At 35.4% G+C, this 65088-nt stretch overlaps 3 protein-coding genes, 2 long non-coding RNA genes and 2 other non-coding genes across 9 annotated transcripts in view; 3 read left to right on the top strand and 4 right to left on the bottom strand.

Moving 5' to 3' along the window:
- Nucleotides 1-7869: 7869 nt before the first annotated feature.
- Nucleotides 7870-9828, top strand: LOC145086967 (uncharacterized). Its single transcript, XM_079024845.1, has 8 exons — nucleotides 7870-8188; nucleotides 8417-8482; nucleotides 8582-8677; nucleotides 8787-8834; nucleotides 8966-9037; nucleotides 9186-9244; nucleotides 9316-9406; nucleotides 9494-9828. Exons 1-8 carry the CDS (start codon nucleotides 7871-7873, stop codon nucleotides 9638-9640), a joined length of 897 nt encoding a protein of 298 aa, XP_078880971.1. The 5' UTR covers nucleotide 7870; the 3' UTR covers nucleotides 9641-9828.
- Nucleotides 9829-15806: 5978 nt separating this feature from the next.
- LOC145086966 (protection of telomeres protein 1b-like) lies at nucleotides 15807-19125 on the top strand. Of its 3 annotated transcripts, none has more exons than XM_079024842.1 (10): nucleotides 15807-16042; nucleotides 16469-16605; nucleotides 16690-16879; nucleotides 16960-17024; nucleotides 17129-17217; nucleotides 17306-17587; nucleotides 17678-17754; nucleotides 17872-17930; nucleotides 18551-18703; nucleotides 18820-19124. In XM_079024842.1, exons 1-10 carry the CDS (start codon nucleotides 15913-15915, stop codon nucleotides 19018-19020), a joined length of 1383 nt encoding a protein of 460 aa, XP_078880968.1. In that variant the 5' UTR covers nucleotides 15807-15912; the 3' UTR covers nucleotides 19021-19124. The 3 variants fall into 3 exon arrangements, with proteins under 3 accessions (XP_078880968.1, XP_078880969.1, XP_078880970.1); XM_079024843.1 differs by lacking the exon at nucleotides 15807-16042 and adding an exon at nucleotides 16080-16343 and having other exon boundaries at nucleotides 18820-19125; XM_079024844.1 differs by lacking the exon at nucleotides 15807-16042 and adding an exon at nucleotides 16080-16343 and having other exon boundaries at nucleotides 16469-16879; nucleotides 18820-19125.
- Nucleotides 16266-16359, top strand: LOC145090992 (small nucleolar RNA snoR113). Its single transcript, XR_013701909.1, has one exon. It is a non-coding gene; the product is annotated as a small nucleolar RNA snoR113 (small nucleolar RNA).
- Nucleotides 19126-19218: 93 nt separating the features above from the next.
- LOC145086964 (Pentatricopeptide repeat (PPR-like) superfamily protein) lies at nucleotides 19219-21542 on the bottom strand. The gene has a single exon (XM_079024840.1). It carries the CDS (start codon nucleotides 21443-21445, stop codon nucleotides 19331-19333), a length of 2115 nt encoding a protein of 704 aa, XP_078880966.1. The 5' UTR covers nucleotides 21446-21542; the 3' UTR covers nucleotides 19219-19330.
- A 2649-nt stretch (nucleotides 21543-24191) lies between these two features.
- On the bottom strand, nucleotides 24192-25335 carry LOC145086963 (uncharacterized). The gene is made up of 2 exons (XR_013700705.1): nucleotides 25075-25335; nucleotides 24192-24604 (listed from the first exon to the last, which is right to left on the bottom strand). It is a non-coding gene; the product is annotated as an uncharacterized LOC145086963 (long non-coding RNA).
- On the bottom strand, nucleotides 24720-24816 carry LOC145090991 (small nucleolar RNA snoR113). The gene has a single exon (XR_013701908.1). It is a non-coding gene; the product is annotated as a small nucleolar RNA snoR113 (small nucleolar RNA).
- Nucleotides 25336-58845: 33510 nt separating the features above from the next.
- LOC145086962 (uncharacterized) overlaps nucleotides 58846-65088 on the bottom strand; it is a 7671-nt gene continuing 1428 nt past the window's right edge. Inside the window, exons 2-3 of the long non-coding RNA XR_013700704.1 lie at nucleotides 59239-59884; nucleotides 58846-59139 (exon numbers count right to left, since the gene is read on the bottom strand). This is a non-coding gene — a long non-coding RNA (uncharacterized LOC145086962). The remainder of the gene's footprint in view (nucleotides 59140-59238; nucleotides 59885-65088) is intronic.

The following is a 65088-nucleotide window of genomic DNA, read 5'->3' as shown; positions in this document are numbered from 1 at the left end:
CCTCTCCACGTCCGACTGCACAAAGCCCTCCACCGTTCTTCATCTCCAGTCACAACGGAAAAAGGGCGATGGTGGCACTTGGCTCGGCGGCTAGCGACCTCGACACGGTGGTGGCGACGCTGGAAAATGGAAGGGAAGGCGACGATTGGTGGGAGGCATAAGGGGTGACGACTAGAGGGTTTTCTATTAGGGTTAGGGTTTGTATGGGCTTTATACCCATGCCCTAGGAAACTTAATGCCATAATGGCAGAAATGGCCCCTACCATATCATTTTCTTACAACATTACTCCGATATTTACCAAATAAACCCTCAGCATTAGAATCCATCACAATTTAGGTCCAATATTTACCAATTTCACCCTGCTTCCATAATTACTCCCAAAATCGATCCCTAATTTACCAAACAGCCCCCTTAGCCCCAAAATCTCTTCCAATGAAGTCCCAAAAGTTACCATTTAGCCTTGCCTTCATAAATACTTACAAAACCAATTCATAACTTACACTTTAAACCCCTAACTTCTAAATTATGCCAGATAACTCTTCCAAATCAACACCTTGCTATATAATTATGGTTTTTAGGGCTATTATACATTCATTAATTAATTTATTTATTAAATAAACAGGGTGTTAACGAACGTTTAGGTTCGATTTGTTTTTTTATATATAAAAACCAAAAAAAACTAACCAAACCGGAATAATCATAACGATGTCTATCATTTACAAATAAGTTCAGTTGATTAAGTATGCTAAATGTTAAAATAATTAACATGTGTTTACGGTTACCATTGAAAATATAACTAAAAACCATGAATTTATATCATTTTAATTTTATTTTTCATTTTTTTTAAATTCACTTGTTTTTTGTTAAATTCTAAAAGGGATAATCTTATATGAATTTGATGTAAGTAATCACTAAGATGACATAACAAATAACAAGAAAAGAAGATTGAGAAACAGATAAAAATGGAAAGTTTGACTTCATTATGGATATTGAATAAAGTATTAAACTTTGTAAGGAATATCGAACAAATAAAGTTTTATTTTTTTATTTTTACTTATACAATTTGAATTTTGTTATGAATATTGCAAAAAAATTTGACTTTGTAATGTATATTGAATAAATTTTGAAATCTAAATACATTTAGATGTATTCCATCCATGATAGAAATGTAGTATAACAATGTAATATAGCCCTAATTTGTTAAATATTGCCACAAAACTTCATGTTTTGATCCTTCAAGCCTTCCAAAATATCCACCAAGAAAGTAGATGGATGCCTGAATGAGATTCTTAAAGTTTAATATTATTTTCGACTATAAGACCGGTGTGTACCTCACCACACACCACACCACAACGATATGGTTGTACATAACTTTATGGTAACATTGCTTCAACCCCTATATCATTTGCACGACATTATACCGTGATGGAGAAATCGAAGATGATTTTTTTGTACAATGGCCACATTTTGCTTCTCCTATATACGAACGAGTCCATTTTGCTTTGTCCTTCTCCTCTAAGTACATATATGTAAATCCATTTTGCTTTGTGGTCCATATGTGAACACCATCTTGATATAATCTTTAGAAAATAATTAAAATGGTTATAGAATTAATATAATTTATAGAAAATAATTGAAATAATTATTTCTCACCAATTAAATTAATTATTAGTTTTGAATTTATTTTAATAATTAATATTTTTATATATTTATTTACAAATATAAAAATAAGGGTTAGTCGGGGGTGAACATATCTAAGGTGAAGGGAAAGTGAGAAGGAAGCGATGTTACATTAAGTTGGAATGAGAGGCATTGTAAAACCATGCCTAGAGTGCAAAAAAAACATCCTCCAAATCAAAAGAAACAACATAATAATTTTATTAATGTTTATTAATAGAACATTTGGAATGAGAGGCATTGTAAAACCATGCCTAGAGTGCAAAAAAACATCCTCCAAATCAAAAGAAACAACATAATAATTTTATTAATGTTTATTAATAGAACATTGTACTTCCATTTTCCTATTGCAACATTGTGTTGTCATTTTTTTTTTGAAGTCATTATATCTTGAAAAATATACCAAAATTTAAAGCATTGTAATTTCATTTTTTTAAGACATTGTGTTTTGAAAACTCTACTCGTTTATAGCAATGAAAATCATTTAGTGTAGAATAACATTGATACAGCTTTGACATTTTAGTATAGTGAAATACCTAGCCAAAGGCCGAATATTACACTAGTTAAAAGGTTGTGAAAATGATCTCAAAGTTCCCCACCAACCCTCTCAATAACAAAAAAATAAATAAATAAACACAAAAATATACGTAAAAAACTCCACAACACGAAGAAAAAACTACAATTCTTCTCAAAAAAAATTCACTATATGTTAAATTATTGAAATAACATATACACATATCTAAAGCCAACAAAAATTCAACTCACACTTATCTACACTCTGAAACAAAAGAATAAAAAAAAAGAAAATCAAATAGTTAAAATATATTTGATTGAGACACTTTCACACTAATGTCTTGAACCTTTTTATAATGCATATAACTCGCTCATTTTTTGCCTTCCTATCAATGTGAGAAAACCATTTCTTTTAATTTAGCTAAACAATCATAACTTAACATCCTAAATATAAGAAATTACACCCTCATCAAAGAGAAAATCGTCTTAAACAATATAATTTTAAAGTCGTAGGATTAACATAATCCGTATAAAAGAGTACCACCACTTATAATAAACCATCTTGAAATGTTCACCTAGTCACATGTCGAAACCTTGTTGAAAATTTTATGACACAACTTTCGTGTTTGACATACTCAGTTCATGTTTTCATGTTTGACATATTCAGTTCATGAACCATCGACACCAATTTCACTTATATGTCTTGCATTTATAAACCAATACCTACACATTTATAAACATATACTACGGGTAAATCCATGAAACCGCCAACATAAATACATCCTTTTTACGATAGTAAGACTCTAAGAGCGTAATTTAGGTTTATTGTATCTCATAAACAATCATTACCATCAATAAATGACAGAGACATTATTCGTTGAATTTGAGCATTTTTCCAAATCTACTCCATATAAATATCTTTTTTTCTTATCGTGCCTAAACCATCCATACTTCCAACATGTTATATTATCTTAAGGGTTTTTTTTTTCTTTACTTCAAGTTCTCTTTCCCATACATCAAAATAAGCTTTATATGCTCGTACAAAGATAAATGAAATAATACGGGCCTTAGTGCTTTATCTCATCTTTAACGTTAGACTTTGATAGACTCTAGTTTCAAAATTATCAATTAAGAATACATAAATAATCTAATGATTTACTATATTTCATGCATTGCATATGAAACTATTCCTTGAGATATAAGTGATTTGAGAATCTTGTTTTCAAGATGTGATTGTTAAAGCTTCTCCAATCTCCTTCTTCATTTATATCATTCCACATTTACAAGACCTAACTCAAAACACGATTGTCGTTATCAAATCCAAAATTTCTCGTTCTATGACATCGATTTGACTGGTCTCGTTTAAACAACCGTTGGAAAAAGGGGTTGCATTCCATATTAATGCCTTTTTTTAAATCGGACTGAATCAACATATCCTAAACTTTAACCAATTACAAGCAAAAGTTAACCATTTCAATAATTTTCTCTACATAGAACCTCACAGGATTGAACCTTGACATCATATTTGTATCTCAGATTAGTTTTTGCATACTAGAAAAATATGTGTAGCCTATAAGTAGTACACCAAAAAAAGAATCCATATAAAAAGAAATAGGTCACAAAATGAATATATGTAATTCATAAAATCATTTTCAATTACATCTACACTCTCTATGTTTTTAACCTCCAATATTCTATACTTTAAAACAAGATAAGAGAAGGCAAGAATGTTGGTGCCTATGGAAAAAATCATCTAATTCTCCGATATATGTGTTGAAGACACAATTTTTGGGGTATGCATGCCAAGTATTTAGACTATTAGCCAATGACTACCTCCTCCCTAACGACTTATTTCATTTAGTTTAAGAAATATATTTTAAAAAACTCTAAATATAAAACCTATATTCTTATTTTTCTTCACACCATTTAACCAAATTTCTATCATTCTTCATATTCATTCACATTCTTAAATTCTTTACCCTATTTGTTTCTAAAACATTAATTATTAAAGTTTAGTATCCAAGTTGAAAAACAAATAAATGGTTAGGTGACTAATATCGCCATATATAGTCATACATTTTACGTGATATTTTAATTTTTTTAGCTATATTTCAATCTTAATTAAAAATAATTAATACTTATTATGTTTTGTAGTTGCGAAGATATGTTCGGGATAAAAGGAGCTGAATTGTTGTGTTGGAAGTTGGATTACTGTAAAGAATCAACAAAGAGAATATTAACAAAAGTTGAAGACCGCAACACGGTTATATGCCTTTGGTGCCCCGGTAGGGTGTGTTGATCAATTTAACAGATGAAGTACAACTCACGTTACTTGGAGGATACGCTTAGGATTCCTGGTATCGCGATGTAGTCATACCATTACCATGGAGCCTTCAAAAACCCTTTCGAGACTAGAGATCGTTATTGGAGCGATATCCAAAGATATCGAGAGAGATACACAATTAATCATTTGGTTTGCTTTGTATTAATCATATCTAGCATAGTTTACTCGTTTTAGTTGTGTTTCTACTTTAATCATGTGTTGAAAACCCTATACTTTCGTTTAGAATAGATTAACCTCAAAACTATGTGTTGCTTTCAATAATTTTGGATTTAATGTAGTTGTTTATTCATTATGCTTGCTTGATAAAAATCTGCATGTGTTAATCATCTCTTCTATTTATTGTTGAGTATCGTTACGGTTAGATGATCATTCTATCTTAGTGTACTTGAATCATACAATTTTATAAACATTAAGATTGTTTGACTAGAGTTAGACAAAAACCTAAGGTTAAATAGAAAAGTTGGTAAGTTTTATGTGTGAGAACATATGTGATGACCATTCATATATAAATAATTGATATTCATGATCATTGATGTCAATTTAATATTCAAGCCTTTCATAATATGAACTGAACACTGATTTTTAGGAATATTAGTTCAGTTGATCACGAAAATTGATAATATGATAAAATCAAAGGATCGGTAGTTATGATCATGAATGCTAGTCAATATAGGAATCGGTAAACAAAAAAGTTAGATCCATTGCACTTTTAGAGAAGTCAACCATAGTATAGAAGTAAATTGAGTCTAAATGGAAGTACTTTAAATATCTTGATTTTAGTTGTTAACTACTTTGTTCTGCTTAGTTTAAATATTTGCTTGCTATTAAGTTGTTCTACAATTGATGTTAGAAGTTTCTAAACTTTAAAATCTAAAATCTCCCCCTTTAATATTATTTTCTAGTTCAACTGGCAGTAGATATTTTATATTGGAATAATACATGTTCCCCAAGTGTTCAACATCGTGGTCTTACCATCTCTATATTGTTGAACAAATATGTACACTTGCCTAGTTGTTGTAGCAGTCCTTAGCTGTGAATAAGTAATATATATATATATATATATATATATATATATATATATATATATATATATATATATAGTACTAAAAATACACATCAAGTTTTTTGTGTCATTGCTGAAGTTTATGTCATTAGTTATTCGATCCTTTTTGTGGAATTTATTCCCCAAGAAGTTATTTTCATTGTTAATTTTTAGTTTATTTTTCTGAGAAATAGTTGCCCACGTCACGGTCTACATATAACCGCTCTACATTTTTAGTTTATTTTTCTGAGAAACAGTCGCCCACGCCATGGTCTACATATCCATCATGTTTCTAAAACATTAGTTATTAAAATCTAAGATCTAAGTTGTAAAACAAATAAATTGTTAGGTAAACTTTATACAATTTATTTAATTCAACAAGGTAGATATCGATTATCAATTATATTCTAATATGTAATTCCTAGTGGTACAAGATCGCTAACAAATTTTGTTAATTGACATGTTTGATCTCATCTATGCAACATACCTATTTTGTTTACATAACATTTATTACAAAAAATTTCCAATTAGGTCATCCAATCAGAGAAACTTGTGTAATCGACCCTTGACTAGTTATAGGAATCGTGAATACATTTCGCTCATCAAAAGGTAATACAAGTTATTAGGTTACCTTTATCCCACATGCATCATTGCAAATAATATGTAAATTTTCTATGGTCAGATGACAAAGACTTTTGTTTTGAAAGAGATCTTTACATGTTTTATAATTTAAGTTTCTAAAAGATATGATATCGTGGTTATTGATTATATATGATATGTGGTACTAACAAGCAAGCGTGGAATAACATAACATTATGCTTAGGAATGAATTGTTTCTTTGTATTTTTAATCAAAATTTTAAATTATTATTTAGACATCTAATTTTGTATTAGTGAAATGTTGTTTTTATTATTAGTTTCATTTTTTAATTAGTTAATTTTTTTAATCAGTTTCTATTATTTAAATATTTAAAGAAAATAGTTGTTGGATGAGAGAGATTAGAAATTTGACTATTTCCATTAATGAGATATGATTTAATGGATTAAAAGAGAGAAAAATATTAATGCAACATTGATGTGGAAAAGAGATAGTGTGAGATGCAATTGATGGAAGGAATGGTACTGTGGAAGTTTTCGGTAAAAAATAAATCAACTATACATATGCAAATATGGTAAGTGCGATCGAATCGAAGAGGAGTTCATGGTCAGAATTTGTGTTAAAATAGTCAATGGAAAAGGTAATATTTGTAATGAAAAATATTTAAACAAAGATTAAACTAAAACGATGGAAATTTAATTGCAAACAAATACTATGAATGAGAAAAAAAGAAGGTGCTTCGTGTTTAGCTATTCAGATGGTTGGACAAACACATCTTTCTTCCCTTAAATTCCAATTTAATTACCTAGACATAAATGATTCAGGTTCAATATATAATTTTGAGCACATGATAAATATTAACATCAACTAATTATCTTCCTTCCTATTACTTCCTATGTTTAATTGAATTATGAACAACTAATGGTTCGGCATATATGTCTTACAATTACCTATTGCAATGTTAAGCATATAATACTACAATTTCGAAATAGTGCATGTAGATTCAACTAATTATCTTAGTTCTTAAACCACTTGAACTCAGTGTGATTAATAATGAATTGACAATACACTACCTTAACTATTTCCACTTACTTTAATGTGTTTGGCAAAAAGATGAATAAACTATAGATGATAGAATATATCATATTTGGTGACACGAATGAGTCTCAGGTCGACTCCAAGAAGAAAGCGTGAAGGTTTCCATTATAAATAAAAGTTTCATATTTCATAACTTTACACCATAAGTTTGCAAAGTTTAGTTCAAACCAACTTACTCCAAATATAAGATGGTTTTAGTCAAAATTAAATTTAAGGAATGACTGATTTGGCTTTGGTCCTTAGTCCTTTCACCGTTGAATCGGTTTATTATTATTATTATTATTATTATTATTATTATTATTATTATTATTATTATTCTAGTTGAACTTAATTATAAATCCACGTAGTTATATTCTAGTCTACACCCTCATGAAATCTAACAAACATGATACTCGATACTCCTAAAGGAATTTTTAGTCGTTGCAAACTCAAAATTCGGGAACATACAAAACTCAGTAATTTCTCATAGAAGGACTTGGAATGTTAGAGGAATATATATGCAAAGTAACATATAGTTGAGGGTCTATATCTATAATTCAATTCTCAATCTATAAATATCGAAGTGGAACGACTCTTTTGTAAACCCTCACCCTTCACAATGAAGCTCACCGGAGCCTTGCTGCTTCTATCCTTCGCTCTATTGGTTTCATCATCTTCAGCTTTTCAATCGGACGAGCTTATTGTAGACGATGAACAATTTGATTCAAATGAGCGCCCTTCCCATGAATTCGTATCATCATCGTCACCTTCCATTTCTTCTGGTTCGCATTCTCCTTTAAAACCCATTCGAAAGACGTCTGCGGAGCCTGATTCAGACTCTAGAGTTCAGTTCGCTCTGGAACACGCATTTGGAGATTCAGAAGATTTCTCCGTCGCCGGCACTTTCACTGCTCGCCTCAAATCTCATGGAGGAAAGGTACTCTGATTCTATGATCATTTCATCGATTTCGTTGTTTAATTTTATGATCATCATCACGAAAATTCTCACATTTTACAAAACACAAGTCTATAAAAAAACCGAGTGACCTAATTGAACAATCGTTAAACTTTGTATGCTCTTGTACACTTCTTTTATGTTATCTTACGAGTTACAAAACTATTAACACGATCGACTTCTTTCTGGTTTGGCTTCTTTTGCTTAAAGAGAACTCTTACAAAGATCAGATTCTCAAGAAACGATCTTAGCACAATAGAGAAGGAGAAGTTCAAAGTAATTCTTCATCAAACCTACTTCTTAAATGACGTTTTTGTTTATGTTTCACTAGTTGTATGACTTTAAATTCTTCTTGTTGATGTTCATCTACTGTAGAAACTACTTGAAGATGATGATTTCTACAGGATAAGGGTACCATCTAACGTATTAAATTCTCCTGGGAAGGCTTATGTTATCTCCTCAGTAAAAGCAGTAAGCTTGAAACTTGACATTAGGTTATATATTTTCACTCTTAGCATCCTTAGCAGAAATTAAGGTTTATACTTTATACACTATTTACTGATCCTGTATTTACTTTCAGAGGTGCCTCCCAAATGATGGCTTGGATGAACACTTCATCATACACATGGTAATTCTCCTTTCCATTAATGTGTCAAAAAAAATGTCTAAAAGTTACACATTTTAATATTTTATCATGCTAATTTACATTTCATTACTCTATAATTATTCATCATCTGGTATAAAATATAAATCATGCAGGAAGGTGTCCACATTTTGGCTGTTAACTATGGTTCTCTTAGGGCTTGCCAATATAATCGGCAATTGAGAATTGTAAGTTTTCACAAATATATAATTTACTTGTGTTCTCTTTTAGACCAATGTATTTAAACATTTATATCATTTGAGCTTTTAAATATTCAGTGACTTCCACTAACTTGAATGTCATATATGACATGTCATGCTTTCTATTCATTTTCAGCCTTCAAAGTGGATCTTCAACTCTCACACAGTTTTAAAGTACAGTGAATATGCACCAAGGTCAAGTTCTTATCTTCCTCTTTCATAACTCCATTTTCAGCCTTTAAAATTCCTTGAGTCAACTCAAACAGGACGCCAATATTTTCTGAACATATCATTGGTGGTGATATGGGAGAGGATGAAGGGGTAAAGCCAATAGAGAGATCCTTTTTGGCTAAATATGTGAGTCATGAATATTTTAATTTCAACTTAATTATTTTGAAAACTACTTGTGTTTAAGATAACATGATGTACTTGATAATTTTTCAGTGGATGTATTTGATGCCACTTGTTGTTATTGTCATGAATGCTATCAACCAATCCGCGAACATGGTGGAGGAACAGGTGGATATGCCACCACAGCAGGCGGTTAGGGCTATCCATCATGGGCAGAGTGCAGCTGTCCGGAGGCGGTGATGGTGGTTTTGTGGTAGTCTTTGATGGAATTTGAACCCTAGAAGTTGTGATAATTGCATAATCATACGCATTTTTCTTTCTCATTCATTCTAACTCGTGTCATTTTGATTTGGATTGCATTTTTGCTAAGTTTGTAAATGTAATCATTCTTTATTGGATTTGGCTAGCCATATTTCCCTAAATTAGGTTGGCCACATTTTTTGTTTTTGGAAATAATAGTTTTTTCAAGTTCCTATGTTGCCCCATGATCTTTGAGCAATTCTGTCTCTCCCCCATATTCGTTTGATAGATAATTTGTTGTTTTGGGTTTGTTTGGTTTGTGAATTCTGATGGAATTGGAATTTGAGATTACATTCGATGCGTTTTTGGTTGCCAAATGAACAAAATTTAATAATATCATGAACTCACCATTCATAGGAGGTACCATTCATAAGAGAAGGTAGAATAAACTTGATTTCATTATTAATTTCTTTTACTAAAGACCAAAATACTCTTAACCCCCCGTTTGAGTTTTTTTAGGGAAAGAAAAGAAATGATTCGACCATCCGAGAATGTCCAATAATCCCAACCATGTCAGTTCCTTGCCCTTCGAACTTGAAGGACCTGCAACTAAAAACATAAGGTAACAATTGTAAGCCAAAGGCTTAGTGAGTAATCATAACACTCACCCATTATACATATCATATGCATTTTCACTTTATACACATAAACTTCAAATAGTAAATAACATATTTCTTACATACTATCACATAACATATGTATATTTCCTAACACATATTGTTGGTACCAACCTTACTCCAGCAGGTTGATTCCCCGAAGGGCTGTCTCGGACACTGCCAACTAGGACTGATCACTTCCTCAAAGGGTTGTCATGATCATCCAAACTTTGACCACTTTCCTGAAGGCCTGTCATGGTCATGAAACCAACTAGATTCTCCGAGGGGTTGTCCTCTAGTCAACATACAAATAATACATAGTCCATATAACAAGTAAGTTCATGAGAACTCACATGAAGCAGCAAAACACAAGGTAAAACCATTGAAGTGGCCAAGATGAACTCCCTCTCTGAACAACTACATCCCATACCAAAACTCTACTTAGATCGTTTCCATATTATTACATTATAATACTTGTATTATACTTTATTTCATTCTTTTTGCACAATTATTACTTATTTTTGTAGAATACTTTCTGATAAGATAATTGTATAACACAAATATGATACTATTATAATTAAATGGCCCTACAATTTAGTTCGCTAAACAATTGTTAGATGCATTTTTATGCATCTTTTTGGTTACATTTAATCTCATTCTATATCGTATTTTCGGCTATTATGACCTAGCACAAGCAGTGCTTACTCCCCGATGACTATTTTCCTGAATCTTCAAGATTTAAAGATTGGTTCTTTGTGTCCGAAAGGCACGACCTGCTCACACAAAACAGGTCGTGCGTCTAAAAATATTCTCGTTTTGGAAATGTACTTCATTTAAATGCTTATGGACTCCACTGGCCTCCAAACACAGTTTGTGATTTATGCTAGAGCCTTTATTTACTACCAAGCCTACTATATAAATACCAAAATAGTTGAACCCTAGATTGATGTAAATGAATTTTTGGCGATTTTCTGAAGTCTTCCAACGAATTTCGAGATCTGAAGATTGCAGTTTGACTCGTTCACCTAGTTTAGTAAGATTTATCGTTTAGACTTTATTTTTACTGTTTGTAATTCATTTTTAGCCATGTACGACTAAATACCCCAGATTCCAGTTTCGCATTGGCTCGACTTTTCGTGCAAGTAATCATTAGGCTTGATTTTTGGCTGTGGATTCTATTTAGTTTGATTGGTCTCGTGCTTAAATGAATGTTTGGTTTTGATTGAGTTTTTGTTGGCCACTTGAATTGGTATTAAATCAATCCAGTTAACAAGTTGTTATAATCCGTAATCATTTTAATTAACTTGTAATAAGTAACGAATATTAGATTGGTTCCGTGCTAGGATTTAACTCTAATATAAAATGAATGAATAAGTTTTTACGTTTCTGAGCCTATGAGAAGTATTGTAATTTAATGGGAATTTTACATTGTGGTTAATGACACTTTTCTAAATTAATTAAGAGTCTGTTTAATTAACTTAGTAAAAAACAAAGTTTAACTCAAAGAAAATATTTTGATTAAACAATTTGGAAAAAAGAAGATTATTAGTGCTTGTTAATGATTTTCAGTACTAGTTTAGACAGAGCACAATTCAAACAATCAAATTGATGGTTATTTGCATGATTAAGAGAATCACCGTGGAAGTTGCTTATAATGATATGAATTTCCATAAGTTATAAGTTGTATTTTTATAAATTTACTTTTAATATTAGTATTAATCATCAAAAGAGCGGAGACCTTTAGGACGTCTCCCTGTGGATTCGACCCTGCTTTCATGTACTACCCATTAGTGCAACCAAGAAGTAACTCTTATACCCCTTATTCATTTTTTTAGGCACTTACGATTTGCTTAACAACTTGGCGCCGTTGTCGGAGATACGACAAACACTAGTTGTTTATGCCAAGATCTTCACGTACAAGTACACCACTAAGGCTTGATCCTGAAATAGAGAAGACAATAAGAAAACTAAGGAAAAAAGTGATACAACAAAAATACTCAATGGGGTTCTATGCTCCATCATCTTCTCTAACCTTGGAGAAAATTGATCCACAAGGCAATCCCTTATGGAATAAAACTAAATTCATGTTCACATCTTTCCCAAAAGCACCTTCATCTTCACCTTTTCAAAGCCCACACAAAACATATCCGTTATCATTCGTCAAATTCGAAACCATCGACCCTTCTGAATCAGATTTCGACAATTGAACCATGGGAGACGCAAACAACGAAGAGAGGACTCTTTGACAGTGGGCTACTCAAGAGGTCACTTAATAACCTCTTTGTATCACTTTTCCTAATGCCCAAAATTTCGAACTGAACTGTAGGCTGATGCATCTTCTATCTATATTCTGAGGCCTCAAAAACAAAGACCCACATAAATTTCATGTGGTCTGTTCTGGAATGAAGCCACACGCCATCACTAGGGAGCAGATAAAGATGAGTGCATTTTCCTTTTCACTTCAAGATACAACGAAAGAATGATTATATGATTTCCCATCCGGCTCCATAACAACATGGAATGAGCTCACGTAATAGTTTCTAGAGTTTTTGGTCCCTAATAGTTTAGTCTTGCAATTTTAGTCCCAAACTTTGTAAAAAAAATTGCCCATCTTTCAATTGTAATGATTTTGGTACCTAAATTTGTTCAAAAATTGTATTTTTAATAGTTTTCTCTTGCAATTTTTGTGTCTTTAGGTACCAAAATCATTGCAACAATTATACACGTGTTTATGAACCTCTCACAACTTTCATTGCTACAAGAGACAGAAAGCAGTTGCTTATTTGGTTGATGGTTGTATTAATTAAGGCCATTTGCTAATTGATATGCATGAATTTGTTTAGGTTACCCGAACTAATAATTTTTTTTATATAAATTTATAGCAACTAACTTTCAACCTTATAAACTTTGTGTGTTCTAGATAGATCTAAGGAAACTCAAAAAAGAAGTATGACAAGTCAAAACAGGAAGGTGATAACTATTGTAGCCACAAGACATAAATTGACATCATAGTTGTGTTCAAATTACCAAAATACCCATCATAGATTGTCTACATTATGCATATGAACCAAAAAAACCAAATTCATAGCATAAAACCAAAACATTTTATATTAAGATTTTTTCAAAATAGGTTGTTATTTTGAAAGAGTCTCGAAGTTGGAAAGTATCTTAAAGTAGCAACCTACTTTGGATAGGATGATAACATCGGGTGTAAAGTTAACAAAAAAAAATTGTTTTGCAACATTCTATTTAACACAAAGGTTTATAACATGAGTTTTGTGTATTTGCATGTTTTCTCATCAGGATGGAATCCAGAAGGCTTGCTACCATCACCTTAATATTATTAAATCTGCTTACAGAGGTCTTGCAGCCTGAAAGCAGATATGATTTTAAGTAGGTGGTTTTATTTTTCTTGCATATTAGGAATTTATGTTTCTTTTTCTTTTATTTCGAAATTAGGATAAAATTGATCAAAAAACACTTTTTTATTTCGAATAAATTACAATAAACAGATGTAATAGAAAATAAAAAAGTAGAAACAGTAAGAAAGAAATAGAAAGAAAAAAAATGAAATACATGATGTATTGAACTTGTTTTTTGGCAGATTTCATAGAAACACGAAGAAGAAAGAGTTGTAAAACGAATGACAAAAGTGTGAAGAGTTTAAGTATCACAGTATATGCAGGTATATATCCGTATAATTATGTCTTGCAAATCGTTAATAAGGTTACGAATATTGAAAGTTAATCAAATTATCCTGAGAGATATTATTTTATCACGTTAGTTAAGGAAGTGATACCATATGTTTAGCTGGAATGCTTGTTTGTTTGTTTGTTTTTTTTTTTTTTTTTTTTTTTTTTTGAACTCCCTTATTTACAGGGTGGTATGTTACGTATCACCTTATTTACATATGATATTATGCAAGATGTAACTATGGATTCCATTCTATGGGAAATAGGTGTTATCTTCATTTAAAATGTGCATAATTTTAGGCGTAGAATGTATTAAATGTATTCAGCTTTTTAAAGTAAATAGAAATCAAAATTGTTGGTAGTTTGGTAAGCATATCCGGTACTTTGGTATGTTATTATGAATTTAAAATTGAACCAAATGCATTTTAGAAGGACACGTAGCAAAAGCTGGCATAGATGAATTATGTTGATTGTATGAACTATTCTTTTATTAATAATACTAGTTTATATCCCGTTTGAACCACGATTATAAAACTCATTAAACTTTCATATTAAAAATCAAAATTATTAATCAGTTATAAATAAATTACTACTTAAGAGATATTTTTTAGTTATATAAAATTATAATCGTTGATTTAAATAAACCGTGAAGTTATATCATCTTATAATATGTATTAGTTTTATTTTATTTTTTAATCTAATATTATTAATTTCTTCTCTAATAAATGAAAGTTTTTTTTGCCACTTGTCATATTCTCATTCAATTTGCCAAATATCATTTTGTGGTTATCTTGAATTAATATTTTTCCACATGTCATTTTATAAGTTTTTCTATTTTATTAAATTCCACATAATATTTTAACGTAATAATTAGAATAAATGTAGTAATAAATAGATATCAATTTCATTAAGGAAATCAAATTTTAATTTCAAAATTACAAAAATTAAAACTCAATAGTTTTTTTTCTTTATTAAATTATTTGTTTAAATTTAAAAGATAAAAAAATATTTCGATTATAATAATTCATTATTTTTCTTATTTTCTTATAAATTCAAAGTTCTTAAATATTTTAACTTTTATATTTAACTTTTTCTTTTTTTAAATTAACCCATGTAATACATGAGTTTCACAATTAGTAATATAATTAAATTGAAAAAATTTAAATGGAGAATCATTTATTAATTTAATGTAATTAAAATAAGAAATTTAAAATGGATAATTAATAGATTGACAAGTGTCATAATAGAAAATCTACATCTCCTAACAAGTGAAACCTAAAAATGACGCGTGTCATTTTTTTAGAATGTCTCTTTGACACGTAGCATTTTTCTATAATTTTTATTATTTCCTTTTTTATAGTAACAAATCAAATTCAATTAAAATTTAAATTTTGAAAATACAAAATCGTATCCTAATAACATTATTATGTTTATTTTGCTTAACAAATTAATTTATAATTACTTACAATCGACAATATCTTTGTTTTTTTTTTACATTTATTATTATTTTTTATCTATATAAAAATTTTAAATATACCGACTGCAGTTTCCACGAGTTATAATCTATTATATAATATTGATGAGAAGTTTTAATATTACGATACTTGTCAATAATAAACTTATTCATATTTTAGAATAGGAAGATGAGATGGTTAATAAAAATCAATGTTCTGTCTGTTTCATTACCGGAAAAACCTGATTATTTTTTTTAAAAAAAGACACGATTAAATTAAAAATAATAATAATAATAAATAAAAATAAAAAATAATAATAAAATCACTGTGGAAACCGAATAAAATCCATTAGCGTGTTCCTTGATAAACGCTGGCGACGTTTCCCCCCATTTCACCAATTCCGCAATTCTCCCATTCCCGCCTACAGGTACACAGAATACACAACTAGGGTTACGACAGAACAGCTGCAAATGCCGAATCCAGAGAGTGACGACTATAAGTTTCTTCGTATTGTAGATGCCACGACTTCGATTAATCAAAAAGTTAACCTCATTGGTGTTGTCACCGAAGCCGGTATACCCAAGCAGAGCAAAGGCACTGGTGCGTGTTCATATACTCATCAAACGTGTCTTTCTTGTTGATTTCTTTCGTTTCAGACGATGATAATACATAATCAAATGATAACAAAACTCTCTCTGTGTCTCCGAAATAGTATAAGCTCTATAACGAGAGAACTTCCTTTTGATCATTTCAATGGAGAGAGCATTATACTGTCTTATTGTTCTCAGTATATACGTTTTCACTCTATGAATTAACTTTTACCTGGCAATGATGAAAAAAAGGCCGGACATACAGCTGCCACCTTAGTGGTTGGTAGTAGATTGATGAGAAGTTCGATAAGGTTATTTCTGAGCTAGGGCTTTTGATTTTCAAGTTTCTCTCGATGTGTACATTCCGAATGGATAACAGCTTATTGTGATCTAAATTAAAAATTTCCTTCTTTCTCTTTTGATTGATTCTCTGTAGATTGTTGTTGCACAATAAGGATTGTAGATGAATCAAATCCAAGCTCTGGTATCTCCGTTAATGTTTTTGCTGAAACTTTTGATAAGCTCCCAAATGTTGAGTCCACCGGTGACATTATTCAGTTTTCTCATGTTGTGGTACTTCTATCTGGCTGCTTTTTCATTCTTATGTTTATGCTTATATAGTGATACCTTGATTCTTTTTATTTGTTGTTATCTCAGATGAAACTTCATGGATCTGAGGTCAATGCTGTTTTTAACAAAAGATTTTCAGCATTTGCATTATATGAAGGAAGTAATTTTTCAAACTTTGTACCTTATCAAGTTTCCTCCAAGTTTCATGCTAGAGAACAAGACAACAAGTTCATAGCAGACTTGAGAAAGTGGACAATTACTCACCTACCTGAAACAGGTACTCAATTAAACTCACTTTGATACTTGTAAAGCTGTACATTAAGCACTACTGAAACTACATTTCTACTATATTTACAGAATCAAATGGCTTCATCCAACTGAATTCAATCAAACAAGGAATTCAATCCAACTTGATTTGTAAGGTGCTTTAAAAGATTGCTACTTTTATAATGGGATTTTGCACAAATGTTGGATCATAATATCATATTATATCCATTTGAATTTTGAGCATTCTTGTGATTTGTAGGTTCTTCATATCTGTGAAGTTACACAAGGTGAGTGGATGCTTTTTGTATGGAATGGAACTGATGCTCCACCATTAGATATTCATTCAAAGTGAGTGTTGTTTCATCTTTGGAGGTCAAACTCATGTGTTGACTTTTCACTATTGACTCTGTTTTTGTGTGTATTTTTTCAACTTCAGGCTTGAAGAAGAGCTTAAGAACCCTCTTTGTCTACAATTAGAAGAACCTCCATTATTAAGAGAAGTTTTGTGTAGTTTCCCAACTGTTGGGAGTGTTTTAAGGATAACTGCTGACAGGTGTAATGCCAGGCTGGCACTTCAGTTACTGAAAGCTGGCAGATGGGTTCAGTTTAGGAATATTCAATTTGAAGCTCGTGAGGGTTTATGGTGTGGAATTTTGATGCATTCTTCTAAGTTTAGTTATTTGCCTGATGACAATAAAGTTGTGTTAGAGTTCCAAAGGTTCAGTATACATATGTCATATAAATTATTAAGAAAGCATTTTGACTGAATATCAAGAAATTCTCACAAAATTTTGATGATGTGATTCAGGGAATACAAGAAACGTTTTAAAGGCAAATGGACTCGAATGCCATTGTCTAGCTTCCCTTGGCCTCCTAATCTCACAAGTATACCTTTCTTTACATATATGTATATATGTATATATATGTATGTATGTATGTATGTATGTATGTATGTATGTATGTATGTATGTGTATACTGATCATACACCTATGTGTATGCAGAAACAGAGCATGAGCACGTGCCTCTTGTTACACTGATGGACATGATCACCTATCCAAAGGTGTATAGTATAACAATCTTTGCTTAGTAGATTGAATTTTTATGAGTAAATTACACGAATGGTCCCTATGGTTTAGGGTAATTTGCATGTCTGGTCCCTAACTTATTTTTTTAACTCGGAAGGTCCTAACTTTCTTATTTTAGACTTTAGTCACGAAACTCTCTTATTTTGACATATTTGATTCCTAGACTTTTGTCTGTTTGCACTTTCCACCACTTTTGTCAAATGCCACTTTTCATCCCACACTTTGTAAAATGTCACTTTTAGCCCCTCAATTTTGAACACCAATATTTTTCATCTCTTTACCTTTCGTACCTTTGCATGTTTGCAGGTTTCATATGTTTAGTCCCTACGCTGAAAATAAATTACAAGAACGGTCCTTGGAATTTACATAATAGGTCCTTTTGCAGATTTATATTTACAAAAATGGTGCATATGTTTAAACAATTACATAAATGCCCATTCATAATAACAAATTTTTAAAAAATGAGCTTTTTGTCCCTATGTAGAAAATGAATTACAAAAATGGTCCCCATGAAGTTTTTTTTTTTTCTCAAAAATAGTCCCTGTAGTTTTGTAAGCACTTTGTAGTTTATCTATAATTTTGAAATATGTTTTAGGTATTATACAAATACAGATGTGTAGTTCGTGTAGTGGCAACATTACCTGGTGAGGCTACCAACTTTCGTGGTCCCACTGGTATTTATAGGATTCGCTTCACACTCGAAGATCCTACAGCTAGAATCCATGCATGTTTATATGACAAAGATGCGGTATTTAACACTATATATATAATATATATAATATACTTTTTTCTTAATTACTATTATTGAATTTTCATTAATTCTTTTGTGAATTAAATTATGTTTGTGTTATCCTCTTTTATTAGGAAAAGTTTTTTGGAGGCTATCCGGATGATGATGAAATGATAAAATTGCATAAGGTGTTACTTGGAATTGATGAAAATAATGGAAAGGCAAGAAATCCGCCATGGATTGATTGTTGTTTGAAATCTTATTATGTTGACAAGAACGACATGTGGGGTAGTAGAAGATATGGGATCTTTGATACAAAACTTATAAACTGGTGACCTTTTTTGTCAATATGAACTTTTTCAATGGATCTCTACTTTTGTGGTTTTGAAGCTATGTGATAGTAAATCAGATTTTATACTTGTACCCTCTAATTTAATAATTGACAAACTAACCCCTTATGTTTCTTTCAAGTTACAAATACAAGTCTACAACAACATTCAATATTGGAATGAGCTCGATTTAAAAAAAAAAGATAAAAAAAATAGTAACAATCAAATTACCTTCAAAGTTCATTTCATGTTCGAGAACAAGCAACCACCATTGATGTCAATATTACAATCTCTAAGGAATCAATTCCCTTTTCTACTAACCAATTCCTTTTGATATTCTTTCTGATATATCAGAAACAAGAGCATAATGATTGCTATCATAACACGCCGTAACAAAACCCATAAGCATTATTCGATCCAAATTCTTCTCTTTATCAATCAATTTATGAACAAAAGGAACTGCAATCTCCACTTTCTTCTCACTACATAACTTTCTCACCAAAGTATTCAATGTTCTAACCCATAACTTCTTCTCTAATCTATCAACAACCTCCATGGCTTTACTCAATTCATTCACTTTACAATACTCATAAGCAATTGTCAAACGAGTAACTTCACATGGAACAAGTCCTTTTTCAATCATAGCATCATAGTATGATTTAGCCTCATTTAACTTTGACCCTTTACAAAGTCCACTTATAAGAGCACCATAAGTAATACTATCAGGCAAACAACCATTTTCACTCATTTTTTCAAACATTTTTCTACCATTTTCAACTTTCCCTTCTCTACAATACCCACAAATCATAGAAGTGTAAGTCTCCTTACTTGGGATTAATCCATTTTTCACTAAATCATCAAAAAGCCTCTCGCTTTCATCCATTCTTTTCATCCAAGAAAATCTTGATATCAAAGTGGTGTACAAATGTATATCACGTTTTACACCAATCTTGATCATCTTACTTAATATCACTAACACATGTTTAATATCCGATTCTTTACTCTTTTCCATTATTAGAATGTTATATGTCACTTCATCGGGTTGTAATCCTTGTTTTAAACATATCTCCAATTGTTCATATGCTTCTTGAATTCTTCCTTTTTTAAACAACCCATGAATAATTGCATTATACGTATACATATTTGGAGGTGACCCTTCTTTTTGCATCTCATGTAACAATTCAAATGCTCGATTTAAATTCCCATTTTTGCAATGTCCATTTATGAGAGTAGTGTAAGTGTTTTCATTTGGAACCAAACCTTGTTCTTGCATTCTGGTCAACAACATTTCTGCACGGTTGACTTTTCCTTCTTTGCAGTATCCATTGATCATAGCAGTGTAAGTGAGGACATTGGGTTTATAGGATTCACTTCTCACAAGCTTTAGAAAAAGCCTAAATGCTTTATCAGTCCACCCTTTTTTACACATGCCATCGATTAACACTGTGTGAGTATACACATTTGGTTTCCATCCTTTTCTAACCATTTCCTCTAACAATTCAAAAGCTTGCTTGATGCTTCCTCTTTTACATAATCCGTTTATCAAAGTGGTGTAGTTGATAACATTCGGTGTTAATCCATTCCCAATCATCTTGTGGAAAAACCATAGTGCTCGATTGATATGACCCTTTTCACAAAAAGTAGAGAGAACTAGTGTACATGTTGCATTGTCTAAGAGAAATCCTTTGTCTAACATTGCGATTAACCATTGATCAACTTGGGAAATTTCGTTAGTTTTACAGTATGAGATGATTAGAATCTTGAAAGTGGAAGAATCAGGAAATGCACCTCTTTCAGACATTTCGACAAACACCTTCCTTGCAAGTTCAATGGAACCCATCTCTGTAGCGACTCCGAGAAGACAATTTAGGGTTTGTGTACATGGCTCTAATCCTTGGTTTCTCATCTCGATAACCATAGTAACAGCCTCCTTCAACCTGCCGATCTCCGCCAGGTTCTTCACCATACACCGCATCACTTCGTGGGCCCTCTCTGAATTTCCATTTTCGATCAACGATGTTGCTGCAACGACGTAAAACCTCATAAAGTGTCTGAAGCTCGGAAACCCAATTGCCCAATAGAAGAAACTCAGAGCCACCATTGATCCGGCTTCGTCGGCGAGGGATGCGACGACGGTGATTGCTTCTTCGGTAGTTAAAGAATCAGAAGCAATTGGAAGAGTAAGCTGAGTAGGTGTGGATTTGAAATGGGTTTGTTGCTGATAGTATGATTGACAGACCAAAGAACATACATTTCTGACAACAGACCTGGAGGACGACTGAGGATGGGAAGGAGGACGCGGAGGAGGAAACCAGTCTGTATGCGGTTCTTCACTGGGTTTGTAGGAAAAATTCCTTTGTTTAAGGAGAGAGTTAAGGTGGGTGTTGCAAACGCCATTGAAGAGCCTTCTTTCACTGTTGACTCGAAGCATCTATAGATGATGTGATGCTCCTTTGCGAATTGCGATTGATGTTTCAATTGTTTTGCTCATGAATGGGACTAACTAACGGGCACTTTGGTGGCATCAACCTTACTTCTATGTTTGATTTTTTATTTTAAAATTTTGAAAATCAGCATGTTTCACAAATTTTTATTATTGAAAAATAATAAATAAAAATGATATCCTATCCTATATAGTTAATAAAATGCAAAATAGATATAGGCTTTTAACAAAATGACTTTTAATGATTGTTACCACAAAATAAAAATTTCTTAATTATTTTACAAAATAATTTTCTAAGAAAACTAATATATTGGGAAATACAGGATATTTTATGGACTTTTTTCGTTTGTAAGTTTTTTTTGTTTTTTGTGGTGAGGGTATTCTTATTTTAAAACAATTATATTATAATCTTGGTTCCTTTTCGATTTCAACAATAATTCTTTTAAAAACCATATTAATAAATCTTGAGGTTATAGTATTACTATGCATAGCTGTTGAACATTATTGAGAGAGTGCAACAATCTCTCGTAGAAGGAAATCAAAAGTATCACACACAAATGCAATAAACATATGTTGATTATTCATGCATGTTTTATCGGGTTTTGCCACTTTGCATGGGATAACCGAATAGTTTGTCATACGGTGTAACGTCTACTTTCTAAGTCCACAAGAGAGAAATCTCATTTAGATCCACACACCGTATCCATTAAAAAACCAAAACATTAGCCCATCTGAGTATAGAAATTCACAGGTGGATCTAACAAGGCTATTCTTTTGATTTCGCAATGCGCTCATCGCAAAGCATGTTGTTATTTTGTGTAAAAAGCAAGGTTGTAAAAAATATTTGATGTTACCTAGTCGGTGGCTAGGTTAAGGGATTAAGCTAGACGAAAATTAATCCAGGACCATTAATTGCTAATTTATTGAATTTTAAAAATTAAATATGACCAATGTCATATCAAAGTTTGTAAATATTACTAATATCATAATAAAATAGGTTAATATGACTAATAGAACATTAACAATACCTAAAATAGTTTCTATTGAGATAGAACTTCTTCAAAATATTAAAATTTTATCGTTTTCTACTGCTTCACTCATTGTGTATGAATGGTTAAGTAGCACTTAGAAATTAATCGAAGATTAATTAGGACCTAGTTGAGATTTTTACAACATCGATATTAAAGATGACCATTTTGTTAGAAGCCTCCACATATTTGATTATTTGTGATTCTATATTCTATTTTCCATAAGATTGGCCAGTGTGGGCAACACCCACCGGCGTTATTGTGACCTAGACACTGAGGTAACGCCGTCACAAGTTTCGAACACCGCCCCGCACTGACATTATTAGGGGTTATGTTAAGATGCGTTGCTGTGGTGACGAAAGGAAACAACATTATCATTTGAACGTTGGCTTCTTACAATCCTTTGGGCTTTGTATGTACCGGTTTACCAGCAAAGAAGAGAATAAGTTATCTGTTGGGCATTTTTGGCCCCTCAAGTTCAACATTCTTATGAGTTAAACCCCTAGTCAAATTTATCATACAAATCTGATTTCAAAAAAGAAATACCATTTAGACCCTAGAATTCTATAATATATATATATATATATATATATATATATATATATATATATATATATATATATATATATATATATATATATATATATATATATATATATATAGGGAAAAGTGAGTATACCCTTAAGGGTATACAAACTTAGGTACCCAAACTCATAATAATACGTCGTTTTATTTGATATATTGATTATGATATTGTTAAACTTCAATCCTTAACTTGATTTATATTCAATATTGTTAAATTTTCACTATTATCTTCCTCTTATATTACATCTTTTTGTCGAATACTTACTAGGCTATATATATATATTATTGTTGAAAATGACAATTATGTAAGAGGAAGATAAATATGAAATTTATAAAAATCTTTGAAGTAATTCAAGTTAGAAGTTAAATTATAATAACATTGGACAATTACAATGTCTATATATGATACAAAACGATATAATATGATGAGTTTGGGTACCTAAGCTTATATACCCTTAAGGGTATATTCACTTTTCTCATATATATATATATATATATATATATATATATATATATATATATATATATATATATATATATTTTATCATCGTCGTTATTATTATTATTATCATGTTTTGATAATTTATATTTGTTTTTTTAATTATTTAACAAAACAAAATAAAAAGGATCGACATGGAAATTAAAAGAGGTTATATAACATGTTATTTGATGTTGCCGATTTACACACTTAGTGTTATAACATCATATATGACTAAGACGGTGAGATATTAACTTTTGGATGTGATAACATGTTACCTACACCAAATAGTGTAATCTAGAATAATAATCAAATTATTAATTGATAATTTAAAAAAAAAATTAAATTGCCATCTATAGTTTCGATAATTCTTTTTCTGCTAAACGAATTGTTAATGATGTAAAACGTGCATGAAAAGCCTCTACATAAACAAAAAGGTAAATATAAGTAAATTATTTTGTTTATGATTTAACCAAATTTATTATAGCTTGTAACAAATTATTTAACCCGAGAAAGAATTAGAGGATACATACAACATCAAAAAGAAAAAAAGAAAAACAAACAAGGAAAATACAAAATATCTGCTGGTCGAATAAGACCACATGCATATTAAATTTCAGTGTGCCATCAAACAATACAAAAATAAATAAACTAAGTAAATGAATAATTAAATAAATTAAATGGACATGGGTTTTAAGGAAAACATGTGGTCATAGTCCCTATACAATCGAACAATTAAAATAGGTTATGGACAAACAATGCAAACAAATAGAAACCGGACAACATGGAGCAAAAACATCAAACATTACAAAGGAAACAAATGAAAAACTCATAGTAATACATTAACATACAAGGGCTATGAGTATGTATAATCGATGTAAAGCATATACTCAATGTGCCTCTTTTATATGCTCTGTATAATTTCTTCATGAGTTTATGTATCAATTTGAGTTTCAAATGTGCCTCTTTTATATAATCCATAGATTCTTTTACAAAGAATCTTGAGGATGTGATTCATCATTCATGATTCAACAATCTTTAGTGTGCAACAACAATCTACAATGAATCAATTTTAAAAAAAAGCAGGAAACTTTGAGTTAAGAAAACTTAGCAAGCTCACAATAAACAGTCATCTGAATTTGAAAAGGTACAGAAATATAAAAATCAACCATTGGCTCAGAAATAACCTTATAGAACGTCTCATCAATCTACTACCAACCATATTTAAGGTAGCAGCTGTAAGTCCGGCCTTTTTTTCATCATTGCCATTTAAGATTTAATTTAAAACACTATCATTTTGTAGATGCCATGGTTTACATCGATCAAAAAGCGATTCTACGATATACTTCCTCGATTTCCCAACAAAAAGATACGAAAGTTTCAATTAAACTACGATTAATAACAACTGCTGCAACTCGAAAATCACTGGAGTGTTTGGGGGTGAAGAATCATTTTATCATGTATTAACGTCGTCTGAAACAACAAGAAAGACACATTTGATACGAATATGAATACGTTATACGCACCGGTGGCTTTGCTCTACAGATGAGGTTAACCTTTTGATTGATTGAAGCCATGGCATTGACGGCTGCCTGTCGTAACCCTAGTTGTGTATTCTGTATAGCCATAGTTGGGAATGGGGGAAGCGCTGCCAAGGCTTTATCAAGAATTCGGGAAGTTGTGTTTTGACCTGATTTAAGACTGAATTATAGATATGGTACCTATGGTTTCATGAAATTTGTAGTTTTAGTTCATGTTTTGAAAATCTGGCATGAACAGTTTTGTGGTTTTATTATCCTGCATTTGTAGTCCTTTGACTAACAATATTAGTAAAACATTATTAAATCAATGTAAATGATCAATCTATCTCTCATTTTTTTTTAATATTTTTGTAATTTTATTATTAATATTACTTTCAAAGATTAAAGGATACATGTATTTTTTTTTCTCTTCTCTCTTCCACTCAATGTCATGTTCATTAGTCTCCACTTCCCAATTCGTTTTCTCATTTTCTCTTAAGATGGGTCTTCCCTTACCTCATAAATTGATAACTCTCATCTCTTACTGTTTTCTTCACATGTGCAATCCATTCCTTACTTACATCGTCACTTTAAGGGGTTGTTTGGTAGAATCTGAATTTTTAAGAGGTCTGATTTTTTAAAATGTTTTCAATTTTTAACATGTTGTTTGGTTAGAACCTCTGAATTGATGTGCTAAATTATAAAAATAACCATTTTATCATTTTTGTATTTTTTTTTGTTGAGTATTTATAAAAAAAATATAAACACCTGTTTCGGGATGTTTCTAATTTTGGGATATAGGACCGTAACTTAATCAAGTAAAGATATTTGGCTTCAAGGGAATAAATTTTAGATCTTATTAGATGTTGATAATGTTGGTTAAGTGATTTAATTCCTTAAGTTGTGTTTTGGAGCCAAAAGGGGTAAAATGGGGAAAATATGATATTCTGAACTTTTTGCATGAATTAATAAATTAAGTTCTAAATGCTTTAAGTCAAAAGTAATTAGATAAAATTTTAGGGTTGTCAATACCTTCGTGTGCATATAAAGATCACTGAAAACAGAATTAGAACGAAGAAGTTATGATAGTTTGGAGCTGAAAACTGAAAAATCCATAATTTATTTGAGGAGCGCGGAGCGCCCTTAATGAGCACAGGGTGCCCCCGACCCAGTGGGTTGCACGTTTTTTTAGGGTTTTGGGGGTATTTAAAGGCCAATTAGCCCTAAGGGTTTGTCATTTTCATCATCTACGTCCTTTAGAACACCTCTAATGAAACCCTAGCCCCCATTATAGTGTGTGGAAGTCATTATCTCTCTTAAATCCATTTTAGTACTCTTAATGACCATTAAGTGCTCTCTTTTGTTGGTATTATGCTCTAGCAGGAACAAGAACAATAAATATTTGTCTTTGAAGCTATGAAGTTGAAGTATTCAACCTCCTTTCACCTTCTGGACCTTTGTAAGTTACAAAGTTCCAAGCTTTATTGTGTTTTATCTTTAGATCTATGAATATATGAAGATTGGTCCATTTTAATGATTTATGGTCCCTTGGTGACTTTTTCCATAGAGTTTGAAGAGATCTTGAGCTTTTTATTGATGTGTGGGATGATATATGGTCGTTTAATGGAGTAGAGAGTGCATGCAAGAGCTCTCTTTACTCCATGCTTAAAGAAAGATGGGTTCTTAGTTATCTCTCAGCTTAGGGTTTTATATCTTGAAAGTCCATGACATTATAAAGGATAAAGTTGGAAACTTTATCCATTTAGACATCACGCTGATTCAAATATGAAAGTGGAAGACTTGGACTTGTTAGATTATGACAAGAAAGATGCTTTTTTGGACTTTATGAGACTTAAAGTTTAGATCTTGCTTGATTGGAGTGTCTTAATAGGTAAAGTTGGAAACTTTATCCATTTGGACATTGTTAAGGATCAGCTATGGAAATTTGAGGGATTGACTTAATGGATTAAGTTATTTTACCATTTCAATTAAGTCAAGGTGCGGTACACCCTTCCCTAGCGCGACACGCTTTTAGGGTTTTCTAATGCGCACTTGATTTTAAGCTGGATCTCAATTGTTTTGTCCTGTAGTGGGCATTGGGCTCTTGTGAGAGGGTGCGATGCTCTTGTTGCACAAATAATTGGCTTTAACCATTGACCATTGATCTTTGACTAGTTTAACTTTTGGATAGACTTTGGTAGAATTGAGTATGACTAAGTAATGGTATCAGTTTGGAATTAGGTAGCTTGGATTAACTGTTATGTTCCTGAGGTAGATGTTGAGCTTATGTTGAGTAGTTTAGGTGAGTCTTCTCACTATATTGTGTAGAATGCTACATTGTCTCTGTGAGCCTTGCGTGTTGGGTGGAGCCCATTATTCATGTTGGGTGGGGCTCATTATGCATGTTGTGTAGGGTCCATTATATATGTTGGACGGGGCCCGTTATATATGTTGGGTGGGTCCGTATTAGTATGTGGTATCTTGGGGAACTTACGAAGCTTTATGCTTATGGTTTTAAGTTTAAATGTTGCAGGTCATTTTGGAAGTTTGGGAAGAGCACGACGTGATTACATTGCATCTGCTACTATGTTTTCAGATGTTTTGCATTATAATATTAGTACTTTGATTTATGTTTTCGAAGTAAACGAATATTTACTTTTATGAATGAATGGCTAGGTTTCCTTTGATTTTAAAATGAAAATTTTGGTTTGAAATTTGGGATGTTACAAGTTGGTATCATAACCTTAGTTTGAGGGATTCAGGCTCACTCTATAGTGTGTTTGAACTCAAATTGAGGACTAAAAGATTTCTTTTTACAAAAACATTTTTGAAAAGTTTTTACAAAAAGAAAAGGATGTGATGCGTACAACCAGTTAAAGCTCAAGTAAGTGATTCTCAGAATACTCATACATGTTGATATGTTATATGTGTCATAGTTTGATATACATGCTAGAAGTTAGAATAAGGTTCTGCTTAGGGTTACAGGCTAGAATGCCTTCTTAGGAGAGATGTCTGCTTAGGAAAGACGCCTTTTGTGACTGATGCGTGAATTTTTAGAGATGCATGATAGTGTGTATGCTAAGGATCTTCAGGAATTGTGTGTTAGAATTGCCTGATCTTTGTGATGCCTTGGTGACTGTTGGATTTGCTGCTCGAATGATGCTTGCTTTGTGCTATGTGAAATCTATATTAATATTAATTAACTATTAAGCGAATGATAGTTTATTTTATTTCCTTTTTTTATAGTTTATTTTTGATTTTTATATTTTTTTATTAGTATTGCATTGTATATTCTTTATCTTCTTTATCATGGATCGTGTTGGGTACTTTCTATTTTGGATGAGATATTTGTAGGGTTTTAGAGTTCGTTGTGGTTGTAGATTAGCTTGGAGACGGGCTTTGTGGGCTTTCGAGGTATTATTGGGCTTTCTGGATCCATCAAAGAGGAATTGGGCTTAAAATGTTGAAGACTTGGATGATTTAGGCTTATGAAGATGGGTCTTGGATTCTTATATTAGGCTTGGACTATCTATATGTTAAAACTTGAAGATGATTAGCCAAATTTGAATCATGTGAGGTGTGGAGGGGACCATGGGAATCTTGGAAGTGGGGTGGTGTAGTGGAGAAAAAGAGCCAATATCATTCCAACATCATTTGTGAGGGTGGAGTCTCAGTCGTGCAAATCTGCGAGGGGACCCGTGCAACTGCACACTTTTGGGCATTTTGGTCATTTTGCTCACCATTTACTTTGGGGGTTTGGTCTAGCAGGTTAGACTTCGATTTTCCACCATTAGAGACCATTGGAGGTGATTTTTGGGAACTTGATACACATTCTTCTCATCTTTCTACCAATTGTTAGTTTCTTGATGCAAAAACCCTTTTGTGATTATTATTTTGTTGCCATGAGTGGCTAGTTTCTTCATTTTGGTTAACTTTGGCTAAAACCCTTGGATGTTTGTGGTTTTTGAAGGATTCGTGCTTAATTTTCATTTATCTTATGTTTATGATTCTATTTCATATTTCTTATGCTTGTTTAATACTTTGATCATGAGCTTGGCATTTGAATTAGCAATAGTTGGTTTATTTCTTTGGTTTAGCATTGAATCATTGAATTTACTTAGAAAAAGAGCTTTATGATGGTAGAAATCATCTCTAGCTTATGAATCATGAATCCTTTATGTATGTGTAAACATTAACATCCTCTAGGAATTGGGGATTCCTTCATTCTTAAGGCTAATCAACTTTCTTGGGTTGGATTTTTTCAATTGAATCTTTTATTTTGATTAAAAAGGTGTGTTGTGGGCTTTCCCAACCTCTGTACTACCTATGAGGAATCTTGGCATATCATGCTTCATGATTGCTATAACCAATTTGGGATCAATGATAAGATTCATATTAAATCATATTGATAATCACACAAATGTTCATTGTGTTAAATTGCCTTCGCTGACCAATTCTATCCAATATTTGAGCATATCACCATCTTGCTTAATTGCAAGCTTTTTAGTTATTCAAGTTTTTTAGTTTCCAAGCAATCACAAAAAAACCCCCTTTTAGTTTAATTGTAGTTAGTTTTATTACACTAGTTCTATTGGATTGCACTGGTGATTGAATACAACAATTTCCCTGAGGATCGATACGCTTTTTAACCATTATATTATGTTTTATTTGCAAACAAATGGTATAATTTTCTTGGTGGACTTTACATCCCACTAAGTTTTGGCGCTGTTGCCGGGGATATTGGTTATTGTTATTTGATTGTTTATGCCTATGTCTACAAGAACCGGTGAACTACTCTACAATCTGAAGATTGAAAAATAAGCAAAAAGGTTGGAAAAGTTGGCCAAACAAGCAAAGCAACAACTCGTTCAAGCTTCTTCCTCTTCTCCACTAATCAACATAGAAGATCAAGTTCATACTTCAAGTGATGCCGACATCGAATTGAGTTATCTAATTGTTGGTCATTCCTTTGTAGACATTCCGTTTGAAAACTACATAGCCATGAATCACACTCCACCTCATAATCCCGACCTAAACCCAGACAATAAAGATGCCAATACCCTATCCCAACAACCAAGACAACAATAACACCAAGACAACAATAACACCAACAATTTTCACTGTAGCAAGAGCCCAAACCCGAGCTTTCTCTTGGTATATACAGTCAGTGTGTTGCCTTGCATTGTCAGGACAACCAGAATAGAGCAGCCATTCGACGCATCAAGGAGTAGCATGCTCGTGCCAATAACTACATGGAGGATATTTGGAATCATTTTCAGCCCAAAGGCGGTTACCGTCCTCACGGGCCTCCACCACCTTGATCTCGGTATAATCCTTCCCTACTCTCATCCTAAGCATTGAGGACAATGCTTTATTTTAAGCTTGGGGTGAGGTATTATTATCTTTTATTTTTGATTGCATTTAGGTTGTATATAGTTGCATTTAGAGTAATTAATTCAGGGCATTTTTATATAAAAAAAAGTGCATAAAAAAAATCAAAAGTATTGCATATTTTCTTTCTTTCTTTTCTAATTTGCATACCTTTTAGTTGCATTTTAGCTTAAGTTTCATGCATTTTTGTTCTCACTTGTCTTCTTATCCCTACAGGTACTATAGCGTCGAGTCATAAGTATTGAATCATAGATTGGTCCCAAGTCTTGATATGTAATTCCTTGTATTGGATAAATGGGACACACTTTGAGCCTTACATACCACTTTGAGACCGCTTGTGTGGGGGTCAGATGCAGGTAGCTTGATTGGGTCTAGGTGCGAAGGGATGTGGTTAGTCAGACCGATGTGTACGAGAAAAGATTAGTCCGGTAAGGTATTTTGAAGACATTAAAGACTCGCATCTTGGTTTTGGGGGAATACCCCTTAGTACTCCCGAGTCTCGTCCGAGCCTTACTTAGTTAGATTTTCACCACCTTTTTAAGATAGCTCATCATTTTTCTAAGGGTCTAGAGTAGATAGTTAGATGGATTTTGTTTATCACACCTTACATTAAGGTGCTTGATGAACTTTGAAGCAGGTCCCCTAATTCATATTTTTGGGACCATGTTTTTTTGGTAACACCCATTTTTGAGTCATTCCCCACCATTTTTAGCAGATCTTGACACATTATCAATGATCATTCAATGTTCATGTTAGCCTATTCCATTACTCCATTTTCACACTATTGGAGTCCTATGGTATATGATGAAATTCCTTAGACCTTCCAAGAAGAAAGACAAAAAGAAAACACAAAAAATGAAGAAATTGGAAAAGCAAAGACAATAAGAGACAATGAAGAAAAGAGAAACACAAAAGAAGAACAAGAATCCAAGTTCAACCTCTTTCCAAATAAATAAATAAATAAATCAAAAAAGGGGAGAGAATGTAACACCCCATTTCTGGTACGTAATTTAAATTAAGTAATTTCTTTTCTTATGGGGTACTTGACGAGTCTGTAGCCCGACTCGTCAAGTAGACTTGGGATTGCATGTGATTTAAGTTGGGTACTCGACGAGTCCCAATGCTGGGACTCAGCGAGTCCGTCTGTCTGGATGAAGCCCTAATCTCAAGGGTTTGCACCCTATTTAAACATCTTATGTGCCCCAAGACCGGCCTCCCTCACCCATAAAGAGTCCCATACGAAACCCTAGCAATTCTATAAGCAACCTTGAGTGTTTTGTGCTTTTTGAAGTTTTGGAAAGAGAAGGAAGGAGGATCCAAAGGAGAAGAAGAAGATCCAGGCTTTTGCGGGGTCAATTCAGAGCATATAGAGGTATTAAAACTCGAACCTTTGCTGTTCCCTCAATTGAATCTCCATAAAAGCTTAATCTAGTCACTTTTTGGGCCATTTCTAGAGCTACTAGTGAGTGGGGGGCATGTAGAGATAGAAGAACATCAGATCTAGTTGTGTTTGAGCTCCAGAAGCTCATATTCACCAACTTTATTAGGCCAAACATTCATGCAAGCCCTAGATCTACACTTTTGGTTTATTTAGGGATTTTAATCCTCATTTGTTCATGCATGCACATAAAGTTGGAAACTTTACGTGTAAAACCCACTCTAGGAACCCAGATCTATGAATTGAATGCCTTGGAATCGATAAAAATCAACGATATAGTGATGTCATGCAAGCGACTCAGCGAGTTGTTCTTCAGACTCGACGAGTCGAGTCGCGAGTCCCCAAATTGATCCCTTTGAGAGATTACGAGTGGAATCAGTGAGTAGGATGTGGACTTAGTGAAATGGGACACGAACTCAGTAATGGAGGGACTCGGTGAGTCTACTCCCTGACTCGGCGAGTCCAAATCAATCTTCTTGACTCAAGAACAGACTTGACGAGTTGTTCATACAACTCGGCGAGTCGCAGACTAGTCGTGTTCATAAGATAGGATGGACTCGACGAGTTGTTCATACAACTCGACGAGTCGGATGAAGTTTGACTGGATATCATTATCGAAGAAGAACTCGACGAGTCTCTGCTAAAATCGACGAGTAGTAGCAAGTAGTGGATAGGAAGAGAGTATAGGGACTCGAAGAGTTGACGACCCAACTCGGGGAGTCTGGTCAACTAAATGTTGACTTTGACCAAAAGGTTGACTTTGACTAGGGGTAAAATAGTCATTTTACCCCAGTTCAGTTATCAGTATCTGATTTAGTGTTTATAGGAATTATAGCCGGGGAATTCCGGAGCAGCAGTCATCCAGTTTTAGATTTAGCATCTCAGCAGTCAGAGTTCCGAGGTGAGTTTTTCTTCCAGTAGGAACGGGTCTACGGCCACAATGTCGGCCCGTCTAGTTAGCAGTAGTTCCGGACTTTGGTTCGATGCAGTAGTTCAGTGTGCTTGATGTCTTTGTGATTCAAGCATGCCTTGTGTTATGTGTTCTGGACTTCGGCCCGATGCAGTATGCAGTATATGTGTTTATGTTAGTTGATATGTTTATGCTATGTTATGTCTAGTCAGTTCCGGACTTCGGTCCGATGCAGTTAGTTCCGGACTTCCGTCCAATGCACGGGACAAGGTCCCAGTCAGTTTTGGACTTCGGTCTAATGCAGAGGACAAGGCCCTGGTTAGTTCCGGACTTCGGTCCGATGCAGTTTTCGGACTCCGGTCCGATGCAGTGGGCAAGGCCCAATAGTTGTTTATGTGTTATTGTATGGTATGTGGTAGTTTGGGGGGGCTTACTAAGCTTCGTGCTTATAGTTTTCAGTTTTGGTTTCAGGTAGTTCCGCTAGCAAAGGGAAGAGCTCGGGATGATGGCATCGCACACACCACATCTTCCGTTTTATCCTGGAAGTTTGTTTCGGATATTATTATGATTGATACAGTTTTGTTTTGACACGGTTACTATGACATTTGAGTTACTCATTCCATGGTTTTTATTATATATGACACTCGATGATTTGATTTTTAGTAATATTAAAACAAAATTTTTTGGGTCGTTTCAGAGAAATAAGAAGACAGAAGATCAAGCAGCAAGGAGACTGAAGACCAAATAACAGAGGTTCAAGATTGAAGATTTAAATTTTTAGGTATAGATTTAGGTTAAGTAGATTTTTCATTATTTTTATTTTATTTTTGATTTTGGTGAGAAAAGGCAATGATAATGAGACTGTAGACCGTAAAGGACAGTACAAGGGAGAAACTCCTGAAGCCGGATGTTTTCCCAGAGGCCCTGCTGCAAAACCCTATTTCATTACTATACACTTTAGCCTGGAAAATGTAGGAATCATCGTGTGTGAAGAGGTGCCTTTCCTTCAGCCATTATGGTTTGCATTGGTGATTTAAAGTGCCCCCGATGGGCGTATCCTCTCTTTCCTTTGTCTTACACACCGCGACAGCATCCAGACGTGATCTATTCGCCCTTCAAGTGGTTCAAGAATGTGGTTTATGGCTCTAAAGTAGGGAACATTTTGAAGATGCGTAGGGTCTATGTAAAACTGATTCTGACCATGCCGACTGATGTTGACCAAGTTCTATGGTATCTTTCTTTTTCCTTTTTAGTCTATTTCATCTCGAGCTCATTTTAGTCTTGTTCTAGCTTGGGGACAAGTTAGGTTTAAGCTTGAGGTGATTTAATAGTTTATTTTAGTTTATTTTTTTATAGTTTATTTTAGATTTTTTACCTCTTTTTATTAGTATTGCATTGTATATTCTTTATTTTCTTTACATGGATCGTGTTGGGTAATTTTTATTTTGCGTGAGATATTTGCGGGGTTTTGGAGCTCGTTGCGGTTGTAGATTATCTTGGATACGGGCTTTGTGGGCTTTCGAGGCATTATTGGGCTTTCTGGATCCATCAAAGAGGAATTGGGCTTAAAATGTTGAAGACTTGGATGATTTGGGCTTATTAAGATGGGTATTGGATTCTTATTTTGGGCTTGGACTATCCACATTTTAAAGCTTGAAGATGATTGGACAAATTTGAATCATGTGAGGTCTGGAGGGGACTAAGGTAATCTTAGAAGTGGGGTGGTTTAGTGGAGAAAAAGAGCCAATAGCATTCCAACATCATTTGCGAGGGTGGAGTCTTAGTCGCGCAAATCTGCGAGGGTACTCGTGCAACTGCACACTTTTGGGCATTTTGGTCATTTTGATTACCATTTACTTTGGGGGTTAGGTCTAGCAGCTTATACTTCGATTTTCCACCATTAGAGACCATTGGAGGCGACTTGATACACATTCTTCTCATCTTTCTACCAGTTGTTAGTTTCTTTATGCAAAAACCCTTTTGTGATTGTTATTTTGTTGCCATGAGTGACTAGTTTCTTCATTTTGGTTAACTTTGGCTAAAACCCTTGGATGTTTGTGGTTTTTGAAGGATTCATGTTGAATTTTCATTTATCTTATGTTTATGATTCTATTTCATATTTCTTATGTTTGTTTAATAATTTGATCATGAGCTTGGTATTTGAATGAGCAATTATTGGTTTATTTCTTTGGTTTAGCATTGAATCATTGAATTTACTTAGAACAAGGGCTTTATGATGGTAGAAATCATCTCTAGCTTATGAATCATGACTCCTTTATGGATGTGTAAACATTGACATCCTCTAGGAATTGCGGATTCCTTCATTCTTATGGCTAATCAACTTTCTTGGGTTGAATTTCTTCAATTGAATCTTTGATTTTGATTAAAAACGTGTGTTGTGGGCTTTCCCAACCTCCGTACTACCTATGAGGAATCTTGGCATATCATGTTTCATGATTGCTATCACCAATTTGGGATCAATGATAAGCTTCATATTGAATCCTATTAATAATCACACAAATGTTCATTGTGTTGAATTGCCTTCTTTGACCAGTTCTATCTAATATTTGAGCATCTCACCATCTTGCTTAATTGAAAGCTTTTTAGTTATTCAAGTTTTTTAGTTTCCAAGCAATCACAAAAACCGCCTTTTAGTTTAATTGTAGTTAGTTAGTTTTATTACACTAGTTCTATTGGATTGCACTGGTGATTGAATACGACCATTTCCTTGAGGATCGATACCCCTTTTTACCATTATATTACGTTTTATTTGCAAGCAAATGGTATAATTTGCTTGGTAGACTTGACATCCCACCTGCGAATACATTAGGTTACATGCCACAACAATTAAATAGTTTTAGAATGATTGATTTGACCATATTACGTAGCTCTTGTTTGAGTCCAACTGTTGTAGTGTATGATCTTTCAATCGAAGGACTATTAATTTTGTTGCATGTAATCATGTTTGTAAGATAGTTAGTTAATATTGGTAGATGTTTTCTTCCGTAACTGATAGCAGGGTAGGGTGGAAATTGCTAGTGATCTAGGAGATTAGCCGTATGTTCTCGTTCGAGCGTAGGTCTATGTGATTAGATCGATTAGTTGTGGTCATAAATAGTGACTTGGGAACCTTAAGAGAATTCTTGTGATGAGTATGGATATGTGTGGAAGGTAGTATGAGATCGTACTACTAAAAGCACATGATCCATACAAGGATCAGGAAAATTCGAAAAGGTTTCTAAGGAGCTGGTTGTGGGTAGATAACATGGTTTGGCACCATGATTCATTGTATTGTGTTTCCGTCATTATTGGTTATGGTTGTTCAAGATGAAGATGAGTCTGACAATTGTTTGGGCCCTAGTGGACATGGAATATTGGTTCTGAATGGTGCAGACCTGTGTGATTTAGCTGTTTCTAAGGTCTCAAGGGCCTTGTAGAAGCATTGACAGTTTGAGTAGTAGGAATCAAGTGGGAAACGATTGTGATGATCAACTCGAGGATCGCAAGTTGAGGTTGAATGGTTGGTTGATGGCTTGGGATGTAGACCTAGCATGAGATTCATGAATGGGTGGAGGTTCAAGCACCACCAACATGAGAGATTAAGGCTTTGGATATTCGTTTGGATAGAGTACATAGTTGTGGTTGTCATGAAGAGTGTAGGAATGAGCAAGCGTATTCTTTTGGTATGGTTTCCTAGAGATATTTCAGACAAGGTTAAGAGAGTTATTTATGTTGAGACTATAAAATTAGAGATCAAGGGTCTGATTTCTTTGAAATCATTTAGGTCATATTCTGTAACACTCGTGTTTCTAGCCTAGACATTTATATTGAGGTGATAGTCTAGGTTAACCTTTGTAACTCATTTTGAAGAAATGAAAAGGAATTATGTGAATATTATGTGAATTATCTATTTTATGCTTAATTATTAAGGCTTAATTAATTAAGAATAAAAATAAGCGTCAAAATTAAAGTGTGAGATAAGCCCGATATCTTTACCTAAAGTTGTAGTGGTCGAAACAAGGATTTCGGGGATATAAAGAATACCAAAATCCGAGTTATAACGAAGAAGTTATGACCTGTCGAAGTTTCGCGACAAAACCGGCACGGTGCTGAATGTCGTAAAAAGTGAGTTTTTGATAAACTACTTTTTAGCCTTAGTGATCTAAACAAAATTCGTAGTATTCGTTAAACCGAGAAGTTCGATAAAAAGAACGCCAAAATCTGACTTCGTATGAGGAAGTTATGATTTTTCGAAATTCAGCTTAGCAGTAGACAGCTAAAAACTCGAATTTTAGATCGGGCGATTTTTAGCCGACACAACCTAAACGAGAATTGAAGGTCTCATCATTAGTAGCACAACGGTAAAAAGTCTGACAAAAACGGACGTCGGATGAAGAAGTTATGAATTTTTAACGGATTTCCTGTCCCGGTCTGTTAAAAATAATAATAAAAAAATTAAAGTCAAAATTAGCCGATGAAGTCTAAACGGAAGTTGTAGAGCGTAATTTTAGCTACGCGTGCATATAAAGAACGTCAAAAACGGAGCTCGTATGCGAAAGTTATGGATTTTAGAAGTTTTGGCGCGAAAATCGAGAAAATTCGCATAGTCACATTTTGCCACGTCACCCTCGCCTCGCATGCGCCACGTGTCCTGCTGAGTCACCCGAGCTGCTGAGTCATCCGAGCACATGGCCTTATCCGAAGTGGTCCAGTGAAGGTCCGACGCGTGTTCTTTTCCTCGTGTCCGAGTTTCGCAGGAGGAGCCACGTCCGAAGCCTCAGACTAGACCGCGGTCCAATCAAAAGGCGACATCGAGCCCCTCGCAGGTGCGACCCATGTGCGAGCCATGCGCAACCCACGTGCGAGCCCTCCCCTGCGAGCCTTCGGATGTTCGCCACCTGGAGACTTCTCAGCCGTCCGATCAGAAGCTTCCCCCTATAAATAGAAGGGTGCGAACCCTCCCGGCTAGAATTTAGAAATTGGCAATTTTGGCCCCTTTTTCACTATTTTGGCTATTTTCACATCCCCCAAAGCCTCGGTACTTATTCCAAAGCCCGGAATACTCCACGAAGTGCCCGGGAATCCCGGAAAATTTATCTTTTCAGTTTCGAAGCCCGACTTTTACAAAGCCCGGTTTCTCAATAAAACTCTTGGTTTTATTAGAAATGATTGTTTTAGGAAACGAATTGCTGCCCGATTATCATCAAATCATGTGAGTGTGTAGTTACTTTCAATTTACACATAGATATGAAGTATTTACCTTGAAATACGTGTTATGCATAAATATGTTAATTGTTTATTTGAGGTGACTGTTGAATAAATGTTTTATACAAGTTTTAAACTGTATATACTTTTTATCTACAAAATATGTTAGGTAGAACATGGGTAGATGAAATAGTTGATGTGTGTTAAAATGGTGAGAGGCCTCGATGTTGTTGTTGTAGTCATCTAGCGGAGTATAGATGACGACCACGAACCTTTCTAGACAGTCCAGTGGAACACTAGCAGGTTCGCAACTTGTAGGTGTTGATGAATTAAATGTTCATTGGCGTACTCCATCCCCCTCATGGTTGCCTTTAGGACATGTATGGCTGAGGAAACCCCTTAGCAGTAGTGTCCATCCCGATGATAATCCTTAGGCTAAGTCCCTTGTGATAGGTGCTTAGGGACGTAAAGTGAGGACAACGGGAATGGGTAATCAGGGTTATTGTTGATTGGTGAACTTAATAAGTATATTATTATTGTGGGTTGAAAACCCTATATGCTCACCAGGCTCCCAAGCCTGACCCACTCAGTTTTTATGATTACAGGTAGTGGACCCCGAGCATAGTCGGAGGACGACGAGAGATTTTTGGATTATAGGCCAGTAGTTGTAAATAACTGTTGAAAGGCTTATAATGTCTTGGTTATGCTTTTGATCTGTTTCGGAACATGACATCCCGAGGTTTTGATATATATATGGAAAATATATACCTTCTTAATGAAGGGTTTTGATAAACTTTTATCATATGTTGTTTGGGGACCAATTCCGCAACATCTTTTAAAAAAAGATTTCTCTGATTTTATTTTAAAAAGCATAAATTAAATCGGTCTTTTCTGGCCGAGAAATTAGGGGATGTCACAGTTGGTATCAGAGAATTAGTTTAAGCGAACTAAGAAATTGTAGAATTTCTAGACTTGAACTTAGAATGCTATGTCATGATTGTGAGGTGAGTGTCTACCATATTTTAGACACGAGCACTAGTTTATTTTAGGAAAGGTGCCTAAAATGCCTTTATGTGCTAAATGCTATATGTTGCCATATGTGCCATTATTTGTTCGGATCTATGGTCTGTTGTCGACCGGATCTGGAACCTTATGTGTATAGGATTCTAAGCGTATGATTACGAGATTAGAGCTAACATGTAAACGTTTCGGAGTGATAAGGGAATTAACATGTCTAACAAGAATAAAGACCTAAATTCACCTTATTCGGTATATAGATTGTAATGGCAAGAACTCGGAGTGGAGCTGGAAATGCAAACAGAAACCAACAACCTCAACCCCAAGTGGTGGAACAGGTGCTTATAGTAGGAGCTGCACCCGAACCCATCACCATGGCTGGAGTACGAACTATGATTCAGACCATGTTGGCTGAATAGAGGGAGGAATTGAGGCAAATGTTGCTGAACAGCAGGGATGAACCTTCAGTTCCTGTTGAACAACGTGAACTAAATGACGATCGATCTGAAGAAGGGAACAACAGTAGATCGGTTGGTCATAGTGAACCACTTGTGGTTGGGAGAAATAACCACGAGGGTAGAATGGAGAGAAATGGGTGCAAGTATAAGGACTTTATGACTTGTAAGCCATCGACCTTCAATGGAAAAGAAGATCCTGTCGGAGTAATGGACTAGATTTCGGAAATGGAGTTGGCTTTCATGACTTGTGATTTCCAAGGCAAGTTACAAACCACGTTTGCAGTACGTCAGTTCAAGGGTAGTGCTGCTCGATGGTAGAGCACTTTGGGGAAAACCCTAAGCCCTAATGAGCCACTGCAACTAACTTGGGCAAAGTTCTTGGTGCACTTCAAGCGCAAGTACTGCTCGGCTCAAAACATACTTGAGTTAGAAAACCAATTTCTAATGTTGCAGAAGGGGAGTATGACCGTTGACGAATATACGAATAACTTCACAGACAAAATGGAGTTTGCTTTGCGTATTGTCCCATATGAGTTGGAAAAAATTGACAGGTACGCAAAGGGACTTCCATGGGAGTACATGGTGCCAGTACGTTAGGCACTTACTTTGGAGGCAGCTATCTGGGCTGCCAAGTCTGTTGAAGATATGATAAAAGGGAGAGCCGCCAGCAAGGTTGAAGTTGGCGAAAAGAGAAATTCTGAAGGAACTTCAGGTTCCAATAAAAAGAACAAATTCTCGAAGATTGGTTCGAGAAAATTTGGAGGAGGAGCCGAAGCCAAGTGGTGTGACAAGTGTAAGAAGAAACATGCTGGGAAGTGCAGCGTGGAAGTTACTTGTTACAAATATGGAAAGCCTGGGCATTATGCCAATGAATGCACCTTCAATAAGAACGTATGTTTTGGGTGCAATGAAGAAGGGCATATTTTGAGGGATTGCCCGAAGAAGAAGGACGCAGCAAAACCCAATCTACCACCAAAGCCAAAGGCGAGAGCCTTTCAGATGACACTCGAAGCTGCGAAAGAAGAAGCCGATGTTGCTTCAGGTACCTTTCTCGTAAACAAATTGCCTGCCCAAATTTTGTTTGATTCTGGAGCCAATTACTCCTTTATATCGCATGAATTTGGTAGAAAGCTAGCTTTGCCTGTAGATAGACTAGTTAATGCCTTATTAGTCGAGATTGCTAGTGGCAAGTTTGTACCTGTTAGCCATCGAATGAAAAACATCCTCATTAACTTGGATGGGAATAAGTTCCACGAGGAATTATTGCCTATCGAGTTAAATGGATTCGACATAGTTTTAGGAATGGATTGGCTTAGCACCAATGATGCCGAAATAATGTGTAGGAAGAAGATAGTAAAAGTAAACCCGCCAGGGAAAGAGTCATTTATGGTGTACGGAGACAAACGCAGAGTAAACTCTAGAATCATTTCCCTAATGAAAGCCAGAAAGTGTTTGGCCAAGGGATGTACATCATATCTAGCGTTCGTGATCGATACTAAGATGGAAAGAAGGAGGTGCAGAATATTCCGGTGGTGTGTGATTATCCGGAAGTCTTTCCCGAAGATCTTCCCGGATTGTCCCCTGATCGACAAGTAGAATTTCGTATCGACTTGTTACCAGGAATGACGCCGATAGCAAAAGCACCATATCAATTAGCACCAACGGAAATGAAAGTGTAACAGCCCGGATTTCCAGGTATCTTTATTGTTTATGATTTTGGTGTTTTGAGAGGGGACTCGGCGAGTCGGAGCTCAGACTCGCCGAGTAGGGACGCGATTCTGGACGCGGGATTCGCCGGGACTCGGCGAGTCCAGGATATGGACTCGGCGAGTCCGCGTTGTTTAATGAAACCCTAATTTCTCGGGTTTGGGACCTATTTAAAGGTGCTTATGGCCGTCATTTGTACCCAGTAGTCCATAGAGAGAAACCCTAGAGTGCTTTAGCGATTTGAGAGAGAAAGGAAGCATTTCTTGACCTTTGTTTGTTGTTTAGCAAAGAAGAGGGAAGTCGTAGCCAAGAGGAAGCAAAGGAGGTTGCTATTCTGTGGATTTGAAGCTTAGATCATCGATCTAAAGGTATGATTTCAGCTCATCTTCTGTTTTGTGGATTATATTTGGATTTAGGGTTTCTTGTGGCCTTTGTTGGGTTGATTTGATGGCCAAATAGTCCCTTGCTAGTGATGAGGCTTTGGATCTGGATCCATAGAGGTCCAGAGAGCCTCATTCATCAAGCTTTATGAAGATCAATGGAGGTTATGGCCTTGAGTTGTGATATTTGTTGATAAGTCTTCATATATGGACACATAGAGGTTGTATGTATACCAAGTTTGGGGCTTTACATGGTGAATCAGTCTAGGAAGGCCAGATCTATGAATTGATGGAACAGATCTGACCTTAGAAGTGAGTTTGAGTGATTGCATGGCATGTACTCGCCGAGTCCGATGAGCAGACTCGGCGAGTAGCTTGAAGATTGCCTTGGATCGGCCAGTGAGTGATCCAGTCGAGTCATGGGTTGACTCAGTGAGTTAGGTCGAGTTAGGGAAGGGTGGTCAAGTGGTCTGAGTCGAGCTGGGACTCGCCGAGTTGTTCTTGAGACTCGGCGAGTTGATTCGGGGTGGCCCCGCGATTCTTCCAGGTGGAACTCGTCGAGTCAGGGGTAGTACTCGACGTGTAAGAAGGGAATCCTAGAGAGTTGGTGAAAACGTCTAGACTCGCCAAGTTGCCCTTGTGCACTCGCCGAGTCCGGTCAAAGTTGACCATTGACCGTTGACCGTTGACCAGAGTTGACCTGTGTTGACTTCTTAGGGATAGTCAACCTTAAAGATGAAAAGTGTTAATAAGAGATGTATGATGTTATAGGGAGATTGTAGCTTGGAGGATCGAGCTCGAGTGATTTCGGGATTTGCTAGCTAATCGATATTCACGAGGTGAGTCTTCTCACTATATTGTACCCGGAAGGGTTTGATTGTGTGACCGGAAGGTCGGATATGATATGGGACATATGTGTTATATGTGATGAGTTAATTGTTATATGTGCTATGTATGATATGTTTAATGTGGGCCGGAAGGCATTATGTTATGGGCCGGAAGGCATTGTAATGTGGACCGAAGGGTTGGCGTGGGTAGGACCGGAAGGTTTACCCAGCAGGGACGGAAGTCCCCTGAGACACATGGACCGGAAGGTCAGGGCCTGGAAAGGCGTATGTGCATAAGTTGTATTTTGGGGGAACTCACTAAGCATTTATGCTTACAGTTGTCGTGTATGTGTTTCAGGTACTAGCGAGGACCGTGGGAAGGCGCCGGCGTGATCTGTACACACTGATAGATGATTTAGGATCTTGGGATTCATATGATTTGTACTATGTCATGATACGTTGGATATTTATGCCTTGTTTTGGATGAAAATACATTTTTAGAAATGAAAATTTTGTTTTAAAATTTCCGTTGTTACAAATTGGTATCAGAGCCTTGGTTTGAGGGATTCGGGTACACCTTCGGGCGTAACTGAACTCAAACCGAGGATTTGAGGAAAACTTTTAAAATAAAGGCATAAAAGTTTTATAAAGTATTTGTGGTAAACAAGAATAAAGCAGTGTGTACGATCAGCCAGCGCCCGAACGGTAAAGATCCCCAAAATACCCTTACAATGTTTTGTTAAGAGATATGATATGATATGAATTGTTATGCATGCTAGAAGACTAGGTATTCATAATAGGACTAGAGTGGCCTAATTTGTGATGCCTTAGTCTAGGGAAGTTTGTTGCTATGAGATGCTTTGATAGCGAGCGGGTAGTTAGTGCATAACAAGAGTAGAGTACTCACGATCCAGGGTTTGGGGAGGAGAACTTGGGATGAATGCTGATGCGGTGTGGTCGGTAGTATTGGGCCCGTACTACCGAAGACACCGGGTCAGTGGGCAACCCAAGTAAGAATCCCTAGGTATCGGAGACTGAGTAGGGTTGCGTTATCGAGTACGATTATGCTCGATAGAGTCTCTGATAAGTTCTATGTTGTATTTCAGAGGCATCATGGTTGGACCACGCCATAGACCGAGTACGAGCAGTGTGAGTGATGAGGAGATTCGTCAGATGATTCATGAGGAGGTGGCTGCGGCGATCCGGGCCGAGATTCCGGAGATGTTTGGGTCTATTAAGACCACTTTGATGGAGACCTTTGATGAGCGGTACGCCGCATTGACTGAGGCTGCAGCCGCTGCAGCTACCGCAGCTGTGGCCGCTGCCAGGCCACAGGGAGGTGACTCGTTGCTGTTTCGGGAGTTCAGCAACACGAAGCCACCTGAGTTTGACGGGACGCAGGATCCGATCGCTGCGATGAGGTGGATTGCTGATATCGAGGGATGCTTCTACACTTGTTCATGTCCGGAGCATCTGAGGGTACGGTTCGCCTTGAACCAGCTCCGTCTGGGAGCGAAGGATTGGTGGAAGTTCGTGACGGCGAACTTCACTTTGACAGAGATTTCAGCTGTGACGTGGGAGAGGTTTACCTCTATGTTCAGAGACGAGTACGTTCCCCCGGTGGAGAGGCAACGGTTGGTTCAGGAGTTCTTGACCCTCAAGCAGGGTACTGATTCGGTTACGGTAATCACGCGGAAGTTTCATGAGAGGGCGATGTTCTGCCCCGAGTAGGTGTCCTCAGAGCAAGCTCGGATGAGCCGGTATTTGGGTGTATTGAGGAGGGATATTCGGGAGTTCGTGTCGAACTCCACATATCATACCTTTGCTGAGCTTCAGGCGAATGCTAGGAAGCGCGAGATCGAGTTGGAGACCCAGGCCAGGGAGGAGGCCGAGTCTCAACGGGTGGATCGGCGGCCGGCTCAGTCTCAGCCGGCAGCCAAGCGGACTAAGTCCGCCGATTCGAGGACGGGAGGTCCGAAGGGCCGCACTTGCGGAAAGTGCGGCAAGGGTCACGAGGGGACATGTCGATCAGGTGCTTGCTACAAGTGTGGAAAGGAGGGGCACATCGCTAGGGATTGCCCCAAGGGGTTTATGGTTTCCTTTCATTGCAACCAGACCGGCCATCGGAAGGCCGAATGCCCTCAGCTTCTTCAGGGATCTGCACCTGCTTCCAGGGCTACTGAGACTCGACCAGTGAAGGCCGAGGCCCCGAGGGCTCGTGGGAGAGCCTTTCAGCTGACTGCGGAGGAGGTCCGCGCTGCGCCCGATGTTGTGGCAGGTATGCTTTATTTCATTTATTGATTTTGATGTTGAGATGTTATGCTTATGTTATGATATGCGTAGGTACTTTCCTTGTGAACTTTGTACCTGCTTTAGTGTTATTTGACTCGGGTGCGAGTTGGTCTTTCGTATCTTTGGCCTTTAGTCAGCAGATCGGTGTTAGTCGTGAGCCATTGAGTCGGCCTCTGAGAGTTTCTATAGCTGATGACAGAGTGATTTGTGCCACGGAGGTTCTCCAGAGATGTGTGTTAGAGATTTTTGGGGTTGAGTTTCCGATTGATCTGATTCCTATTGCGATGGGTGATGTCTGTGTCAATGTAGGCATGGACTGGTTGAGCCGATTTGGTGCAGTCATCGACTGTGAGCGTCAGCTGGTGACCATACGAGACCCTAGTGGGGGAGTTCTTTCAGTGTACGGCGAGGGTACACGTTATGGATCAGCTTTTTGTTCGGCCGCTAGGGCGAGGCAGTGTCTACAGCAGGGCTGTAAGGGTTTTGCGGCGTATGTGATGGATACGCGGGTGGCTTCCGAGAGACCGAGTTCAGTTGAGGAGGTTCCGGTGGTGCGTGAGTTTCCAGATGTTTTTCCCGAGGAGTTACCGGGTGTGCCTCCTGTGAGGCAAGTGGAGTTCAGTATTGATTTGGTTCCGGGGGCCGCGCCTATCGCTAATGTGCCTTATCGCCTTGCACCTCCTGAGATGCAAGAGTTGTCCTCGCAGCTCCAGGAGTTGCTGGGGAAGGGGTTTATTCGGCCGAGCAGCTCGCCATGGGGAGCACCTATCTTGTTCGTCAAGAAGAAGGATGGTTCACACCGGATGTGCATTGACTACCGGGAGTTGAACAAGCTGACGGTCAGGAACCATTACCCATTACTGAGGATCGACGATTTATTCGATCAGTTGCAGGGAGCATCTTGGTTTTCCAAGATCGATTTGAGGGCGGGATATCATCAGGTGAGAGTGTGGGATGAGGACGTCCAGAAGACAGCGTTCAGGACGCGATATGGGCATTATGAGTTTGTGGTGATGCCTTTTGGGCTCACCAATGCCCCGACTGTGTTCATGGATCTCATGAACAGGGTATGCAGGCCGATGTTGGATCGGTCGGTGATTGTATTTATTGATGATATTCTGGTATATTCGAGATCTAGAGAGCAGCATGAGGAGCATTTGAGGGAGGTCCTTGGGGTTTTGAGATTGGAGAAGCTTTATGCAAATTTCTCCAAGTGTGATTTCTGGTTGCGGGAGGTCCAGTTCCTAGGACATCTTGTTAACCAGGAAGGGATTCTGGTCGATCCGGTAAAGGTTGAGGCGGTGATGAGTTGGGAGGTGCCGAAGTCACCATCTGAGATCAGGAGTTTCCTTGGGTTGGCAGGGTATTATCGGAGATTTATCAAGGATTTCTCCAAGATCGCAGTGCCACTCACCAGATTGACCCGGAAGGGTGTTGCATTCTCATGGGGTCCCGAGCAGCAGACCTCCTTTGAGACACTTCGCCAAAGGTTGTGCGCAGCCCCGGTATTAGCTCTCCCGGAAGGGATGGAGGATTTTGTAGTAAATTGTGATGCATCGATTTTGGGGCTGGGTGCAGTGTTGATGCAGAGGGGTCATGTGATAACATATGCATCAGGCAGCTGAAGCCTCATGAGATGAGATATCCCACGCATGATCTAGAGTTGGGGGCAGTAGTGTTCGCCCTCAAGATTTGGCGCCACTACTTGTATGGGGTCCGGTGTACGATATACACGAACCATAAGAGTTTGAAGTACTTGATGGATCAGCCCAACCTAAATATGCGGCAGAGGAGGTGGTTGGATGCGGTCAAGGATTATGATTGTGAGATCCTGTACCACCCAGGCAAGGCTAATGTGGTAGCCGATGCGTTGAGCCGCAGAGCGGAGAGCACTCCACTGCGGGATGTATGTTTGAGATTGACCGTGATAGCTCCGGTAATGGATGCCATTCGCGGGTCACAGGCCGAGGCTGTGCAGCCGGAGATGCAGAAGAAGGAGCGGGTCGTTGGGTTAGTTTCGGAGTTCGTTACGGATGGACGAGGGCTTATGACCTTTCAGGGTCGGATTTGGGTACCGTTTGTGGGCGGTACCCGTATTACTTTGATGGAAGAGGCTCATTGGTCGAAATTTTCGATCCATCCGGGGGCCACGAAGATGTATTTGGATTTGAGGAAAGAGTATTGGTGGCCTTGTATGAAGAGGGACGTCGCCTGGTTTGTTGAGAGGTGCTTGACCTGCCGCAGGGTCAAGGCCGAGCACCAGAGACCGCATGGCAAGTTGCAGCCATTGGAGGTTCCCGAGTGGAATTGGGAACAGATCACCATGGATTTCATCACCAAATTGCCGAGGACTACCAGAGGAGTTGATGCAATTTGGGTGATTGTGGATAAGTTGACGAAGAGCGCTCACTTCCTTGCCATCAGTGAGAGTTCTTCAGCGGAGAAGTTGGCGGAGATATATGTGAGATAAGTGGTATCTCGGCATGGGGTGCCGATCTCGATTGTTTCGGACCATGATGTGCGTTTCACTTCCAGATTCTGGAAGAAATTTCATGAGGAGTTGGGTACTAGATTGCATTTTAGTACCGCATATCATCCCCAGACAGACGGTCAGAGTGAGCGGACGATTCAGACGCTTGAGGACATGCTTCGAGCATGTGTGTTGGATTTCGGGGGTAGCTGGGATGCGTATTTACCTTTGGCAGAGTTTTCCTACAATAACAGCCATCATTCGAGCATTGGTATGCCACCCTTTGAGCTATTGTATGGTAGGAGGTGTCGGACCCCCATTTGTTGGGGAGAGGTTGGGCATAGAGTGATGGGCAGTACAGAGATCGTGCTTCAGACGACAAAGCAGATTCAGCAGGTCAGACAGAGGTTATTGATCGCCCAGAGCCGACAGAAGAGTTATGCAGACAGACGCCGGTCCGAGCTTGAGTTTCAGGTCGGCGACTTCGTTCTCCTTAGGTCTCTCCTTGGAAAGGAGTGATTCGATTCAGGAAGAGGGGCAAGTTGGGGCCCCGGTATATTGGGCCATTTCGTGTGATTGCGAGGGTAGGCCGGGTAGCCTATCGCTTGGAGTTGCCAACAGAGTTGGGGCAGATCCACGACACTTTTCATGTGTCGCAATTGAGGAAGTGTATAGCCGATGAGTCGGAAGTGGTTCCATTAGAGGATATTCAGTTGTATGCAAGCCTGAATTATGCCGAGAGGCCTGTGGCCATCAGAGATCGGAAGATCAAGTTTCTGAGGAACAAGGAGGTACCTCTAGTGTTGGTTCAATGGCAACACCGGAAGGGATCGGAGATGACCTGGGAGCCGGAGCGCGAGATGCGGGTGCAGCATCCGGAGCTATTTTCAGAGCGAGACTTCGAGGGCGAAGTCTAGTTCTAGTGGGGGAGAATTGTAACAGCCCGGATTTCCAGGTATCTTTATTGTTTATGATTTTGGTGTTTTGAGAGGGGACTCGGCGAGTCGGAGCTCAGACTCGCCGAGTAGGGACGCGATTCTGGACACGGGATTCGCCGGGACTCGGCGAGTCCAAGATATAGACTCGGCGAGTCCGCGCTGTTTAATGAAACCCTAATTTCTCGGGTTTGGGACCTATTTAAAGGGGCTTATGGCCGTCATTTGTACCCAGTAGTCCATAGAGAGAAACCCTAGAGTGCTTTAGCGATTTGAGAGAGAAAGGAAGCATTTCTTGACCTTTGTGTGTTGTTTAGCAAAGAAGAGGGAAGTCCTAGCCAAGAGGAAGCAAAGGAGGTTGCTATTCTGTGGATTTGAAGCTTAGATCATCGATCTAAAGGTATGATTTCGGCTCATCTTCTGTTTTGTGGATTATATTTGGATTTAGGGTTTCTTGTGGCCTTTGTTGGGTTGATTTGATGGCCAAATAGTCCCTTTCTAGTGATGAGGCTTTGGATCTGGATCCATAGAGGTCCAGAGAGCCTCATTCATCAAGCTTTATGAAGATCAATGGAGGTTATGGCCTTGAGTTGTGATATTTGTTGATAAGTCTTCATATATGGACACATAGAGGTTGTATGTATACCAAGTTTGGGGCTTTACGTGGTGAATCAGTCTAGGAAGGCCAGATCTATGAATTGATGGAACAGATCTGGCCTTAGAAGTGAGTTTGAGTGATTGCATGGCATGTACTCGCCGAGTCCGATGAGCAGACTCGGCGAGTAGCTTGAAGATTGCCTTGGATCGGCCAGTGAGTGGTCCAGTCGAGTCATGGGTTGACTCAGTGAGTCAGGTCGAGTTAGGGAAGGGTGTTCAAGTGGTCTGAGTCGAGCTGGGACTCGCCGAGTTGTTCTTGAGACTCGGCGAGGTGAGTCGGGGTGGCCCCACGATTCTTCTAGGTGGAACTCGTCGAGTCAGGGGGAGTACTCGACGTGTAAGAAGGGAATACTAGAGAGTTGGTGAACACGTCTAGACTCGTCGAGTTGCCCTTGTGCACTCGCCGAGTCCGGTCAAAGTTGACCATTGACCGTTGACCGTTGACCAGAGTTGACCTGTGTTGACTTCTTAGGGATAGTCAACCTTAAAGATGAAAAGTGTTAATAAGAGATGTATGATGTTATAGGGAGATTGTAGCTGGAGGATCGAGCTCGAGTGATTTCGGGATTTGCTAGCTAATCGATATTCACGAGGTGAGTCTTCTCACTATACTGTACCCGGAAGGGTTTGATTGTGTGACCGGAAGGTCGGATATGATATGGGACATATGTGTTATATGTGACGAGTTAATTGTTATATGTGCTATGTATGATATGTTTAATGTGGGCCGGAAGGCATTATGTTATGGGCCGGAAGGCGAATATGTTATGGGCCAGAAGGCATTGTAATGTGGACCGAAGGGTTGGTGTGGGTAGGACCGGAAGGTTTACCCAGCAGGGACGGAAGTCCCCTGAGACACATGGACCGGAAGGTTAGGGCCTGGAAAGGCGTATGTGCGTAAGTTGTATTTTGGGGGAACTCACTAAGCATTTATGCTTATAGTTGTCGTGTATGTGTTTCAGGTACTAGCGAGGACCGTGGGAAGGCGCCGACGTGATCTGTACACACTGATAGATGATTTAGGATCTTGGGATTCATATGATTTGTACTATGTCATGATACGTTGGATATTTATGCCTTGTTTTGGATGAAAATACATTTTTAGAAATGAAAATTTTGTTTTAAAATTTCCGTTGTTACAGAAAGAACTTATGACACAACTTCAGGAGTTAATGGACAAAGGTTTCATTCGGCCTAGTTCATCGCACTGGGGAGCTCCCGTGTTATTTGTAAAGAAAAAAGACGGGAGCATGAGAATGTGCATCGATTATAGAGAGCTGAACAAAGCGAAGATAAAGAACAAGTACCTGTTGCCAAGGATCGATGACCTGTTCGACCAGTTGCAAGGTTCGAGCTATTTCTCGAAGATTGATCTTAGGTCGGGATACCATCAACTAAAGGTGAGAGAGCAGGATATCGAAAAGACTGCGTTTAGAACAAGATATGGACACTATGAATTTTTGGTTATGTCGTTCGGACTAACCAATGCCCCAACAGCTTTCATTGATTTGATGAATAGGGTTTGTAAACCATTCCTAGATAAATCCGTGATAGTATTCATAGATGACATCTTGATTTATTCGAAAAGCAAGCAGGAGCATGAAAAGCATCTTCGTGAAGTGCTAGAAGTCCTGAAAAAGGAGAAGCTGTATGCAAAGTTCTCTAAATGTGAATTTTGGATTCAAGAAGTCCAATTTTTAGGTCATGTGGTTAACCAAGAAGGAATAATGGTTGACCCAGTAAAGATTGAAGCTGTAATGAAGTGGGAACAACCAAAAAGCCCTACGGAGATTCGAAGCTTTTTAGGATTAGCTGGATATTACCGAAGGTTTATCCAAGACTTTTCTTCGATTGCTACTCCATTAACAACTTTGACCCACAAAGGAGCCACTTATGCTTGGAATGAGAAGCATAAGGAATCCTTTGATAAGTTGAAGAAGAGATTATGTGAAGCACCGATTCTTTCATTGCCTGAAGGAGTTGATGACTTCGCAGTTTATAGCGATGCATCTGGAGTTGGGTTAGGTTGTGTTCTGACCCAAAGGGATAAAGTGATCGCGTATGCATCAAGGCAATTGAAGGAGCATGAAAAGAACTACCCCACTCATGATCTGGAGTTGGCAACGGTAGTATTTGCCTTAAAGATATGGAGGCATTATCTTTATGGCACAAAGTGTAAACTTTTCACTGATCATAAGAGTCTTCAATATCTCTTTAATCAGAAGGAATTGAACATGAGGCAACAACGCTGGCTAGAGTTACTCAAGGACTACGACTGTGAGATACTTTACCACCCTGGTAAAGCAAATGTTGTTGCTGATGCTCTCAGTCGGAAGGTAAACCTTGAAAAGAAAAGGCGAAGAGCGTTGAGAATTGAATTTGTCTCGACAATTGTGGAAAGTATAAAGAAAGCTCAAGAGTAAGCTTTAGAGAAAAGTGACCGAAAGGAAGAACATTTGGGCAAAACGTTAGTGTTCGGTACAAACAACCAAGGGTTGAAGGTATTCCAAGATAGGATTTAGGTACCTAAGATGGGCGGAGTAAGAGATCTTCTGATGGAAGAAGCTCACAAGACCATGTACTCGATTCATCCCGGCAGTACAAAAATGTATAGGGATCTAAAACCCTATTATTGATGGCCGACGATGAAGCTCGATGTTGCTAAGTATGTGGCCGAGTGTGTAACTTGTGCCAGGGTTAAGGCACAACATCAGAAACCGTATGGGAGTTTAGAACCTTTACCCGTACCCATGGGTAAATGGGAAGACATCACCATGGATTTTGTGACTAAACTGCCCAGAACAAGGAATAGTCACGACATGATTTGGGTGGTCGTTGATCGCTTCACTAAGAGTGCGCATTTCATAGCAGCCAAAGAGAAATGGTCTATGGATAAACTTGCGAATTCTTACGTGAAGGAAATTGTGAGGCTTCACGGTGTTCCGCTAACGATTGTATCCGATCGTGACAGCCGTTTTACCTCAAGGTTTTGGAGGAGTATACAAGAGGTATTGGGTACTAAGTTGTGTTTGAGTACAGCTTACCATCCACAAACCGATGGTCAGAGCGAACGAACGATTCAAACATTGGAGGATATGCTGAGAGCATGTACCCTAGAATTCCAAGGTAACTGGAATGAACACTGACCTCTAGTAGAATTCTCCTATAATAATAGTTTCCACTCAAGCATTAAGATGACACCTTATCACGCTTTGTATGGGGAAAAGTGTCGAACGCCATCATGTTGGCTGGAAGCTGGAGAAAAGCAGTTTATGGGACCTGAAATAGTCCATCAGACTGCTGAAAAGTTGAAAGTGATAAGGGAAAGGATGTTAGCTGCTCAAGATCGACAAAAGAGTTATTCTGAAAAGAAAAGACAACCGATATTCTTTGATGTTGGAGATTCGGTTTTACTTAAAGTCTCGCCGTGGAAGGGACTTATAAGATTTGGTAAGAGAGGGAAGTTGAGTCCATGATTTATTGGACCATTTAAAGTTCTTCAGAGGATCGGGAATCAAGCTTACAAGCTAGAATTACCGGAAGAACTAGAGGGTATTCATAACACCTTTCATGTGTGTTATTTGAGAAAGTTCACGAGAGATGTGCCCGACATAATTCTGATTTTTGAGTTAAGGTTGGATGAAAACAAGAGGTTGATCGAAGAACCTGAGGCAATCGTTGACCATAAGACTATGAAGTTACGGCGCAAGATGGTCGATTTAGTGCTTGTGTGCTGGAAACATACGAATGGTCCAAATCTCACTTGGGAAATGGAGAGTGACATGATGAGTCGCTACCCACAGTTGTTTGGTGATATGTGATTCCGGGGACGGAATCATCCTAAGGGGGAGAGAATTGTAACACTCGTGTTTCTAGCCTAGGCATTTATATTGAGGTGATAGTGTAGGTTAACCTTTGTAACTCATTTTGAAGAAATGAAAAGGAATTATGTGAATATTATGTGAATTATGTGTTTTATGCTTAATTATTAGGGCTTAATTAATTAAGAATAAAAATAAGCGTCAAAATTAAAGTATGAGATAAGCTCGATGTCTTTACATAAAGTTGTAGTGGTCGAAACAAGGATTTCGGGGATATAAAGAATACCAAAATCCGAGTTATAACGAAGAAGTTATGACCTGTCGAAGTTTCGCGACAAAACCGGCACGGTGCTGAATGTCGTAAAAAGTGAGTTTTTGATAAACTACTTTTTATCCTTAGTGATCTAAACGAAATTTGTAGTATTCGTTAAACCGAGAAGTTCGATAAAAAGAACGCCCAAATCTGACTTCGTATGAGGAAGTTATGATTTTTCGAAGTTTCAGTTAGCAGTAGACAACTAAAAACTCGAATTTTAGATCGAGCGACTTTTAGCCAACACAACCTAAATGAGAATTGAAGGTCTCGTCATTAGTCGCACAACGGTAAAAAGTCTGACGAAAACGGACGTTGGATGAAGAAGTTATGAATTTTGTTGGATTATAGTCCAGTAGTTGTTGTTGTTGTTGTTGTAGTCATCTAGCGGAGTATAGATAACGACCACGGACCTTTCTAGACAGTCCAGTGGAACACTAGCAGGTTCGCAACTTGTAGGTGTTGATGAATTAAATGTTCATTGGCGTACTCCATCCCCCTCATGGTTGCCTTTAGGACATGTATGGCTAAGGAAACCCCTTAGCAGTAGTCTCCATCCCGATGATAATCCTTAGGCTAGGTCCCTTGTGATAGGTGCTTAGGGACGTAAAGTGAGGACAACGGGAATGGGTAATCAGGGTTATTGTTGATTGGTGAACTTAATAAGTATATTATTATTGTGGGTTGAAAACCCTATATGCTCACCAGACTTCCAAGCCTGACCCACTCAGTTTTTATGATTACAGGTAGTGGACCCCGAGCATAGTCGGAGGACGACGAGAGATTTTTGGATTATAGGCCAGTAGTTGTAAATAACTGTTGAAAGACTTATAATGTCTTGTTTATGCTTTTGATCTGTATCGGAACATGACATCCCGAGGTTTTGATATATATATATATATATATATATATATATATATATATATATATATATATATATATATATATATATGGAAAATATATACCTTCTTAATGAAGGGTTTTGATAAACTTTTATCATATGTTGTTTGGGGACCAATTCCGCAACATCTTTTAAAAAAATATTTCTCTGATTTTATTTTAAAAAGCATAAATTAAATTAGTCTTTTCTGGCCGAGAAATTAGGGGATGCCACATATTCTAGATGATTATTTCAGGTAATCAGGAGAGTTGATTTGTGGCCAAGAACTTCTGTTGTCTCCAGTGTGTCCTAAATATGAGAGTGATGCCTCATGTATTTATGTTGATTTTTATAGTGAGTTATATGATGAGAGTTTATAGGTGAGGTGTGTCGTTAGTCCATGTGTGCTAGTTAGAGAATTTGTGTTATGATGGGAACGTATGCACCTTCAAATCTAAATGGCAAAAGGTTTCACTCTAATTGATGAATATGGTTATGAGGAAATACTTTCGCTGATGGAATTTAAAGATTTATATGGATATTGGTTATATTAATTTCACTCTCTTATTCATGATATGATTACAACATCCCTCTTCATATTAGAAATTGTAAGGAATGGCAAGGAATTGTTTAGAATTTCGAGGGATATGTTTATCACGTCTTGAAAGGTTTGAACACATATACTATCCAACTAAAGTGCATAAGCTTGAGATGCCTTTAGAAGATTTAACGAAGCATCATGAAATAGGAATCTACACTTCCGTAACAAAGTCAAAAGGTATTGATTTCTAGAAGTCTAATTGATTCTGGGTACATGTCAAAGCTAGTGGGAGCATAATTGTTTTGATGGTATTGCATGATGATAATATTTTTCGTAGGAAACAATGTCTCTAGTTTGCAAATTGCGAAGTTCGGGAAATGTTTTGCTATGGTAAACTTAAAGGAGAGGGCACTCATACTTCGGTTCAAATCCAAAGGTTTAGATCGTATAGTTAATAGAACTTAGTCAAAAACATATATGAATAACATGTTGAAATGTTTCAACATAGGAGATTCCATATATAGAAATATTATAGCAAGAAATTGAACAAATGTTCTTGTATAGGTAATAATAAGTCGACCCATATGCTTTAGATATAGGATCAAATCATACATGCTAAAATATTCACTTATTCTAAGTTTTCAAATGGTTTGAGCATTGTGAGAAAAGGATTAGAGTTTTATGTGACTAAAGTTGTTAAACAACTTATAAGAACACTCTAAGGTTTTGTCGAAGATTGGTTTCTTGTGGATAGTTGGAAGTATCATATTATTTGGGAAGGACCATAGTGACACGTTTTGGATTGAGATGATTCTTGGTCATAATTGGTGGTCATATGTGAATATGGAAGTGTTTCCATAATGGGAGATATTTATACAATCTACACGCGAGTTGGAAATTTTAATTCAAGAGAAGTGTCCAAGGAGTGTACCTTAAGTTAGAGACATCATTACGATAGAATTGTTTCAAGTAACAAGTTTCAGTGAAACATTCCATAATATCAAAGGCTCAATCTCTCTAACTTTAGAACCTCAACATCACAAAAGGTCAATGCATGTAACGATAAAATTTCACTACATCTTAGATAATGATAAGAATTAGAAATTGTGAATTAAGCATCATTGGAGTAATGACCAGTCAGTCTGTTCACAAAGGAAGGACCATAGAGATGCATACTATGCATAACATGGCATGACTGATGTTATTTAATTCAAGTGGTTACTTGATTACACGAAACAATCTACAATGAATAAATTCGTAATTGTTATGGTGATTAAATAATATATATATATATATATATATATATATATATATATATATATATATATATATATATTCAGTAAGTATGATACTATAGCTAAGTCGTTTATTATTATGTTTCAATTTTTATGTTTACTTCGCCGAGTAATTTAAATATTATTCAAAGTCGTTGATACTTTTGGGAGTCGGTAATGATTTAAGACTGTCATGGAGTGTTAATAGAATTATTCATGGTAAAAGTGTATTACATGAAGATTGCTATTATGCTCATGAGTGCTTGACGGGCTTTTAAGTATTGGATATACCCACAATTAGAGATTACTTCATGGAGTCTATCACAAGTAATTCAAAGATGATAACTTACTATTCTTCAAACGAAGATACATAAGTTGTAATTTGCAAGTTATTTGTGCAGCGATATTACGTAAATGCATAAGTAACTTGATGTTATAAAACGTAATGTCATGTGTGATTTGATGAGTAAAGGTTATAATTATGTAATCAAAGTTTATTCGTTCCTTTTTCCTTAACAAGAAAATCGATATCTTTTGGCCCCTCGGTGATTTAATGTTAACATTCATGTGCAAGGCCTTGCCCAGACTAAAAAGATATGTGCGATTAGTAGTTTGAATCCAGTCATCATAAATCAGAAACCGGGAAGCATAATTTTGGACCATGATATTGATTTGTATCCATGTATTGTGTTCGTATGATATCTTGTAGAATGAAGGAATAGCTGATCAATTATCTTAGGGCAAACGTTTGATTTGAATCAGAGTTCGCTAGTGGCTTCAAAAAACACACTTTACTATTTGGTTCAAGGTTTTACTTGTAATTGGAGATATAGACTTATCCAAGTGGGACACTGTTGGATTAAGGTGTCTAAGATCATAAGTAAATTAGTATATACTTGTAATTAAAAGAAAAGTCCTTTTCGGGTTTCCCCATAACTAGAAATTGATTAGAATAACGTTCATGGAGAGAGGAAATAATTTAGTAGTTTATTATATGATTAATGGATTAATTAGAAATAGTAATAATTAATTAAGAATTAATCATAAGTAATTTGGAAATTAACTCTGGGTTATTTAGAATTAATTATGAGTGCAAGGGCTGAGCTATAATTGTTCAATAGTTGAACAAAAGAGAGGATCTAGAAGCGTCCAACATGTGGACAATTTTAGATGCCCTATTAGGTATTATGGAAGAATCCATTTGATAATTAGGAAACTAGATAGTTACTGAATTTGAAATATTATTATTATATGCTCAATTTTAGGGTTTCTAGGTTTCCCAACAACTATATAAAGGGTTATAACCCTTAGTATTTTCGACCATCACTTCCTTGGAATAACCTAACCAAATTTCTGCGTTCCTATTGTCTTCTAGTTTCTAGGGTTTGGGTGGGAGCCATTAGAGGCATCCTCCTTTTGGTTCTTGCTTTCTGAAGATTAAAGAAAGGATTCAAAGAATTGTTTGCTATAACAATTCAAAATGTATGTAACCTTAATCTTATAAATTTAATTATAACATAGGGTGCTAGTAGTTTCATTATATGTTGCTTTCAATGTGTTAAGACATAGATCCAGTAGGTTGCATGTACCCTTAATTGTTAAGAGTTTTTCCACAAGTACATTGGTTATATACAATATAATATATTACTTGATGATATTCTGGTTTTTATGTTTGTAATTATGCTTAAAATGTTATAAAAAGATGTTAATTTGTTTATTGATGCCATAATTTAGTAGTAAATTAATAAAATTGGGGTCTGTTGAGTTATAAGTTTAATTCCAGATGTTAACACGTGGATTAATGACATGACTGTGAAACTAGTGTTTAATAGCTTTATATTCTAGGTATTTCATATTGATAAATTATTGTTTATGTTTTGTTTAGGTTTTTAGTTATAATTCATATTTAATTTGATTACGTGTTTCATATATATTGTTACTTATTCTTTGAATGTTACAAAACGTTGATTTTTGTTATTACTTGACTGTAGTTTGTATATTTTGGATATTTTGTTCTGATAAATATTTATATGCATTGATTTTACTTTTCATGATGCAACTAAACTGAATGGTAACCTACATATAAACTAACCGAAGAAGCTAAGTAGTTTGCAAAATATGATCGACTAAAGCATCTTAACCTGGTGTAGGAAGCGATGCAATGAAATGAATATTGTTGATCGAATTGATAAACTATTTGCAATAATTTAACGGTTAATGAATTTGTAGTCTTCTTCTCTTTGAATATTGGCTATATTTTCTATATTTTGAACAATAGGTATGATTGAATGTTTGGTAAACAATAGTTATGGTTTGAAGGTTTGATGATTGGTGAATGTTTAATAAAACAATAACGTGCTTGAACAATAGTTATGTTTTAAAGGATAATACATGAAATGTTGTAGTTTGCATCGTGTAATGGTAGTAATATCTTTCACATATTAGAGGAGTTTAAAATTAAAGTCTGTATGTATACTATTTTATCAAAATAATATTGTATGTTTTATGCTATAATACGTATATGTATAATATTCAAATAGAATAATTTTATGTGTTGTTTGTTATCATAAATTGATGTTTGTGTCTTTTGTTTTTAGAATTTAAGTCACAATTCAAGGTAAATTTTATAAGTAGAGTGTATGGTGTTGAAAATAATTAGAATGTTGTAGTTAATGATGTATGGTGTTTATAATATAATAAAATAAAATTCTAGGTTTTTTGTTAAATAAGTTCATTTATTTACGTGAAAATAATATATATATATATATATATATATATATATATATATATATATATATGTAGAATATTCTGATACAATTATGTTATAGGTTGCATGTTTCATAAATGTAACATATTATTCTAATAGAATAATGTTGTAGATTTCCATTTAAATAAGTTGATTTATTACATAAAATAATATGTATCTGTGTATGATATTTTAATAGAATAATATTATATGTTTTATGTTTTTATAATATATATGTAGAATATTTTAATAAAATATTATTCCATGACATTCTAAGTTATATGTAAAATATTCTAATACAACAATGCCTAATTAAAATTAGGCTTTTTTTTAAGGGTAAATGTCACTGTAACCCAATCAACTATCGGGTTTTGTTTTAAAAGTTCCCTCGTCTTTTTTTTTTGTTCTCTAGGGGTATAATCTTGACTTTTACGGTTTTAAAAGGTCCCTTTTAAGAAAATGAAGGGGTCACCCGGTGAACCCCTTCCTAATCAGTAATATAAACCGCCATGTCATTTAATGAAACTTGCCATCTCATAAACCTTTCTCTCATTCTTCTCTACCTGTCATCATGTTTAGATTCAAGTTCACGAACACAATGTAAAAAAACTTCCGATTACAGACTTCGACTAGCTTCCTGAGTTAAAAAAAAAGGGTACTTATACTCAGCAACAAATTCTTAAATTCTCTGTGTATATATTTACTGCTCTCTTCACCTTCAACTGCCATGAGAGATCACCTTCATCTAACATCGTTCTCACCAATTTTTCTTCCACTTTTCTTCAAAAACAACCTAAAATCACGCAATTCTCCATGCCCCAGACAAAAAATGAATTCAAAATGAGTTTAATCATCATAATTTTCAGAAAACAATCTGTGAATAATGTGGATTTTCTTTTCGATCTTACCTTAATAGAATTTGCAAGCTTGTACTCATGCATGATCCAATTGGTTTTAGACCCGTTTTGGGGCTTTGCCTCGGTAGAAGACCAGAGTTTTCTTCAAATGGTTATGTGTTGTGCTAAATTGGTTGAAAATAGAGGCAATATGTATCCTGTGTGTAGGGCCCAAAAGAAATTAAAAATCGAGATATAGGGGTTCCGGTGGTCTCTTCCCCTTCGAGTCATGAACAGAGCTATTTTTTTTGTTGTTGTGTATGTCTCTCACCCCGTCCCTTCAATCGTTGGCTTCCAAGCAAGATGGCTTCTAACCTCCAAGCGATTTGGAAACCGTCTGTCATCTTCAACCTCCAATACCACCACCAATCACCATCGTCTTCCACCACAATCGTCCACATACATGAAACACGATTCTAGGTTTGAGAAAAACGATTCCACATGGATTCCAAGCAAGATTATCAACTAACAAAAACAAAAACACGTGAAATCGCAATGAAGAAGATAGTTGAACCTATTGCAGACTCATGCCCTCCGAACTCCAATCGCAAACCGACCATCAGTTTCTTCAGCCTTTGCGTAGCATCCTTGTTGGGTTGTTGTGATGCTTCACCGATTTGTACATCCATGTAAATCAGTATGAAGAGTAGATTCAAACCTGGGATACCAAGTAAAGAGAGAAACCTAATCAGAATAAGGAGAAATCTCTAAGGCGAAGGTCGATGCGAGCGAATCGGGAAGGTGGGTGTCTTGCTTGAACATGAACATAAAGTCTTATGTGGTGGGTGAGGATGCGAGTGACATGTATTATAGTTTAATTTTCCTTTTACTGAAAAATGCTAAATCATTAAGTAGATCGGCAATTGCAAGTCAAGTTCCCTTTTTAGCAGGTAAAAATTGATTTTATGCCTCTAAACTGCAAAAAGATAACATTAAGGACCTTTTAAAACAAAACCCGATAGTTGATTGGGTTACGGTGACATTTACCCTTTTTTTAACAATCACTTATATGATATTAATATTCTAAATATTTAATATTTTTATAATGTGTTGTTAATATATAATATTATGAAATTATGTGTAATATTATGACATTAAAATGTACTATTTTAAAATTATGTTGTAATGTGTACAATTAACTTATATAATATAAATTTCTAATATTATATGTAATATTATGATATAATATTATGTATTTATAATTGATAGTGTTACATGAATATATAGAATAATATATAGGGAACAAAATTAATTTATAGAAAAGAAAAGTTTATGACATTAATGTGTAATATTCCAAAAGATTGTTATACGGTGTAATATTATATTATAAGATGTAATATTCTAATTTGGATCATCCTTCTTTTCAACTATGTAGGAAACCAAATAAAATGTAGGAAACCAAAATAAAAATCTTTTCAAACTAGTGAGAAGCATATAAGTTTATAAAATGAAATGAATACTTTTAGGATAAATATCAAATTTGTCTCTAAAAGTTGAAAGGTATTCTGAAAATCTGATAGACTGAAAACCAAATTTCAAGTTTGTATTTTAAAAAATATACCATAAGGTTAAACTATTTAATAATATATCGTTAACATGTAATATTATGAAATTATGTGAAATATTTTGATATTAAAATGTAATATTATAAATTATGTTATACCATATGAAATGAACTTATATTATATAAGATTTTAATATTATATTTAATATTTTGAATTTACAATTTATAATGTTTCAAGAATATCTAGAATAATATGTCGGAAACCAAAATAATTTATACAACAAAATTGTCTATTAATAATGTGCAATATTATGAATTTATGAATACCATTATGATATTAATGTGTAATATTATGAAATTATGATATAAAGTATAATATTCTGAAATTATATTGTAATATTCTAATCTGTGTCACCTTTCCCTTTAACTGTATACCTTTAACTGTATAGGAAACCAAAGTTACAACTTTTTCAAACCACTGAGAACCACATAAATTTTACATAGTGAAATGAATGTTTTTAGGATAAATATCAACTTATTCACTAAAGGTTGAAAGTTATTCTAAAAAATCTTATTGTTTGAAAACCACATTTCATGTTTGTACTATAAAAAATCCATCATAATGTTATATTGTTAGATAAAAGAAGGAATGATGGATTTCAAAAAGATCTTAAAATGTCGTATTCATATAACATTGCATCAGAAGCCATAAACATGCTTGTAACACATAAAATCTATTACACATTCATTAATCTTAGCACATGCTATCGAAAACTTTTAGTTTGAAACATTAAAGTTCCTTTCAAGTTAGGGATTCACCAACTAAATTTTTCTACAAAAAAGAAAAATGAAAGAATTTTAAGAATTGATATAGATTAAAATAAATACTATGTTTTAACAAGTGATTCCATGGATTATGAATTATACAATGATATTCAAAACTTTCAATTATGGTATTCAATTAATCTAATCAGAATAATGTACACTGATAAATAATCACATCATGTAATAACATATAACTGATGGTATCCAATTAATCTAATCATAATAATGAATATTCTTATGAAAATAATTATAAACACCCCCACTGTTAACATACACTAAATTTAAAAGAATAAAAAAAATCAAAAAATCAAATTGTTAATTACAAAGCTATCTTGGATTCATGATTGATTTTTTTTTGTTATGAAGAACTGAATTGATGATATTCTTCGTTGTGATGAATTTATAAATCATCCATACCAAAATGATGATTTTCTTTATTGTGATGAATATCTAAATCATCTGTACTTGTTATCATGTTTTGGAAATTAATAAGAGTAGTCAACATTGCATCATTTTACACTAGTTGTGAATCATGTTTTGCAAGTATATTATATAATTAAAGGGGAATTTAGCCATGTGAATGAAGGAGTGATACATCAACTCTTTTTTCATTCAAGGCTCTCATCAAACTGGTAGACATCTTTATTTTTGTTACTAGAATGTTGATAAAACACTAAAGTTAACAGCTTTTATGTTTTATTTATACACTAAAAATACATTCTTTTAAGAACATTATATTTTAAACAGAAAATTATAAATATGATATATACTTAATAACATATGAGTGATGTTTTGAATTATTCTAAATAGAATAATGTAGTAAGCAATGCAATTAAAAAACGAACAACATCCTAATTAGAATAATGTACTATGTAATGTTCTACATATCTGGAAAATAATATACTTGTAGGATAATGTACTATGTAATGTAACTCATCATACAACACATAATGTAAACTTTGAACATATTCAAACAAAACCATGCTAAAAAAGAATCTCCAACATTTTGTGTTTGAATAAAAACATATTTAAACAAAACTATGATAAAGTTAATAAGAGTTGTTAATGTTGAATCATTTTACACCATTTCTTACTCGCATTTTGGAATCATAATCCTATTCTTAAAGAGGACTTTATTCATGGGAATGAGGGAGTGATACATCATACTTTTTATTCATTCAGGACTTTCATCAAACATCATCAAACAAGTTTAATTCATGTATATTCTAAGAGAACTTTCTCAAGAACACTAACTGTTTTGTACAAACCTCGTTAATTTGATAGAAAGAACTCAAAATGAATTGAAGATTCGTTGTTATCGCTTGCTTCTCTTCAAGTATTATGTGCACGAAGGTGGAGAAAAAAATTTAAAGCATGAAACTGATGATTGATTGTTGAAATCAATTGCTACATTCTTCATGTGAGTTTGCTAAAAATTTCATATGAGTTGTTTAATTTATGATCGCTTTATTGAAATCTTCATCTTGATTGCTTCCAAACTCATCATCAGACACATTTAGGATTCTTTTAGCTTAATTTGATGAAATCATCATATCAAATCATTTATAAATTGACTATCAATTGTTGAAATTGATCTCAATCTAATGTTTGTGATAGAAATGTGAACCATGAATTGATCTCAATTTTGGGCTTCCATGAAAAATGTAAATCGATCTAACTCTTTGGCTTCCAAGAAACCTGACATGATTTTGGTATGTCAGTGTTGATTGAGATAAAAGTCAAGCGGATAAAAATCTGAAGAATGAAAATGAAAATTGACCAAACAACCCGTAATAATCTAATTAGGTGCCTTAATCAAACTTAATAAACCTCACGTTTGTTTGTGAACCACATGATCAATTTTGATCAAAGGCCGAAAGTTAGTCCCCTTGTCTCACAAAATCTCATTTATCTCTCTCTCTCTCTCTCTCTCTCTCTATATATATATATATATATATATATATATATATATATATATATATATATATATATATACTAGGTGTAAGACCCATGTATTACATGAGCTCATTTTAAAGAAAAAATATATAAAATTCTAAACATTTAAGAAGTTTGAATTTATAAGAAAAAAAAAATAGAAAAATATTGAATTATTAAAATTAAATTGTTTGTTTTTTAATTAAACAAATAATTTAGATTAAAAAAAAGGAAACTAATAAAATTTTAATTTAGAAAATTTAAAATTAGAAGAAAATCAATTAATGAAATTGATATGCATTTATTAATTTATTTATTGTAATTATTACATTTAAATATTATGTGGAAATTAATAAAATGAAAAAACCACAAAATACCATGTGGAAAAAAATTTAATTGAAAATAACCACAAAATAACATGTAGCCAAATGAATGAGATTATGACATGTGACAAAAAATACTTTATTTATTAGAAATGATATATAAAATTAAAAAGGCATACAATAGTGTTGTTAAGTCGGATCTTGATCGTAGAATAAGATTTATGACCCTACAAGTTAAAACCGACTCGATTGTAGTTGGATTAGTTTGTTAACAAGATCATATATCTAAAATCGTAGGATCGTAAGAAAGATGGTAAGATCTTACAATGATCTGAGAGAGGGTATGCTAAACCTTGAATTCCATGCGGAAAAGTGTAGACTATGGCTATAAAGACTTGTTCCGAACTCACTCCAGATGTTTTCCCACTTACAGAAAGTTCACTCTAGAAATGTGATTTTTGTCACCATATGAATGGAACAAACAGGCCACTGTGATCACCAGATGCCTACTAAAATAAACCTAAGGGAACAATCAATGAGTGATACTATATGAGGAATATTTGCAGCAGATTCATATTTGAAGTACATTAACAGCTTACTAAAATCTCTTAAATACATTCATTTGTCTAGGCAGTAGGGAATAAAAAAAGAATCACTTCCGTAGAAGCAGCTTATAAGCGCACTAATTTCTTTCAGAGAACCCGAGTTTGCAATTCACTGATATCGACTCTCAAACTGCTTACATACAGTATTTTGATTAATATTTCATCATCCATGTTTGGTGCTAATTATTTGTACATCTGACTCTGACAAGACTAAATCACAATGTTTTGTCACAATATATTGATATGATCATTGGAATATGAGTACTTATATATATATATATATATATATATATATATATATATATATATATATATATATATATATATATATATATATATATATATAATACACGTTATGTGTGTATGTTGGTGTTGATTCTCTCAACTTGAATCTGTTCATTAGTGCTCTCCATTGTTATTCATATAATAATGAGTCCTTAAAGTTTTTGGTTATATAACGAGTCTTTGATGATGCTGAACTACTATTGTTTTGATGGACATGCTACGTATTTGGTTTTCTCAATCAGATGTCCATACATTCTCCACTTCATCGTGTCAAGTATCTAGAAACTCTTATATTAATTAAGTGAGATGACGTTACCTTCTACATATATAATGAGCCATTAACCACATTTCCAAGTCTGCTTGTTGAGTGTTACTGCTCATATAC

This window comes from Lactuca serriola, chromosome 2, assembly GCF_051521515.1.
Source record: "Lactuca serriola cultivar US96UC23 chromosome 2, Lser_US96UC23_V15, whole genome shotgun sequence".
Lineage (NCBI taxonomy): Eukaryota > Viridiplantae > Streptophyta > Magnoliopsida > Asterales > Asteraceae > Lactuca > Lactuca serriola.
This window is presented reverse-complemented; position numbering and strand designations above follow the sequence as displayed.

Excerpts from the sequence above, each read along its gene's own strand:
- LOC145086967 (XM_079024845.1), top strand. The coding sequence starts at position 7,871 with ATGAAGCTCACCGGAGCCTTGCTGCTTCTATCCTTCGCTCTATTGGTT. Across the intron at positions 8,483-8,581 it reads TAGAGAAGGAGAAGTTCAAA|AAACTACTTGAAGATGATGA; the intron begins GTAATTCTTCAT and ends CATCTACTGTAG. Across the intron at positions 9,038-9,185 it reads ATAATCGGCAATTGAGAATT|CCTTCAAAGTGGATCTTCAA; the intron begins GTAAGTTTTCAC and ends ATTCATTTTCAG.
- LOC145086966 (XM_079024842.1), top strand. The coding sequence starts at position 15,913 with ATGCCGAATCCAGAGAGTGACGACTATAAGTTTCTTCGTATTGTAGAT. Across the intron at positions 16,043-16,468 it reads CAAGCAGAGCAAAGGCACTG|ATTGTTGTTGCACAATAAGG; the intron begins GTGCGTGTTCAT and ends GATTCTCTGTAG. Across the intron at positions 17,025-17,128 it reads AATCCAACTTGATTTGTAAG|GTTCTTCATATCTGTGAAGT; the intron begins GTGCTTTAAAAG and ends TGTGATTTGTAG.
- LOC145086964 (XM_079024840.1), bottom strand. The coding sequence starts at position 21,445 with ATGCTTCGAGTCAACAGTGAAAGAAGGCTCTTCAATGGCGTTTGCAAC.